The sequence below is a fragment of the Dendrobates tinctorius genome, unplaced genomic scaffold, assembly GCF_039654945.1.
Source record: "Dendrobates tinctorius isolate UK_male_01 unplaced genomic scaffold, ASM3965494v1 ptg000022l, whole genome shotgun sequence".
In the NCBI taxonomy this organism is placed as follows: domain Eukaryota; kingdom Metazoa; phylum Chordata; class Amphibia; order Anura; family Dendrobatidae; genus Dendrobates; species Dendrobates tinctorius.
Window position 1 is genome coordinate 116,547,967 of NW_027361690.1, and position 60,948 is coordinate 116,608,914.

At 44.7% G+C, this 60,948-nt stretch overlaps 1 protein-coding gene across 1 annotated transcript; it reads left to right on the forward strand.

Moving 5' to 3' along the window:
- Nucleotides 1–20,402: 20,402 nt before the first annotated feature.
- On the forward strand, nt 20,403–42,910 carry LOC141084377 (low molecular weight neuronal intermediate filament-like). Its single transcript, XM_073569081.1, has 4 exons — nt 20,403–21,221; nt 40,238–40,558; nt 41,678–41,802; nt 42,286–42,910. Exons 1-4 carry the CDS (start codon nt 20,508–20,510, stop codon nt 42,545–42,547), a joined length of 1,422 nt encoding a protein of 473 aa, XP_073425182.1. The 5' UTR covers nt 20,403–20,507; the 3' UTR covers nt 42,548–42,910.
- Nucleotides 42,911–60,948: the final 18,038 nt, after the last annotated feature.

Genomic DNA, 60,948 nt, shown 5'->3' on the forward strand with positions numbered 1-60,948 from the left:
AAATTTTTATTAGTGGTACATTTTTTTACCATTTGGGCTAATATTACTGCAGACTCACCCTGGGTCACTTTCAATAGCGCATAATATTATGGTGACAGATGTACTTTAATTCCGTTTGTATTGAGATGAACTAAAAATAATGTAGCACCCCCACACACAGTATAATGCAGCCCCTACAGAGTATAATGCAGAACCTTCAGAGTTTAATGTAGCCCCCTCAAAGTATAATGCAGCCCCCTCAGAGTATAATGCAGCCCCCCACAAACACACACAGTATAGTGCAGCCCCCCACACACAGTGTAGTGCAGCCACCCCACACACAGTATAATGCAGAAACCCTCACCCACAGTTTAATGCAGCCCCACACATGCAGTACAGTGCAGTCACCCCACACAGTATAATGCACCCCCACACACAGTATAATGCAGCCCCCCACTCACAGCATAGTGCAGCCCCCACACACAGTATTGTGCAGCCCCCTCAAACAGTAAAAAACAGCCGCCACATACACAGTATAGTGCAGTCCCCCCAGACATAGTATAGTGCAGCCCCCCATAGTATATTGCAGATCTCCACATACACAGTATAGTGCAGCACACCCACAGCATAGTGCAGTCCCCCCACACACAGTATAATGCAGCCCCCCCCACACACACAGTATAATGCAGCCCCCTACACATAGTATAGTGCAGCAGCCACATACACACACACACACTATAATGCATACATAACAAGGGCCGTTTTTAGGCAAAGTGGGGCCCTAGGCAATGTTTAAAATGGGGCCTCAAATGCTGACATATTGCACATCACACAGAAGTATTTTGGTTGTATTTACATGCACTGAGTTCAGGACCCTAAATGAGTGTGATTGACAATATTGAAATCGTTCGACACTTGTTTCCCGGCCTCTTTCCACCGTCTGAGAATGAATGATGAGGACAGAATGATCACTAATAGATCAATCTGTCCCCATACAGTATCATGTTATCAGCAGCACATCAACAGTTTACACCGGTGATGTGCTGCTGAGAACAATGATTTTTGTTCCGGCAGAAGCAATCCAATCACTTGATGAATAGGCAGCATTTTGCTTGTTTAGTATAATACACCCCATAGTCCTCCATATATTATAATGTGCACCACAGTCCCCCATATTGTAAAATGCACACCCCATAGTCCTCCATATAATATAATATGTCCCATAGTCTACCATATAGTATAATACACTCCTCAGTCCTCCATATAGTATTTTAACACTTCCCTTAGTCCTCCATATAGTATAATACACTCCTCATAGTCCTCCATATATTAAAATACACTACTCAGTCCTCCACATGGTATAATACACTCCTCATAGTGCTCCATAATGCACCGCCATAGTCATCCATGTAGTACAATTCTCTTCCCATAGTATAATGCACCCCATAGTTCTTCATATAGTATAATGTATTCCCCATAGTCCTCGATACAGTATAATGCAGCCCACATATATTATAATGCGCCACCTCATAGAGCATATATAGCACAGCCCGCACAGTATATAGCACAACCTGCACAGTATATAACACAGCCCGCACAGTATATAGTACAGCTCGCACAGTATATAGCACAGCCGGCATAGTATATAGCACAGCCCACACAGTATATAACACAGCTGGCACAGTATATAGCACAGCCCGCACAGTATATAACACAGCCCGCACAGTATATAGCACAACCTGCACAGTATATAGCACAGCCCGCATAGTATATAGCACAGCCTGCACAGTATATAGCACAGCCTGCACAGTATATAGCACAGCCTGCACAGTATATAGCACAGTCCGCACAGTATATAGCACAGCACGTACAGTATATAGCACAGCCCACACAGTATATAGCACAGCCTCATAGTATATAACAAAGCCTGCACAGTATATAGCACAGCCTCATAGTATATAACACAGCCCGCACAGTATATAGCACAGCCCACATAGTATATAACACAGTCCGCAGTACTCACTGTTATAGTAAAATTAAAAAAAAAAAAACACAATCCTCACCTCTCCTCGTGCCCTCACTGTTCCTGGATCAGCGGCTGCACTGCCTGGCACACAGTGAGTGCCCGATGACGTCATCGCGCACCCGCAGTGTCAGAGGCAGAGCAGGGAATGATGGGAGAGGGAGCATGAGCTGACCCTCTCTCCTCCATCATAGATTTGAACTGTACCGGTAGACAGTGGTATAGTTCAATGCAGCGGTGGCGGGGGGAGTCGGCGCTGGCATGATGTGCCGCTAGCTGGGGGCCACTGGGGGAACGGGGACCCTAGGCAGCTGCCTGGTCTGCCTGCCCCTAACACCAGCCCTCTACATAACACACAATACTTACCTCTCCTCCTTGTTCCCCCGCTGTTCTGGCTTCTGCAGAGCATCTCATCAGCTCCACTGCTGGCACACGCTGAGTCAGAGGCAGAGAGGGAGTGATGGGAGAAGGAGCGTCAGCTGATGCTCTCTCCTCCATCACTACTTTCAACTGTATTGGCATCTATGATGTCGATAAGTTGAATGCGTGATGCGAAGAGGGGGGGGGGCGGCGCCGGGACCCTCTTACTCACCCGGACCTGCCTATTTTATAGGTAGTGCATCCGTCTACCAAGCGGCTTGTATGTAACTGGAAAAACTTTATTGGAGAGTATAGTTTAAAAAAAAAAGTCAGCAAAAACTAAGCAGAAGGATATTCTGTAACTATAGAAACATTGCTTTCAACAATATCTTGAACAAATAAAATATAAAAAATTCAACTTTTTATTTTCAATATAACAATTTACAATATACTAATTTACAAAAAAAATGTGGTAACACACACACACAAACACACACACACATACACACACGTTCCAGTTATTGTTTTTTTTTACAAGTGTCCAGTAGATGGCAGCATTTGAGCATCATGTCAAGAAGTGAGTCTTTATTGTACTGTCTAGAACAGGGGTGAAAAACAGTTTTCACTCCAAGGGCCACATTGTCATACTGACCAAATCCCGAAAAACGCAAAAAAATTTAAAAGGCTACATACATTAATACATTTCCAGAACCACTGTCATTAAGGCTGGAGTCAAACAAGTGTATAAAAAAAATCGGTCCGATGTTGATCCATGCGACTACAATTCTATTTTTCTCAACTATCATTCATACACTGGCTATGGAAAGTATTCAGACCCCTTTAAATGTTTCACTCTTTGTTTCATTGCAAGTAGTTGGTAAATTCAAAAAAGTTCATTTCTTTTCTCATTAATGTACACTCTGCAACCCATCTTGACTGAGAAAAAACAGAATTGTAGAAATTTTTGCAAATTTATTAAAAAAGAAAAACTGAAATATCACATGGTCATAAGTATTCAGACTCTTTGCTCAGTATTGAGTAGAAGCACGCTTTTGAGCTAGTGCAGCCATGGCCCATGAGTCTTCTTGGGAATGATGCAACAAGTTTTTCACACCTGGATTTGGTGATCCTCCTCCATTCTTCCTTGTAGATCCTCTCCAGTTCCATCAAGTTGGATGGCAAATGTTGGTGGACAGCCATTTTCAGGTCTCTCCAGAGATGCTCAATTGGGCTTAGGTCAGGGCTCTGGCTGGGCCAGTCAAGAATGGTCACAGAGTTGTTCTGAAGACACTCCTTAGTTATTTTAGCTGTGTGCTTAGGGTCATTGTCTTGTTGGAAGGTGAACCTTTGGCCAAGTCTAAAGGCCCCGTCACACTAAGCGACTTACCAGCGATCCCGACACCGATATCAAGGTGTCAGGATCGCTAGTAAGTCGCTATGTGATCGCTGGTGAGCTGTCACACAGACAGCTTCACCAGCGATCAGCACAGCGATAGAATCAAAATAAAAAATATAGTTATTCTCACCTTCCGATGTCCCGCGCAGTCTTCCGGCCTCTCTCCACGCTCCGGTCCCAGTGATCCTTTGCGAGAATGACCGCGAGATGTCACGGTCTCGAGGGATAACAAAGTCTCGCGGTCATTCGGGCAAAGGATCACTGGGACCGGAGCGTGGAGAGAGGCCGGAAGACTGCGCGGGACATCGGAAAGTGAGAATAACTATATTTTTTATTTTTTTTATTATTTTTTACACCTGATCGCTGGTCTCCCGCCTGTCACACACAGCGATGCATGCTGGTCAGCGGGAGACCAGCGACCAAAGAAATGTCCAGAGGTTTCTTCCAGTGATCAGTGATACCGGCAGGGGGGCCGCTCGCAGATCGCTGTCACACACAGCGATCTCGCTGGTGAGATCGCTGTTAGGTCACAAAAGTTGTGACTCAGCAGCGATCTCGCTACCGTGATCGCTTAGTGTGATGGGGCCTTGAGGTCCAGAGCACTCTGGAAGAGATTTTCATCCAGGATATCTCTGTACTTGGCCGCATTCAAGTTTCCTTCAATTGCAACCAGTCGTCCTGTCCCTGCAGCTGAAAAACACCCCCAAACATGACGCTGCCACCACCATGTTTAACTGTTGGGATTATATTGGACAGGTGATGAGCAGTGTCTGGCTTTCTCCACACAAACCGCTTAGAATTATCACCAAAAATTTCTATCTTCATCTCATCAGACCAGAGAAACTTATTTCTCATAGTCTGGGAGTCCTTCATGTGTTTTTTAGCAAACTCTATGCAGGCTTTCATATGTCTTGCACTGAAAAGGCCCGACTGAAGAAGGTCTGCAGTGATAGTTGTCTTTGTGGAACTATCTCCCATCTCCCTACTGCATCTGTGGAGCTTAGCCACAGTGATCTTGGGGTTCTTCTTTACCTCCTCGACCAAGGTTCTTCTCCCACGATTGCTCAGTTTGGCTGGACAGCCAGGTCTAGGAAAACTTCTGGTGGTCCCAAACGTCTTCCATTTAAGGATTATGGAGGCCACTGTGCTCTTAGTAACCTTGAGTACTGCAGAAATTTTTTGTAACCTTGGCCAGATGTGTGCCTTGCCACAATTCTGTCTCTGAGCTCCTTGGCCAGTTTCTTTGACCTCATAATTCTCAATCAACAAAATGTAAGTATATTAATCAACAAATACTTATTTGGAAAGGGATCGTATAGTGAAACAATTAGTATTGAAATGTTGTATCATGTTATATGAATAAATTGTTGTATTCAAATGACGAGACACGATAGGGAAGGATCGGGGAACACTTGACCTTCTTTTGGAGCCAGTGCGACCTGCTCTAACCTTCAAGGACACAAAGATGCACAAATGTATTTCGGCAGAGGAGCGTCTTTTACTTATACTGCGGTATGTATTCATCCTTTATTTGTGGTATATTAAATGGAATTATCTTCTTAAAAAACCCATTCCAGCCACACGATTAGTAAAAATATTGTGTGAATGTATAGGACATCTTTACTTCATTTACTTAAAGGGAATCTGTTACTCATTTTTTGTGATATGATGTAAAGATATCATTCAATTTAGTGTCACATAAGCATTATAGCAGTCCTTATGATACCCCCTGACTCCCCACCTTTGATGCATAAATACCGTTTTTAGCTCTCCTGCGGTGTATGTAAATCTCCACGGTCTGGTCCGATGGGAGGGGCTTATTCTCCTCTCCTCCCTCCTCAGCTTGCCATACGTATTGTGATCTGTGAATATCACAGATCCTGTAGAGTTGCCGCGCATGCGCATTGAAATGTCCTCCTGCACATGCGCAGTATGCTTTGCCCAACTGTAGGCAAAACATAAAATCATTATTGCGCATGCACCGGCATATGTCATTACGTTCTATGGCCCGGAAGTATTGCGATAAATTCGGGGTCATTGAGGAGTCTAAGAGCGGTTGGTAGAGCCCGACTGTCCTGGTCCCGAAGCCCAATGATGAATGGAGGTTCTGCAATGACTATCGAAAGTTAAATGAGGTCTCCAAATTCGACGCATATCCCATGCCACGCATCAGTGAGCTTATTGAGAGACTTGGGCCTTAAGGTACATAACCACCTTGGATTTGACAAAGGGTTATTGGCAGATCCCCATGGCACCGGGAGCCAAGGAGAAGACTGCATTTTCTACCCCGGACGGATGCTTCCAGTATGTACGAATGCTGTTTGGACTGCAGGGGGCCCTGGCAGCCTTCTAGAGAGCTATGGATAGAATCCTTGCACCCCAAAAGCAATACGCCGCTGAATACCTGGACGATATTGTTATCTTTAGCTCAGACTGGGAGAGTCATCTGGAACAGGCGGTGTTTCATGCTCTAAGAAAGGTGGGGTTTTTAATAAACCCGAAGTGTTCCTTGGAGAAAGAAGAAGCAAAGTACCAGGGATATGTAGTGAGTCAAGGCAAGATCAAACCCCAAATCAGTAAAGTGGAAGCAATTCAAACATGGCCGAGACCGCTGTCCAAAAAACAAGTTAGAGCCTTCTTGAGGATAGTACAGGAGGTTCATCCCGAACTTCGCCATGATGGCCGCGCCCCGACTGACCTCCTTAAGGGGACAAAATCGGTAATGGTTAAATGGTCTGAAGAGGCAGAGATGGCCTTTCAAGAAATAAAGGGGCTCTGTGTAAACATCAGGTTCTGGTGACCCCTGACTCTAAAGGCCCGGTCTCACTAAGCGATCTCGGTAGCGAGATCGCTGCTGAGTCACAACTTTTGTGACGTAACAGCGATCTCACCAGCGAGATCGCTATGTGTGACAGCGATCAGCGAGCGGCCCCCCTGCCGTTATCGCTGATCGCTGCAAGAAATCTCTGGACATTTCTTTGGTCGCTGGTCTCCCGCTGACCAGCACGCATTCCTCGAGACCGTGACATCTCGCGGTCATTCGTGCAAAGGATCACTGGGACCGGAGCGTGGAGAGAGGCAGGATGGCTGAACGGGACGTCGGAAGGTGAGAATAACTATATTTTTTATTTTGATTCTATTTTTTTCAGCGATGGCCAGCGATGCCGGGCGCTCGGCATCGCTGTGCTGATCGCTGGTGAAGCTGTCTGTGTGACAGCTCACCAGCGATCACATAGCAACTTACTAGCGATCCTGACACCTTGATATCGGTGTCGGGATCGCTGGTATGTCGCTTAGTGTGACGGGGCCTTAAGAAAGAGCTCATACTCCAAACAGATGCCTCAGATGTTGGGATAGGAGCAGTCCTTTCCCAGGAGACACATGGGGAGGAGCAGCCTGTTCTCCACCTGAGTAGGAAGCTAACCTCATATGAGAGGAATTATTCAGTTGTAGAGAAGGAGTGCTTGGCCATAAAGTGGGCGGTTGACACATTACGTAGGATGTAAGTTTAGGATGTAAGTATCCGGTCATTGCCGGATACCACTCAGATGGATGAGGGAAACAAAGGGTAAAAATGCTAGGGTCACTCGCTAGTTCTTAGCCCTGCAAGGTTTCAAGTTCCATGTAGAACACAGAGCAGGGAGGCTACATGGTAATGCGATACCCTCTCGAGAGTCCCTTGTCTGGCAGGAGAAAGTGCCAAGCCGCACAACTTTAGGCACAGGGGGAGGTATATAGTGTGGCTAATGGTCGCATAGTAAATGGGAGGTATGTGTCACAGAGATGGCTTGTCTCTGTGAAGTAACCCGTAGTGTTTTTTCACTAGTGCAAGAAAGCACTAAGAGGTTCATCTATTGCTCCTGGGTCTGTGTTGCAGGTAGCTATGAGAGATGGGTGGGACTGGCTACCCACGTACCTCACTTCTGGGTGTGATTAAAGCCTATTTAACGGAGGCTGTTGTTTGTCACATGGTCTGTGTGTTAGGAGGGTGAAGGGCTCCTGTGTTTTGGCTCCAGACCAAGCCTGAGAACTGGACACTAACCCAGCTTGTGTGCCCACGGGCCTGAGGGAGCAGAGCCCTGCTAAGGACATTTTATGTTGTGTTTTGCCTGATCTTAAGGCCGATTACTTTCTGTTTTGCTTCTGGGGTTTATGAAACAATAAACCCCCATGAACTTTTAAAGGAACAAGCCTCCTGATTTCCTCTCGCCCCACCCAAGTGAGTAAAACACCTACAGTATACAACCTTTTTTTATAGCTTACTATATTTTTCAGTACCCATAGGGGATATGAACCAGAGATTGATTGCATGGAACATATACAGCAATACTATAGTATTGCTGTGTATAGTAAAAATCATGTCCTCCTATGATGATCAGTCTATAGATGGATAGATGGAAAATTAACATGACTAGCATAGGGGGCCTACAGGAGGACCCCGGTTGTCATAGCAACCCATTGACATCTTAGAATCACGTTGCAGGAGGGATACTGGTCGCCGGAACAAACGTCCAGGCTAGATCATGGCTTTTAAATGCTACTATCAGTGATTGACAGCAGTATTTAAGACGTTAAAAGCAGCCATCAGCGTTATGGCTGATGTAAAAGACATGCCATCTATCTAACACATTCATGATGCACTGTATTTATCCGTCAAGAAGTATTAAGAGGTTAAGCGTGCCCTAAAAACACATGTTTTCATATAGGACATAAAAATTCAATCAATTGAATCTTGTGCTTTTGTTACAATTATTCTTCAGAACATAATATCTTTAATAAATTACGTTTTTCTAAAGTGGAAAAACTACTTTGTTTTACAAATTCTCATCATTTTCAAGATATTTGCTGTCAGTGAATGAAAACAGTCATTTTAGAGGAATGCAAACATGGGTCCATGCTCCTGGAGCTAAACAGCTGCAACTGCAGACTGATACAGCGTAGCACAGAGATGTGCGCATTCCTGATCGATCCAGAGCATTGCCTGTGCCGAATACAATGGGAAGAGTCCAAAGAAGAGAAGCAGAAGCACATTGCTAAGGCCTGTTTCACACATCCGTTTGTCACCATCAGTCAAAATCCGCCGTTTTGCAAAAAAAACGGATCCGCCATTTTTCTTTGCGGATAAGTTTTTTTCCCCATTGACTTGCATTATCGGCGGATTTTGATTGATGGTGATCTGTTGCATCCGCATGTCAGCGGATCCGCCAAGATTTTGGCGTCCGCTGACAAGTCCGGACGGACCCTGCAACGTTTTTTCAGTGCCCGGATCCGATATTTTGTGATTGTAAACATTTTTAACCCCCACTCCTCTCTGGCTGCTGGCTGAAAATCTCTCTGTCTCTCTCCTTACCCGACTTCCGTGCGATCTGCCTCCCCGATCTCGGCCATCGCGCGATCTTGTCTGCCTCCCCGATCTCGACCATCGCGCGATCTTGACCGCCTCCCCAATCTCGGCCATCGCGCGATCTTGACCGCCTCCCCGATCTCGGCCATCGCGCGATCTTGACCGCCTCCCCGATCTCGGCCATCGCGCGATCTTGACCGCCTCCCCGATCTCGGGGAGTCGGGTAAGGGGAGAGAGACCATCGCGCGATCTTGTCCGCCTCCTCTATTCCACGCGAGATCTCGGCCTATCGCGCGATAGCACTTTCAACAACCCGCGGTTAATTGACGCCGCTCACAGATCCGTAGTCCGCGGTCATCCGTACTTCGCTCAAAGGGGCGGATCAGTTTTTTCCCCCTTTGGCGGATTTCAGCTGACCGCCGACTACGGATGTGTGAAACAGGCCTTAGGAGAGTATCACTAATCCCAAACTGCTCTTCAACTATATCAATAGTAAAAGAATCAAAAGTGAAAGTGTAGGCCGCTTCAAAAATTGTGAGGAAAGAATGGTTGAAGATGATGAGGAAAAAGCTAATATATTAAACACCTTTTTCTCCACGGTATTCATGGTGGAAAATGAAATGCCGAGAGACAAAGAAAACCCTATATTAAGGGTCATCAATCTAACCCAAGAAGAGGTGCAAAATCGGCTAAATAAGATTAAAATAGATAAATCTCCGGGTCCGGATGGCATACACCCACGAGTACTAAGAGAACTAAATATTTCTGTACCAGTCTGTCATTGTTAATTTATATTTTGTATGTAACCCCTTCTCATGTACAGCACCATGGAATCAATGGTGCTCTAAATATAAATAATAATAAAAAAAATATCATCAGCCAGAGAGTGCCCCAATAACTCTATTAACAGGTAGCCAGAGTGTGCCCTATAAACAATGTCAGACATAGAGCTCTCCATAAATAGTGTCAGCCACAGAGTGTCCCATAAACAGAATTAGGCCGGGGTCACACGGCCGTCGATTCTCTCATGCGAGAAAATCAGACTAATTAGGCTAATGTCACTTCGATCAAACTGTGTCAGAGTTTGGTCCGATTGTCCCTTAGTGTGATCAGATTCTCTTGCGTGAGAGTATCATACCACAGGTGTGGAGAAGACTGAGAACTTAATTTCTCCATCTTCTCCATTCTCTGTATCCTTGGTAATCAGACTGCACACAGATGACATCTGAGTGCAGTCCGATGTTTCACATGCACCCACAGACTTATATGGATGCACGTGATATGATTATGGGATGCACTCGCAGCAAATCTATGCAGATATTTCCTGTTAACAACAGAAACAGACTGCTACTACTTCGGAACTCTCCTTCACCACCAAACCAGGAAGTTGTAAACTATCACCAGAAATTCAGTAGTGCAAGAGGTGAGCATATACACCTGAGAGAAGTGGCCAACACAGAACAGCTGAGACAATTCAGAATGGACAGCTTCAGAAGATAGACAGAACTGATTAACCCTTGTAATAACAGAGCAAGGAAGACCTGCACTGCTAAAAAGAAGGTGAAGCAGATCTAATACGTGCAGGGATTTGTGTAACCAGACAGCGTGGTCTTTTGGCCCTCTCTGTCGTGGTATCCCTGTGACACTGTTTTCTCTAAAATGCAGTAGCATTTCACAGAATAACATAGTTAAAAGCATGGCTGGGGAGGAGCTAATTAGTCCAAGAGGCCAGTCCCCGTCAGCTTCTCCAAGCTAGCTCAGCAAGGCTGACAGGTCAAGCCATTCCCTAAACACGCATAAGGAGAGAATAGTCAGGCTACCTGAGAGGAAGGGAGAAGCTAGCCTCTTGGTCTAGTCAACTCCTCCCCGGCAATGTTTTCAACTAGGTTATTTTGTGAAAAGTAGCTGTATTTCAGAGTAAAACATAAATTCTTAAAAGGGTAGTCCACTGCTGGAACAACCCCTTCTCAATCCCACGTTTCCCCCTTGTAAAATAATAACACCTATACTCACCTCCGGTGCCTGTGCTGTTCCAGATGTGTTGGGGCTGGTTTTCCCGGGGATTGCATGACATAACAATGTCACACGATCCCTGAGAGCCAGTGATGACACCGCTGGAACGGCGGCGGAGGTGAATACTGTATAGGTGTTATTATTTTACAAGGGGGAAACAAGAGATTGAAAAGGTGTTGTCCGAGTAGTGGACAACCCCTCCAAGACGCTTATGGCTGATCTCCGATTCTTGGTGTGTATAGTTCAGGCGGCAAAATAATACACTAATCGCCTTTCTAGTGGATCTGTCATGTCGGACACTGTTCGCACCAGGGTGTCCGGCAGACAGCGGTAATACCCCATCCTACCACATGGTTCTCAGCGGCGCTGGTTGCTCTTCTGATCCGGCTTGGATTGGGTTAACCAGGAGGTCATTCTGGCTGAGGGCTTAGCCACGCCCTCTGTCTTTAAATTGCCCTGTGTGACTATGGGCGTCGCCGACTATAGCTCTTGCCTTGTGCTAGCGATACCGGTCTGGAGTGGTGGTCTAAGGAGCATACGGTTGCTGGTGTAGTATATTCCATTGTTGCCATTTTGCCTCCCTGTGTTGTATTATTTGGTTGCCCTTGGACATTACTGTATTCCCCTGTGTGTATGCGGTGTGGTGCATTTCCGTTATCCCTGTCCATACTTATTTGTGGAGTCTGGTGTTTGGTCTCCTCACTGGGTGGAGGGTGGTGGGTTCAGCTTAGGGCTGGACAGGAGACAAGGACAGGGTGGAGGCCCAGGCAGGCACACCTTCAGTGTAAACCCTGGGTTGAGGGACAGACAGGGTTTCCCCTAGTCTGAGGGACACCGCAGGGGCCCCGGGGTTTCAGCCTAAAGTTACATAGGCTTCCAATGACATTATAGTCGGCCCAAAAAGAGAGAAAAAAAAAAATAGGAATTATTTACCATGGATCCTATAGTCTCCATAACCAAGCAGCTGGAGGCTCTGTCCATACAGGTCACTGAACTGAGGGGGGCGGTCCAGCAGCAAGGCCTGTCAGTTCCTGCTGTGCAAACTGAGGCAGCAGTCAGGGCAGCTGAACCTAAGTTACCTGAACGATTTTCTGGTGATCGCTGTAAGTTCGTTGTATTTCGTGAATCCTGCAAATTGTATTTTCGCATGCGTCCACTCTCCTCATGAAATGAGGCTCAGCGTGTGGGCTTGGTAATTTCCTTGCTTGAGTGGTGATCCACAAGCATGGGCGTTTTCACTACCGTCTGATTCACCTGCATTTGAGTCCGTAGACCTTTTTTTTTTCTGCTCTGGGTTTAATCTATGACGATCCTGACAGACTGGCGTTAGCAGAGTATAAAATACGCTCTCTACTCCAGGGTGAGAGACTGGCGGAGGATTATTGTACGGAATTTCGTCGCTGGGCTGTGGACACGCAATGGAATGACCCTGCACCAAGGAGTCAATTTTTGCATGGGGTTTCTGAAAGAGTAAAACAAGCTCTGCTAATGTATGAGACTCTCGCTTCTCTGGAGGCTGCTATGGTGCTTGTAGTATGCATTGATCGCCGTTTTCGTCAGAGGTCGCAGGAGACATTGCCTGTGGGGGGGCAGTCTCTGGTGAGGTCGCTTCAGGTGAATCCGTGGAACCTATGCAGATCGCTGGTATATCACTTACACATAATAACAAGCATAAATGTCCCTTGCCCAGAAAGCAAGGGGTCTGTTTTTTTTTTGTGGCAAAAAAGGACATTTTATTAATCCTTGCCCCCTGGTACCTAAGAAAGACGTGCCGGCGGAAAACTGCTAGGCTCAGAGGGTTTGGAGGAGTCTTGTCTGAGCCTTTGCATATCCTCCGTGGTGGTCTCCCAGTGTTTGCTCCCTGCCAAGGTAGTTATCGGGGGCCAAGAGCTGTCGATTACTGTATTTGTAGATAGTGGTTCAGCCGCTAATCTCATTGATGAAAAGTTTGCACGTACAGCGGGATTTAAGGTGGAGACGCTGCCTAATCCTATCCGGGTGGTTACCATCAATGCCTCCCCTCTCTCACAAGGGGAGATTAAAGAGTTTGTGGCTGATGTAAAACTCCACATTGGGGTCCTACACTCTGAGTGGGTAACATGTAAGGTGCTCAGTAATTTACCTGCTCAGGTAGTTCTGGGGTTTCCATGGTTGTCTATGCACAATCCGGTGATCGATTGGAAAACCCAGGACTTAATCCAGTGGAGCAGATATTGCCAGGAGAGTTGTCTGGCCGCGTGTATCTCCGCTGTGACTTCCAGCATCCCGGAGCCACTGCCGGACTTTGCTGATGTATTTTCTGAAAGAGGTTGTTCAGAGCTGCCACCGCACCGACCCTATGACTGTGCTATTAGGTTAAAACCGGGGGCCAAGTTACCGAAAGCCAGGATGTTTAATATCTCAGGTCCTGAGAGGCAAGCTCTCAAAGAATACATTGCAGAGAGTCTAAGCAAAGGGCACATCAGGCCTTCATCATCTCCATTGGCGGCGGGGTTCTTCTTTGTCAAGAAGAAAGATGGCGGATTACGCCCGTGTCTGGATTTTAGGGAACTCAACCAGATTACGGTTCGTGACCCATACCCGATGCCACTGATACCCGATTTGTTCAACCAGGTGTCTGGTGCCAAATGGTTTTCCAAGCTTGACATCAGGGGGCGTACAATCTCATAAGAGTCCGTCAAGGGGATGAATGGAAGACAGCATTTAATACCCCTGAGGGTCATTTTGAGAATTTGGTGATGCCATTTGGGTTGACGAGCGCGCCAGCAGTATTTCAACATTTCATAAATGATGTCTTTTCTCATCTCTTGGGGAAATTTGTTATTATATACCTTGATGACATTCTTATTTACTCACGCGACCGTGATGCACACATAGAGCATGTTAGGCAGGTATTGCAGTTGCTCAGGGAAAACAAGCTCTATGCCAAGCTTGAGAAATGTGTATTTGTCGTCCAAGAATTACCTTTTTTGGGTTATGTAATTTCCGCCTCAGGGTTTAAAATGGACACCGCTAAGGTGCAAGCGGTGCTGCAGTGGGATCGGCCTGATAATCTCAAGGCGCTTCAGCGATTCCTGGGCTTTTCAAACTATTATAGGAAATTTATTAAGAATTTTTCTATGATTGCTAAGCCGCTCACCGACATGACTAAAAAAGGTACCAATTTTTCTGACTGGTCTGAGGCTGCTGTGCTCGCGTTTGAAATCCTCAAAAACAGTTTTGCTTCAGCTCCCATCCTGGTTCATCCTGAGGTCTCCCTACCTTTTACCGTGGAGGTGAATGCATCTGAGGTTGGAGTGGGGGTGGTACTGTCTCAGGGTCCATCCTTGGGCGAATTGCATCCGTGTGCCTACGTCTCCAAGAAACTGTCGCCGGCTGAGCGTAATTACGATATTGGTAACACGGAATTGTTGGCCATCAAGTTGGCATTTGAGGAATGGCAACACTTCTTGGAGGGGGCTGTCCATCAGATTACTGTCATAACAGACCATAAGAATCTGCTTTATTTAGAGTCTGCTAAACGCCTGTCCCCCAGACAGGCTCGCTGGGCGTTATTCTTCACCCGGTTCAATTTTTTTGTGACATACCGACCAGGTTCTAAGAATACTAAGGCGGACGCCTTGTCCAGATGTTTTCCGGGTGGAGAGCCACGTGAGGATCCGGTGCCTATCCTCCAAAAGGGAGTTGTGGTCTCGGCTCTCACGACAGAGGTTGAGGCAGAGATTGCTGATGCTCAGGAAGAGGTACCGCCGGATCTGCCTCCTAATAAATCGTTTGTGCCACTACACCTATGCTTAAAAGTGTTAGGGGAACATCACGATACTGTCCTGGCAGGTCACCCAGGAGTTAAGGGCACTCTGAAACTTGTATCACGTCGTTTTTGGTGGTGGCCCAAAATCCGGCAGGACGTGGCCTCATATGTGTCAGCCTGTACCACGTGCGCACGGGCCAAGACACCACGCTCCCGTCCTGCTGGCACATTGCATCCTCTCTGTGTGCCCAGTAAGCCATGGACTGAGATTTCCATGGATTTCATTACGGATTTGCCCTCCTCGGCTGGGAACACGGTCATTCTGGTAATAGTTGATCGGTTCTCTAAAATGTCGCATTTTGTTGCTTTGCCATCTTTGCCCAATGCGAAGACCCTTGCTCAGGTATTTATTCGCGAGGTGGTCAGACTTCATGGTGTCCCGTCTGACATTGTATCTGATAGTAGAGGTACACAATTTGTGGCAAAATTTTGGAGAGCTTTTTGTTCACGCCAAGGGATTAAATTGTCTCATTCATCGGATTTCCATCCTCAGTCGAATGGGCAGACTGAGCGTATGAACCAAAACCTGGAACAATACTTACGCTGTTTTGTGTCTGACAATCAGGAAGAGTGGTCGGCGTTTCTTCCTCTGGCTGAATTCGCAATAAACAATCATTGTCAGGAATCGTCTGGGGAATCTCCTTTCTTTTGTGTTTATGGTCAACATCCCCAATTCTGTACCTTGCGCCAAGGGAGCTCTGCGGACGTCCCTGAGGAGGACCAGTTGGGAGCACAATTGTCATCCGTTTGGAGGAGAGTAAAGCAGCGCTTGCTGAAGGTAGGTTCTAGGTATAAACGTGTGGCTGACGGTAGACGTGTGCCTAGTCCGGACCTGTGTGTGGGTGATTGGGTGTGGTTGTCTACAAGGAACATCAAGCTCAAAATACCATCACTTAAGTTAGGGCCCAGGTTCATTGGTCCATTTAGCATCTCCGCAATTATCAACCCTGTGGCATTTCGTTTAGAGTTACCTGCCGTGTACAAGATACATAATGTGTTTCACAAGGCGTTACTTAAGAAAGTCGTGGGTGCTGTTGATGTTTCTCCCGTGCCACCACCTCCCGTCTTGGTGGATGGCACGTTGGAGTTTGAGGTGTCCAAGGTGGTGGACTCTCGGGTAGTGCGTCGCACTCTACAGTACCTGGTCCACTGGCGTGTCTATGGTCCTGAGGAGAGGACTTGGGTGCCGGCCTCGGACATACATGCGGACCGACTGATTACAGTGTTTCATCGCCGCCATCCGGACAAGCCGGGTCCTCGACATTGTGAGGTTCCTGGGGTCCCTCGTAGAAGGCGGGGTACTGTCATGTCGAACACTGGTCGCACCAGGGTGTCCAGCAGACAGCGGTAATACCCCATCCTACCACATGGTTCTCAGCGGCGCTGGTTGCTCTTCTGATCTGGCTTGGATTGGGTTAACCAGGAGGTCATTCTGGCTGAGGGCTTAGCCACGCCCTCTGTCTTTAAATTGCCCTGTGTGACTATGGGCGTCGCCGACTATAGCTCTTGCCTTGTGATAAGAGATACCGGTCTGGAGTGGTGGTCTAAGGAGCATACGGTTGCTGGTGTAGTATATTCCATTGTTGCCATTTTGCCTCCCTGTGTTGTATTATTTGGTTGCCCTTGCACATTACTGTATTCCCCTGTGTGTACGTGGTGTGGTGCATTTCCGTTATCCCTGTCCATACTTATTTGTGGGGTCTGGTGTTTGGTCTCCTCACTGGGTGGAGGGTGGTGGGTTCAGCTTAGGGCTGGACAGGAGACAAGGACAGGGTGGAGGCCCAGGCAGGCACACCTTCAGTGTAAACTCTGGGTTGAGGGACAGACAGGGTTTCCCCTAGTCTGAGGGACACCGCAGGTGCCCCGGGGTTTCAGCCTAAAGTTACCTAGGCTTCCCATGACAGGATCAGTGAGAAATGTTAGATTGGTTGGGGGCCAACAGCATAAATCCTGATTGTTAGAACATTGGACCCTCATAAATGGAGTGTTCTGTTATCACCATAGAACTGCAAAAATCAACATCTCACATTGTTGACCGCTGTGTGATACACTTTACCATCGTCATGGCGGGGAGTGCGGACCGGTATCCCCCATTCTAATAATCGGTAGAGGCCCCATCTAGCATTTATTAACTATTTCTTTACATGAAAAACACAGTAAATGAATGAACCTTGGGTTAGCAGATGTGAGAGTGCTACATACTGTAACTGGCTGACTTCTTCATACACATGTTTCATCAGCGCCAGCGACAAAGCCGAGCCCGGGGGGCATCACTGAATGATTCATCAGTATTGGTGATGCTGTCTCCCACCTCCAGATTGCAGCAGCTCTGCAGTGAAGCCGCATGTAGATGGGGGCTTCTCTCTCACAATGCGGCAGTACAGCATCAATATCTGATCTGCAGGACAGGGCTCTGCAGAGACAGCCGCCCGTGCTGATGAGGATGTCAGGAGCTCTGCAGCATATACCATGGCACGGAGGACGGTGCGCTGGCACGGAGGACGGTGCGCTGACACAGCAGCTTCCAAGGTTGTCCAGTCTGCATTATGCAAGCATCTGACGCAGACGTGCTTCCCTGAAGATTTCATTCCTGATCTAGCACTTCAACGTCTCATTCAGGATTAATGACGTATTGGCCACGCAGCCCCGAATACGTCACTATATCCATGCAAAATACGCCATCATACATACAGCGCTGTACTTCTCAAGAGCCACAGATCTTCATATTAACTATTTGGGGCCTAAGTACAGAACCTTTATTAATGTGGGGCCTTCTCGGTTTTATATCATACTTAAGAAACGTCTGCGTTTTATTCCTGATCGTTTTTTCCTGTGCTTCCCACCACTCTTCCGTTACAATTTTCCAAAGCTTGAATATTTGCCGTTTCCTTTTCCCGATATCAGATTTCAGCTTTTTCCAAAATTTTTCTATTGGATTGGGCTCAGGGCTCATTCCTAAAGTCCACTTTTCCCTCTCGACCCTTTTGGTGTGTCTTGTTTGGTTGTGATCTTACTTGACCACGAGGCCAGTTTTGATGGACACAATTTTTACTTACATTTGAGCGAATATTCTGTTTATAATGTCTTAATCATCCTCATTATTGATAGAATAAGGCCTCCAGCCCCACAACATTATGAATCCTCCACGGTGGGAGAGAGGGAGCTTCATTTTGTTTTCTAGAAACATGACAGTGGTCTGAATCTTCCAGAAGGTTTCTCAAAGAACACTTTGGAGAATTCAGTTTGAGCTTTTTGTACCTTTTGAGCCTTTCTTAAGTCATTGGTACAAATTGAAACCATCACTTCAGTTGTCCCAAGTTCAGCTTGAAATTTTATGGATATTGCTTGTATTTCGATTTCCACATCATGAACCAAATTTTACAAGAATTTATCTTTTTTCACCAGTTCACTGAAGTCTCTTGATTTTGTTACATATAAAACACTTCATGAAGACAATCCTCATCTACAGAATCTGCAGTATTAGGGCATAAAGGCCTCATAGAGGGGCAATGGCGGACACAGACAGAAGAGTGCCCCAGTGCAAGAACAATACATGGGCCTCTTGCAGCCTGAAAGCTCATCATAATCCACAATCCCACCTGCTTTGTACAAATGGGCCCCCTTACCTCTCGGGCCACACAGGTTGCACCAATGATATGTCTGCCTCTGTAGATGGGTCCCAAACTGAGGACCAGCTATGATCCAGAACAAAGAGAATTTCCCATTTTTGTGGAGTCACGTCATCCATTTGCTGTGTAATATTTCCATTCCTATACAGGGACTTCTGCAGAAGATCTATCTGGCCAAAGAAAGCTTCTATCTTCTGGGAAAATCAGCTCTTTATAGGAGGTGTTGGGATGGAAGCAGGTGATGACTATGATGGTTCTCGTGAGACAACCGCAGGTACGGACTGGAGCTAAAATTCAGCCCTGGCATTTGAAATCACACAGGTCCATGATGTCCCCTGTCCCCAAGCACCAGGTGGGATATATTACTAATATTACCCTGGATGGAGGAAAGCAAGATTTACTACAAGGCCAATATTTCTAATGATACCTCTGTTATAACTCTTAAGTATGAGTGTCTAGAGAACACCGATTCTGTTAACAACACAGCAGACAAGGTGGCCCACGACCAGACAGGCCCTTCCGGCATTTGCCAGAATTGCCAGTTGACCAGTCCGGCCCTGCCTTAAAGTATCAAAACAGCTATTCAGAGGCTAATAAAAAGCATGTGAAGACTGGTATTAACAGGTGAGTGTAATTTGTAATTACGCACAGGATTGCCGAAATAATGCCAAAAATCTTGTCCTGCTATAATGTAGTTAAAGAGGATCTTTCACCTCCTCTGCCGTGTCTGGTTTTCCCATGAAATAATTCTGGAGCATCTTTACTGGAAATCTCTTCATGGTGCCACTCTTCCTCCGTTATTCCTCCTGAAAATTCATGAATACATTGCCAACTGGGTGTTGCCATTCAGAGAGGTGTGTCTCTTCAGTCTGCACTGATTGGACAGTGACAGACTCTGTAGGAACACACCCATCTGAAAAGAGGAATAGTAACACCTACTTGTCAATGTAGTCATCCATTTCTAGGAGGAATAAAGGAACAGCGGCACGATGCGGAGTTGTAATAGGAAACTTGCTGAAAAATTATTATTTTATGAATTATTAAATAAAACGGACACGTCAGGAAAGGTGATAGATCCTCTGTGACATTCTGACATTCCTATAATGTTGATTTATCTTAGGCTTAGACAGTTACTTCTTTTATGGTATCTATGTCCCTAAAGATATCACCAAATGGTATCTATGTCCCTCCGAGCCTTTCCTGCTTCTATTCCTAAGACTACAGGAATTGGGCATTGCTGCATTTCTCTGTAGGTCGGACTGCGGAGCTGCGGGTCCACCCTCTGCCTTTCACCCCCTCCAAATCCTCCTGCAGTAGGGAGGTCCATCTCTCCGGATGGGCAGGGCGGTCTATGGGACAGAAAGGAGTGGCAGTACTGCCAACTGAATGTATGATCAGAGGCTGCTGATTATTATCCTGTATGAATAAATATACATCACCTTTCAGAGCAATACCGATGAATTTCTGTACCAAAGGGTTAATAAAGTCTACATCGCCTTCTTTATGTATCTTTAGGAGTATTTTTTTTTTTTTGCAAAATATTGACCCCCCCCAAAACTATATATGTCCTTAAACTATAAAATGAACCTCTGTCCAATCTGAGATGTGTGCTCATGGTCGCAGGGAGTAGCCCCAGCGTGGATAATATAGGGATCAGATGGCCATCACTAGCCAAAGTGCTGATGTATTCCTCAACTGCAGCAGGGATCTGAATTGATTAACCCTTCCCTTTGCTGGATGGGATAACTGCAGAGGATGTTGCACATGGATGGGGATGGGCACATGCTGTAGTGCTGGGAGTGGCTAGCTCCTGGGATGGGTGGCTGGAGCAATGAGTATATAAAGTGATGCTGGAAGTCTGCAGTGTGCATTGTGTGTAGAGGGGAAGAAGGAAGGTCCTACATCCTCAGCCATCACCAGCAGCATCCCACACCCACCTTCAAGGCTTAACCATGACTTCCAGGGATATTTACACCTCATCCTACAAGAAGATATTTGGGGATTCTGGCAGGTCATCAAGCCACTTGTATAGTCCTAGCCCCAGGTCTTCTCAAGCCTATAGACCTAGAGATACCTACACCAGCATCTCCTCCTACAGGAAGGTCAGCAGGTCCCCAGCCAGCCACCTTGCCTCAGTGCACCAGGTTGATTTTGATCTGCCCCAGACGACAGCTCTCAGCAATGAGTTAAAGATAGTGAGAACCAATGAGAAGGAGCAACTGCAGGGTCTCAATGACCGGTTTGTCACTTACATTGAGAAGGTGCACCAACTGGAGCAGCAGAACAAGTTACTGGAGGCAGAGGTGACCTTGCTGAGGCAGAAACAGTCAGAGCCCTCAAGGCTCAGCCAGGTCTATGAGCAGGAGGTCAGGGAGCTTAGGTCAAGGCTTGAAGACCAACTTCATGAGAAGGACCAAGCCCAGCTTGACTGTCAGCATCTGGAAAATGCTGTGCACCAACTGCAGGAGAAGCTGGATCAAGAGGCTGGCAAGAGAGAGGAGGCTGAAGAGGCCATGAAGAACTTTAGAAAGGATGTAGATCAAGCCACCCTGGACCGTCTACAGCTGGAGAAGAAGGTGGAGTCCCTGCTGGATGAGCTGGCTTTCCTGAGGAAGGTCCATGAAGAGGAGGTTGCAGAGCTCCAGGCTGCAGTGACAGAGGCTCAGGTGGGTCCCATGGGTAGGAAGGGGTGTCTGTCAGGGCTGTGGCTCCAGCTGGAAAGGGAGGAGGGGAGTGTGTGAGGGTAATGATTGAGGCACACCATAGATGAGAGACTCCATGTTGAGGTCCGCCAAGCTGTGCAATGTCCCCATAAGCAAATTGCAATACTAATGTTCATGCAGTAGACTCTGCAGATGGTTTAGGAAATGCACTGGTAATATCCTAATATGTAACTACTGAGGGGTGGGAGACATGTCCTACACAGATAGAGAGCATGCAATGGGGCAATAAGATGCCCAATGTCAGGTCCCCCAGTGCAGCAGTGTCTGCTGATCTATGACCATCAGGTCTCCCATTATACTCCATCACTCTTTCCTCCAGAATGCTGTGTGATTGTATATCTCCTCCATGGAAAAGACAACAGAGAGGTAAGGAATTTCCCATTAAGGGTAGCGTCTAAAGATTTCTGTGCAAGGACCCCAGTAATAGAAAGTTCTTCCAAAGCATGTGGGAGGGCACCAGCAGCACAGCATGTAAGACCAGAGCTGGGTGTAAGGGTTGGGCTGTATAGGCAGGTGCCCAGGGGCTGCCCATTGTAGAAAATGGCATAATTATACTTTATGCTCCGGTATCATTCACATTTTGTAATATGATCTGTAAAAACTAAAATCTCCAAATAGTCAATGAAACCACCACACCCCTGGCACTGGAAAAGGAGGGGCTGATGGTCCTTTGTTCCTGGGTGACATGGCATTTTTGGTGGTCCTGCCCTCTTGATGCCTAATGTAATTGCCATTTTGATGAAGAGGAGTGCATCTCACGGTCCCATCGCCCATTGGCCCAGTATCTAATCCCCCCCCCCTCCAATGGCCGCATAGTAACAGCAGGAGCCGCCTTTATGGCTTCTGCATATCTGCATGGTCATTAGCGCCTAGCGGCAAAAATAAACGGAGGCCTTTGGTCTGTATGGAAGTGGTTGCCTACCAAAAAGTGGCCATGCCCCATGATGAGCCCATGCAACACCCATCAGGAGAGATGACATTGAAAAAACAAGATGTTGAGGAATGTAGGAAGGATGACGGGACAATCATTTGCAGCCAGTTTGTCAGAACACATTTCTTTTCCACAGGAATTGTGGAATATATTTTAGAACATCCAGCACATATTTTTAACGCTAGTAATACCGGGCTGTAATTTATACTTCTGGGGTATTGGGATAGTTCAGTTTAAATCAGCAGTTGTTGATATTTAAAAAAAAAATAAATAAATAAAATTATATATTTGTATTTTTTAGTTATTTATTATTTTTATTTATATTTATTTTTTATTAATATTATTATTTTTATTTTTTTTTTATTCCTAAAATGCAGTGTTTTTTTTTTTTCTTCCACTATTTTTTTTTTTGCTGTGAAAGATCTTGTGGCCAGATATTGGCTGGGAGTCATGCGTAAGAAATGAGGCGGCAAACTTTTACTATGGGATTTTCACACTTTCCGTGTCTCTCTTGGGTACCTGGAACACATCATTGCTCTAGGTGTCACTTTTTTTTGCATTTTTTCGTAGATTTCTCTATTTGGGGGGAAAAAAAAAAATGAGTGATAATACCCAAATCTGAATAATAATAATAATAATAATAATAATAATAATAATAATAATAATAATAATAATAATAAAAAACACACAAAAATGTCTAAAAGTCTTAGTGTTTTGGGTTTTTTTTTTTACACTAAGAACAAAAAAAGTGTGAGAGAATCCCAAGGAGAGAAAGATAAAAGAAAAGCTTTATATTGTCTTTTCATTATAGAAAAACCACAGCAAAACTGTGACGGAACTGTGGTATACCCGGCACAGAAGTGTAGGTGGGGAATGAGGAAGAACAATATTTTCCTATTAATTATACAGAGGTGTGACCGTGATCTTCCTCGCTCCATTATTGTTCTGTATGATGTGCAGGATTCTTGTAGTGATCATTTCCAGGTCTTAGGATATTGACTGTAGACATTGATTTCCCACCGCGGCACAATACTGACTCGGCAGCACCGCACCCACCTGAACAAAGACATTTATGGCACAGAGGGGGTATGTAACCGGCCCCAACCCTCAGACACACAGCCCCTATATAATGAACCTGTAAATTATCATCACAAGTTACCATTTTTGTGAGCCCTTCAAAAATTATACCACTCACATTTTCCCACCCAAATCATCACTTTAAGGGCTCGTTCACCCCGGTGTATAACATGGCCAAGTGCTGTTCCAGGTTTTATCCGATAACACTTGGGCCGGGGTGTTATACTATGGGGCGGTGCAGATCTATGATTTTTTTTTCATGCCGATTCAACATAAGAAAACAATCCGATCAGATCACACTCACTTATTCCAGTCTGGGACAGTGAAACATTGGACTGCACTCAGATGTAATTCGAGTGCAGTCCGATATACGAGCACAGAGACAATGGAGAAGATGGAGAAATTTAATCCTCCTTCATCTCCGCGCCTGTGATACGATTTTCTCATGTCACACTAAGGTGACACTGCTCAAACTCGGATAGAATTTGAGCCAAGCGTCATGAGCATGATCGGCCCTATTCTCTCACATGAGGGAATATACGCCAGTGTGACCCCGGCCCAAGGGTAGAGTTACACAACCGTTCCACATTCAAATCAAAACAGTCCAATTATTCTGATCAGAGTTTGAGCTCAGTGTCATCAGTTTTTCTCCGAAGTGGAGAAAAAGAAAAAAAAAAGGTCTCCATTGTGTCCATCTGTAAAAAGTTTACCACACTCGGATGCCATCCGAGTGCAGTCTGATTTTTTTTTTCCAAGGACCTATAGACTTGCCGATTTTGATCCTACTAGATCAAAATTAGGCATGTCTCAGGTTTTTTCTGTGGATCACTAGGTCAGAGAAAAATCGTTCATGTGCACGGCCCTATAGAATATCATAGGCACTATAAAAACCACGGATAGCACTCATCTGAGAAAATCGGTCTTATACAAACTAAATTCACGTGTGTAACTCCAATGCCGTCCCAGGCTGTATGTAATCAACTCAGTACATTAATATTTATACAGAAGAAGTGAGAAATGGACATTATCAGAAGGCGTCATTAACCTGTCTCATCTGTACAGTGACGATGATAAAGGGCTGATATATTATTTGTATATTATTTGGGGTTTTTTTGTATACTCCTCTATGAAATTGAAAGCATTTCTGTATTACAGCTACTAACACTATGGCTCGTCTTCTAAAATTTGTGATCTAGTAAAGTAATTTCTCTGTTTTCTGCATTGTGCTTTTTACTGGAATCTTTAAAATGGCGCATGTGGTTCATGAAGTAGACACAAAATTAAGCTCTTTATTTTTTTGTATGTGATAAGATTTTTTTAATGACATTTTAGCACAAAAAGTATAAAGAAAGAATAAATACCCCACCAGAAATCTTACTGCGGGCAGGAGTGAGACGGACCCCCCAACAATGCAACATTTGGGAAAAAGTCACATTTCATGAATCTGCCTAAAACATCTCACTAAGCAAAGTTGTTGATGAAAAAAAAAAAAAACTTTTAAAAAAAGAGAACCAGAAATCTGACATAGGCTATGTGCCCAGGTAGCGATTTTCAAGCGATTTTTTCCTTTTAGCAGAAACGCATGCCCCTTGCCAGGGAAAACGCATGCGCTTTTTGACGCGATTGTCAAGCGCTTTGACATGCGTTTTTGCTCATATAATTGATGGTATGCGGAATCGCGGGCGATTCCGTAAAATTAATGAACATGCTGCGTTTTTTACCGCTAAGCGATTCCGCAGCGGTAAAAAACGAACCATTGGCACAACATGTGCGTTCTCTATTACAAATGCATGGAACGCTTATTTTAAGTGTTTCCGCGGCAGAATCGCGCGATAAAAAACGCCACGGAAACCCTTAAAAATCGCTACGTGGGCACACAGCCATATTCTGCCCGGTTTGATTTCAGCCATGTATGTCTGGTTATGAGGCTACGTTCCCTTGATAAACTTTTGCGGCATTTTTTTCCCCTCACAGTTCCAGCAAAGTGATGGGATTTATAAAAATCTCCTGGCCACTGGGCTTTTATTTTCCTCAGCGTAACCTGACCTGCGGTGCCTGTTTCCATTTCACAACATGTTAGTCTCTCTTGCGGGTGCGCTGAGTTTTCTGTGCAGATTTTCCCATAGACTTGCATTAGATGCGGATAAACCACAGGTGAAAAACCCTCATGTGGTTTTAGTGTGCCTCTGTTGCATAAATGCTTCAAAAACATGCGTGATCCGCACCTGAGTTTCTCAATCAAGTTTTGTGAAAGCAAAAAACAGGAAGTAAAAGCAACTTTATTTTACCCCTTAATGACCTATGACGTGCAGTGTCAGTCATAGGCTCCGGCAATGAGCACCTTTTCCTTCACATGACAGCTGATTTAATCATCTGACACATGCCCCTAATAGCCGCTGGTGAAATCGTGATCCACCCGTGGCTGTTAACTAGTTAAATGCTGCTGTCAAGCCTGGAAGTATTGCGATGCAAATTGTGTGTTCCCTCACATATCTCAATACTTCTGGGCCATAGAACGTAATGGCGTATGCGCAATAATGATTTTATGCTTTGCCCACAGTTGGGCAAAGCATACTGCGCACGCGCGGGAGGACATTTGAATGCGCACTATATCTACGTGACCGCAGGAATTACACCAAATAAACGCGTAGAGCAAACCAGGGAGGGGGGGAGAGAGAGGGGAACAATAAGCCCAGCCCATCGGACCGAGGAGATATACATAAACCGCGGGAGGAATATAAAAGGTATTTATTGATCAAAGGTGGGGAGTCAAGGGCTATGAAAAGCATCGGTATAATGCATAGTTGACATTGAATCCAATCATATTTTTATTTGATATGCGAAAAAAGTGGTGACAGACTCCAAAAACAAAAGCCCTGGTGGTTATTTGCGAGTTTAAGTCGTTTTTCTTTTTTTGTCGTGAGGAATCCGCTGACGTTTATTGCTAAATTCGTTAAACTGTGCCAAATTAATGAACCATGTGCGCCAAAGTCAACAAGGGCTTATTTTCAGTCAGCAACCATTTCAGCGATTTTTTTTTTTTTTTTTACGGCGCTGTGGTTTAAGTACCCTTAACTACCGGCGTTAAAAGGCGTATCGGCGGTCGTTAAGGTGTTAAGTACAATATTCAGCATAAAAGACTCACCAAAAACTCGAGTCAAACATCTGAAATCACTAAACCCTGCCCACAGGGCAGGAAACAAAAAGGTGAGCACCGATAATATAGACTTTAAGGCACAAATAGGATAATGAATTGGGTGCAGACAAAAAAAAGCACAAAACACAGGCGTAAAGGGAATGAGGAAGCGGGGCCATAGTTAAAAGCCGCCGGAGACCAAGTCACATGGGAGACTGGTCACACATGTGGGTCCCTGGCGGCTGCTTTCTGCCTGGGGTGACCGGTCTCTCGCTGTGTGCATGTATAAGGTGGGAAGTGTCAGTTGTTTCCTGCGGGCGGGGAGAAGCCGCGGCTTTTAAACTATGATTTTCACTAAAGGCCCTTTTACATTTAGCGATGCACCAGCGATCCGACCAGCGATCCGACCCGGTCAGGATCGCTGGTGCTTCGCTAAATGATCGCTAGTGAGCTTTCATACAGAAAGATCTCACAGCGATGCAGCAGCGACGCAGCGCACGATACTCACCTTTCACACACAGCGATCCTGACATCCTCCCGCCCGCGTCCACGCGTCGCTGGACGTCACAGCAGGAAGCAGACAACGAGAAATGGAGCCGGACATTCTCGCGCGATCAGCGATGGACAGCGGGGGAGCCGGTCGCTGGTAAGTATCACACATAGCGATATCGCTAGCAATATCGCTATTACGTCACTAAACCAGTGACGTTTTAGCGATATTGCTAGCGATATCGCTTAGTGTAAAACCCCCTTAAGATGCTGCAGCGCATAGTCAAACAAGCATGGCTGACATCATACAGTCAGCGCCTGATACCTGCTAACCATGGATCGAGCACCACATATCAGCAGAAAAAAACCCTTAAAAGATGGTGCAAACCTTATAGAGAATAAGGCAGTAATACTAAAGTGCTAAAAAAACACAAATTACTTCAGAAAACTGGAAAACCGCAATAATGAGTCAGGGCCCGTGTGTGGGCATAAGGCTGACGGAACAAAGTCTCCCAGAGGGGTGGATGCCGATAGATCTATTCAGGAGGAGGTTTCTCAAGGTCGAGGCACAAATCTCCGAGTATAATGGAGCACTTCAGCTGTGCTGAGAGACGGAGCGTAGCGTTGGGTTAAATTCCCACCATAAGTCTTTGATGCTGCAGATTTTCCCTGCGTCAACAACGCAGCATCTTCCAGTTCCAGCAAAGTGGACGGGATATATAGAAATCTCAGGCCCACGGTCAGGAAAAAAACCCAATAATTTTGTATGAGATACCTGCAATAAAATAGCTTTTTCTGGTGCTTAAGGAGACCTGTCCGAAACGTTAAAGGCCACATGCACACTTGAAGTATTTGGTCAGTATTTTACCTCAGTATTTGTAAGCCAAAGCCAGGAGTGGGTGATAAATCCAGAAGTGGGGACGGGTTTCTATTATACTTTTCCTCTGATTGTTCCTCTCCTAGTTTTGGCTTACAAATACTGAGGTAAAAAAAACCTCACCAAATACTCAACGTGTGAACATGAACTAACCCTCCCCACCCACTAAATAATTTCTATGACTGTGTAGCCCTTTAAATGATAAATCGGATGATTCCTTTATGACCACAAAGCCCTGTCCCAGCAGCGAGAAATTGCACTTTGAAGTTGTGTCTGGAAGTGCATTGGGTGGTGACGATGCACTTACAGCTTCTCGGCATCACGTTGTAATTTCTACCTAGCAGACCCCTCTCCTGACTGATTGGCAGGTCAGGGCCAGTGTATCAGAGCAAACAACCTGTCAATCAGCCAGGGGAGGGTGCTGCTTGGTAGGACATGCAAGTTGTGGCAGAGCATCACAGGGTTAAGGGTACATAAATAGCTATAAATAAGAGTGGTGACATGAAGCAAAGTAAGGTGCCAGTGCATATATAGAATTATATACTACGCAATATGATAAATAAACCCCATGTAGCCAATTGATGACATTTATTACTAGATAAAGTGTGAATAAGGGAATAGGAAGGTCCCAGTAATACCACTAGAAAATGGAATCTAGTAAATCCACATGTAAATAGGGTGGGGAAAAACATGACCATATAATAAAGTCACATGATAGTAACCATAGACAGTACATACTGAGCACAGACTTCACACATCTGCCCGACGCGCGTCGGAGCATCGCCACGCCCCAGTGCACTTCCAGACAACTTCAAAATGTGATTTCTCACTACTGGAGCCATATTTTGTTGTCATAAAGAGATAGACTTGGCTTGTATTTTAAAGGGTTACAAATTTCTAATAATGGTTTGGGTAGGGGAGGTGTAAACGTTTCTGACACATTCCCTTTAAAGTTATCCATAAACTTTAGATTTTTTTAGGCAGATTTAGACTATTTTAAAGTAATCTGAAGAAAAACCTCCAAAAACACATTTTTAACACATGACTATAGGTATACAAATAATGCCTCCTCAAATATCCATAGAGACGGCTCTCAATTGAATGAGAAGACAGGAGAAAGCTAGAGTCCAATACTATTTACATAAATGTGAATTTGTATTAGTACATTAAAAGACACATATACGAGAGACAGGACCTAAATACAAATGGATCAAGTGGTCAATGGGTTATTTAGCCTGAAACCATGAAAAAGAGCAAAACAGCGACCATCATTCATAAAAAACCAAGTGGAATGACAATAAGAAGGGTAAGTGTGATAAATATACCTATCACATATAACATGGGGCTACAAAAAATGGTCATTCCAATGGGTCTCATTTAATTGTAAAATTGTACATAAAAATACAAAATAAAGGTACATTGTACACTGCCCTGAATAATATGCTGCTGACGCTGTGGTGGGAAATGCAGTCACAGCTGGTCCAATCTGTGATCTCTACAATGTTAGCAAGGTTTGCCTGGAATCACGTTTGCTGCAGATGCCGCCACAAAGTCAGAATGTGCAGCACTGGAAGTGAGACCGCGCTGTACCAAAGATAGAGACACCAGTGAAGTCACATACAAGTGTATATTGCACCAAGCCCACATAAAAGATTATCCTAGGAACATACCCATCATGTCATTAGGATGAATGGTTCGCTGGTCTGGAGAACCCCAACGCACCTTCCCGAGGAAGCGGTATTTACACCGCGAAACGTGCGTTGGGGTTCTCCTGTTTTCTTATTTTAATGTAATCTACCAACAGTATAAAAGTGTCTAATACTTTAATTTACATGGTGGCGTGCATGTTAGCAAATTATTGGATAAACATGCATGTTTATGGTGGAGGCAGGAAGAATAGCTGTCCTACTGACAGCTATATTACTTAAGGTAAGTTCACTCAGGACTTTTTTTGCTGTGTTTTTTTTCTGCAGCAAAACTTGATTTTTTTGGTGTTTTTTCATGTGTTTTTGTGTCGCTTTGTGTATGGAAATAAAGTTGAGTTTAGTGTATATATATATATATATATATATATATATACACATACTGTATATCACAAATAAAAAAAATATTACCTCCATGATTACAGTAGTTTGGAAACATTAATGTTCATCCTCCTATACCAAGACATGGCTAACACCTCACTACTACCAGACACTACCTCACAAGAGGTCACTCTCGGGTCACTACCTCACAATAGCTCTTTACGCCTCACTACTACCTGACACTACCTCACAATAACTCACTGTCACACTATGGACACCTCACTAACAACACCCCAAAGATCTTGGCTGTGAGATCACTTCCTGCTGGCCATGACTTTTCTGCACAAAAAAAAGCAGCAAGTAATGATACCTGCGTTTTGGCAGTGTTTTTTCCAACACCCATTCAAGCCAATGGGTGAAAAACGCTGCAAAAATGCTGAAAGAAGTGACATGCTCTATGTCCGAAAAATGCAGCAAAGCACAAAATCCTGATCACACAAAAAACCAATGTGTGTGCATGAGATTTCTGAAATCTCATAGGCTTTGCTGGTAATGGAAAAAGCAGCTGAAAATTAGCATAAAAAACATGAAAAAAAAGCAGCAAAAAAAAGTCCTGTGTGAACTTACCCTTAAACGTATGGCCATCTTAAATTCCAGTGCCCGAACTACACGTGGAATGGTCAGTAATAATGAAATATTAACAGCTCATAGCTCTTAGGGGTGGGAGGATGGACAAGAAATAGAGCATATTGGACACCAACATACAATATCTGATCATTATTTCCTTGGATGGTGGAAAGGCAATGTTCCTGCTCAAATCTATGGAATCAGACAGACTTACCAATATGTATGACAGTTTAGTGTGTGCAGCTCCTTTTTTCTGATGCTGACATCTAAATCACCTGCAGACACAGGGTGATATGAGAAATCCTGTCTCCCTGCAGTCACACACAGAGGGAATTCAGAGCACTTTATACACACACGGCTTTATTATGGAGTTGAATGTAAAAGCAGGCAGTAGCTCCCCCTAGTGGTGGCTAATGGCAGACAGGATTTTACCATATACCACTTTATTTATGTAGGATATTTAGTATAACATGGAAAAAAAAAAAGCTTGGATATTTATAAAGATACATTTTAAAATTAATCAGCACAGAAGTTTGAATTTATTTAGATTATGACAAATTTCTTTTAAAGGTTGACATAAAATTTTCACCTTAGTCATTTATAGCATATCAAATGTCCGAAAGATACAGGTCCCAGGTCTGTGACTCACTCCCAACTCCAGAACCGGAGTCCCCCAGTGCCGCCCGCCTCTATCGCCCCATGCCACACTACAAACATAGGCAGGTACAGGCCGGTAGATAACTAGCAGTCTTCCTTTAAATTTAGAAGGTGGAAATTTCTTAAAAGTGGCAGAATAGAAAAGTGTAGCTCATCATAGAAACCAATCAGATTTCTGCTTACATTTTACAAAGTGCTTCTGAGGAATACGAGCTGAATTCTGATTGGATGCTATGGGCAGCTGTACTAATAAACCTTTGCTTTAGATCTGATAAATCCCTTATATATATCTCTGACATATCAGCACCGATTTATATCTTTATCTATTGTAGTCAGGATTAGCCATCTGTCCAGATCTATATTGTTGCTTGTAACATTCTCCGCTCCTCTTGTCTTAATCCCCTGGCTAAGATGATCACTAATGTCGCCCGTAGTAAATACAGAAGTGGCACATGGACACACGGTTCCTTTGTATTGTGTCCTGACATGGCTTGTCAACCTTATTTTCTATATTGATTTTTGCTTTCGATTTGCTATTTTTAGTTATGATCGATCACTTTGATTTATCCCATGTGCTATAGCAGGTAATCATATCACGTAATATAGCCGTAAATAAAAGATGGCGGTATGTTAGATCCACATGTACATCTCCTCATCTGTCAAGCATAGCTGATTCTCTAACTGAGATTTTTCTTCTTCATATAAATCCTTGAATTACCCTCTTCCGCCACTCTGTTCAGCTACAGTGCCTTGCGAAAGTATTCACAGACCCCCCCCCCTTGGCTTTTTACCCATTTTGTTACATTACAACCTGTGTTTAAATATTTTTTAGACTAAGTAGCCTAAGTTGGCGAAGTGAAGTGAAAAAAATATAGGCATAAATTAAATTGTTGGGATCAAATAACTAAAAATTGGCATGTGAATATGTATTCACCCCTTTTGGGATGAAGCCCCTAAAAATTTCTGGTGCAAGCTATTACCTTCATAAGTCACATGCTAATTGAAAGGAAGTCCACCTGTGTGCAATCTAAGTGTCACACGGGCTGTCAGTATATACACACCTTTTCTGAAAAGCCACAGAGGCTGCAACACCATTAATAAGAGGCACCACTAACCCAACAATACCATGTGGACCAAGGAAATCTCCAAGCAAGGCAGGGACAAAGTTGTTGAGAAGAACAAGTCAGGGTTGGGTTATAAAAAAAAAAAAAAAATCCCAATCTCTGATGATCCCCCCCCCCCCCCCCGGAGCATCATCAAATCCATTATCATCAAATGGAAAGAGCAGGGTACCACAAAAAACCTGACAAGACAGGGCCGCCCACCAAAACTCTCAGCTCTGGAATGGAGGGCATTAATCAGAGAGGCAGCACAGAGGCCAAAGGTAACTCTGAAGGAGCTGCAGAGATCCCAAGTAGAGACGGGAGTATCTGTCCATACAGCCACAATCCACAATACACTCCATAGAGGTGGCCTATATGGAAGAGTGGGCAGAATAAAGCCTTTACTTACACATAAAAATTTTAAGGCCCCTTTTGATGTTGCCAAAAGACTTGTGGGAGACTCCCCAAATGTATGGCGAAAGGTGGTCAGATGAAACAAAAATGTATCTTTTTGGCCACCAAGGTAAGCATTATGTCTGTCACCAAACCAACACAGTTCATCACCCCAAGAACACCATCTCAACAGTGAAACATGGTGGTGGCAGCTTCATGCTATGGGGATGTTTTTCGGCAGCAGGGACAGGGAAAATGCTCTTGAGCAAAACCAGTTTCAGACTGTCAGTGATTTGAGACTCACCTTCCAACAAGATAATGACGCAAAGCATACTGCTAAAGCAACACTCAAGTGATTTACAGGGAACCATGTAAATGTTTTGGAGTGGCCTAGTCAAAGCCCAGACATTAATCCAATTGAGAATCTGTGGTCAGACTTGAAGATTGCTGTTTACCAGAGGAAACCATCTAAATTGAAGGAGCTGGAGCAGTTTTGCCTTGAGGAATGGGCAAAAATCCCAGTGGTCAGATGTGGAAAGCTCATAGAGACTTATCCAAAGCGACTTGCAGCTGTAATTGCCACAAAAGGAGGCTCTACAAAGGACTGACTTTAGAGGGGTGAATAGTTATGCACACTGAAGTTTTCAGTTATTTTTTTCTATTGTTTGCTTCACAATAAAAAGAAAACCAAATGCTCACAGTTGTAGGCATATTCTTTACATGAACTGATGCAAATCCTCAACAAAAAAAAACTGTGAAACTCCCGGTTGTGAGGTAGCAAAACGCGAAAAATGCCAAGGAGTTGAAGACTTTTGCATGCCACTGTACTTTCTAGTAATAACTTCTTTTGTGAAACCTAAGTGACAACCAATTCATCCACCATTGAACACTACATAGCAAAGATCCCCTTTAATAATCAAAATTGGACCAAAAAACCCATAATAAATTTCTAATACAACTATAAAGCATTAAAAGATTACCTATAATAATGAATTACCTACAAATGATTCTAAATCCATAATCATCCTTGCATCCTCTCTTGTTATATGCAGCACCATCCCTTACATATCAGATTTATTATTTATCATCCTGTCTTGTTAGATATATAATGCAGTGATGGCTGATGGAGCATGGGAAAGCTTCTTTCGCTGTGAATAACAAGAATACACTATGTAAGAGACAGCACTATACATAATAGCAGAGGAAGCTATATAATAAGGGACGGCACCATATATAACTAGAGAGGGTGGTATGCAATAAGGGACGGAGATATAGATAATAAAAGAGTAAACTATGTAACTAAGGATGGTGTTATACATAAATGAGTACACTATATACTAAGGGACTATGCTATACATAAGTGACCTGTGGAAGCGCTATTAGGCGTGAAACGGCCGTTGTCGGTGTGTGCTCACGCTCTCCTTCAGCCTCCCGGCCATGAAGTTTTAATTGTGTGCCAATAAAAGTGGACTTTCTATTTGGATCGGTGAGTGCTATGGTCCTTTTTCCTTGATGGTGGATCTATACATAAGTGAGTACACTATATACTTAGCGACTATGCTATACATAATAAGTGAGTACACTATATACTAAGGGTCTGCTATACATAATAAGGCTACATCTCTGTATCTGTGTGCAGTGTTGGTGTGCTGCCCACTTTTACAGACACATTGAGCATGTCCTATTTTGATCCTCAAAATCAGAACAGAACATTATCTGACCCTCACGGATCTCATTCTCAGATCTGTGATTTTCATATATGTGTGAATCGACCTATAAAACTCTTTGAGTCCATGTGCCATCCGATAAAAAAACCTGGAAGCACACGGACATTTCATACAAATGAGAGAATGTAGAATAAGGGATTTTACACAAAACATTATCACTCTGCATCACACAGTGCAGATACAGAATAATATCTGCATCCAGGCACATACTGCTAACGTCTCGTCTGATTAGAGACGCTTTCTTGTTTCTTCTCCATCTGGTCAGACCTTCATGTCTACATCTCCCAGCCATGACTCGTCGTGTCACGATGATTGTCACAGCCCTGAAAATAACAAGGTCACATACATTGTATACATACATGTGTCTCCCCCCCAAATACAGATATGTACCCCACCATTAATATACTATTAGCCATGCACCATTAGTTATTTATTTTATCTATTTTTTAAAAATATAAACTGATAGGCAGCACTGTGCCCCCTGTTAACTATAAGCTCTGCTGCCCAGTAATATAAATTATTCAGTCTGTGACTCTTCCCAATTAGCTGTAAGGCTATGTGCACATGGAAAATATGAAAGTTTTACAGTACAAGCAAAGTGAATAAGATCCCTGAAGTCTCATGCACACGTTGCTTATTTTTTCCTTGCAGATTTGCTGCAGATTAAAATCTGCATAATATCCATTCTTGCAGTGTATTTTACCGGTACTAATGGGGAAAAATACGTAACAAAAGCATGGCAAAACCATGGAAAAAAAATAAATGTGTTTTCCGCAACTTTATTCCTGCCAACATATTAGGATATGCCGCAGAATTTTCTCCTGCAAATCCTGAACGTGTGCACAAAGCCTTAGTCCCTGTCCTGTGTCCCCATCATTCATTAGAAGTCCTTGATAGCATCAAAATGAATTTTGGGGTTAGAGAAGATACTATCAGGTACTGAGCATCCTTCGACCCCTCACAATTCATTACAAGTCCCTGATAGAGTCTTCTTCTACCATTCAGTTCATTATAAAGGGTCCTATGCACCTTACCTCCTCCTCTCCCAATCCCCAGTAGCATCACATTGAATTGTGAGATATGGGAGGACGCTATCAGGGGCTTAGCACCCTTCAATTCATTTTACGTCCATATCTAACATCATCCTTCCCCTGTTGGTAAGTCCATTATAAGTCTCCTTCCTCCCATCCCAATTCCCCACATCCCTCATTGTCCTCCTCCCCCCACATCCCGTCATTGTCCTCTCCCATCACCACTCCAATCATTGTTCTCGCCCACCACCCCCATCATTGCCCTCTCCCCCACCTCCATTATTACTCTCTCCACCACCCCATCATTGCCCTTTCCACCACCTCCATCAGTGTTCTCCTGCACCACCATCATTGCCCTCTCCACCACCTCCATCATAGTCATCTCCACCACCTCCATCATTGTTCTCCTCCACCACCCCCATCATTGCCCTCTCCACCACCTACATCTTTGTTCTCCCCACCACCTCCAGCTGCGAGGCTGTGTCAGACAGGAAGCACGGGCAGGAAGGGAAGGACTGATTCCTGAAAGTCTGCTCCGCTGCCATATTCTCCTATAGGCAGTGCAGCTGCAGGGATCACTCCCTGCCCACCGTCACATGAGGGCAAACTGGCCAGAGCGCCTCAGAGCTGGAGGAAAAGGCCATATTTCCCTCAGTGTTAGCTGCCCTGCAGGGCCCCCCCTCAATCTCTGGGCCCCGGTGCAGCTGCACTGGCTGCACATACAGTATGTCCGCCCCTGGTTCCCGCTGCTATGCTACTCACTACCTTTGCCACTCTGCTTATCCTCATGTCTGGCTACCGTGCTGGGTCCATGCAGCACTTCCAACTTTGCTGCATATCCCTGATGTCTCCACATGGCTATGGAGGCCATGGTCATATCCTGCTGGAATTTAACCCTGCTGTGTCCTGCATGGTTTGGATTGGCCAGCCAGTCACCAACCAGCAGTTGCTATATCAGGCAGCTCCGCCCTCCACATCTTGCCTGAGGTTAAGTTACAGTTTGCTGTTGGCAGATAATTTCTAGTCAAGGTGTTTTGTTGTTTATCCATCCCACTATTGACCTGGCTAGTCTTCTTGTTCTGTCTGTTCTCTCCTCTCCTGATCTCAGCTACGTATCCTGAACCTGTGCATCATGCCCCAATCACGGACCGCCTGACCACGCTTCTGTCTCAGTCTCCTGTACCTAGTACCCGTGTCTCTGACCTTCCGGTTAGCTGTTAAAGACCTGTGTACTGCCCTGGAGTGATATAGGGTGACTACCGGCAGCCCAGCCTATCCTCACCATCAGAGGCCAAAGTGAATACTCGGTATTAACTTAGTTACGCCCCTCCAGGGTACGCTCAGCTCGTGGCACAGTGGGTCCACACCAACTAGCGTTACAGTAGGTTTAGGCCATGGACCCTGCTGATAAGATAGGATCTAGAAACTCCAAGTCTCTTGTACAAGTCTAGTTTAAGGAGGATCGTGCGCAATGCAAGCTTCAAGACCATCTGATTATTTGTGTGTTGGAAACTCAGCTGCAGGATTTGTCCACCTCTGTGTCCACCCTGCCCAGCGCATCAACCACAACAGTCCCTCCTTCCTCGGCATTGCCATGTCTCCAGGGGAGTTGCCTGGAGTTAGTGTCTGGTGGAGCAGTGAAGCTTCAACTTCCACTTTGTGATCCCCTGCCATTTCTCTTCCAACACTGCTTGAATCCCCCATCAGGCTCTGTACTTCCTTCCTTAGCAACACAAACAAATGATTACTGCAGCCAATCACTGGCCGCAGCAGTGATCAACAAATCACTGCCATGACCTGTGATTGGCTGCAGTTGTGACTTGACTACCTAGCCAGAAGAGGAAATACTGAGACTGGCGGGGGAACCAGGCAGTGTTGTAAAAGAAGCTAATGGATTGGTAACTTGCGTATACTTCATTATATTATTTTACTGCATAATGGACAGTTTCTGTAAAAATAAATCAGAGGTGGACAACCCCTTTAATTGTGAATATAGCCCTGAATAGAATGATAGAATGAAAACTGGGCCTAATTAAGGGAAATGGTGCCAAACATAAAGATCCTTCTTTTTATTTCTGGCTATAAGAAGGTATATAAATCCCAGACCAGCAGCCATGCGATATAATGACACAGCCACAGCCTGCGGTGCAGATATTGGAGCGGATGCCGGTTTCAGGCTTCTGTACAGAGACGTCTTCCAGGCTCCACTGCTCAGCGCACAAGTGTTTCCTCTGGGAGAGGGATGATAATAAGATTTCTAAAGATCGCACCGGAGAGCCGGCACTTATTCCCCCAATCCCCAATGTCCAGCTGTTCATTTAATGCATTTGTCTTACCCACAATTCATTGGGTCCTCTGCTGGGATTTACAGTGCGCAGACATTGGCTTAACACTTTCACTGCCTCTTGTGAATGGATGAAGCGTCAGGATTTCCATTAACCAGATGTTTACACAAAGTAGTTTTATGTTTGAGACTATATAGCCTATAACAGTAATATACTCACAGTACTGTGGGCTTCAATATCGCGACTCGGTGCTAACATCCTGGATTTGAAGACAACTTCCATGATTGAAGTTACAAGTTGTAGACGTCCTACTGGAACCCCAGTTATTTAGCTTATACTGTACATTGTGACTTATCTCCTTATTGGTCACTTCTGACCATTATTATGTCTGGATATCAATTAAATTAAGATTTTGGCCAATTAAACACCCAGTCAGCCATATTTATCTTGATTTGTCTCTGGCACATTTTTTTTTAGATATTTTTGTTAGCTAATAAATGCATTTGTAATTTTAGTTTTTTCTCAGACCCTATATATAATAAGTGGCTTAGGAAAATCTTGGCACAGGATTGCTGGGAAGGAATGGTCTGACGCTAGCAGAGGTGAAGAAGCAACTGTTTGGAACATAGCAGAAATGGAGAAGTTGTGGTTTGGTCATTGGCAAAAGGGAGAATATGATTGACCTGCTCTATGCAGAAAGCAGAGATATGGTCCGGGATATTGGTGGGTTGGAGTAGAAGTTGTCTGGCACATAGCACATATGCAGAAGAAATGGTCTGGCAGTTTGCATAGATGCAGAAGCGGTAGTCTGGCACATGGCAGTGGTAAAGAATGGATTGGTCTGGTACACAGCAAAAACTGGGAGTGAAGAGTCTGGTATATAAGTGTGTTGGATTAGAAGTGTTCTGGCACGTAGCACAGGTATAGAAAAAATGGTCTGGCACATAGAGCTACTTAAAAATACCTAAATGGTGGTGTGGGGAAGGTGACCGGACGGACGGACGGACTTGTCAGTAGGGATAGGGGACGGTTTGTGCACTTTAGTCAGATGTTTGTAATGACAGAAGGGGAAAAGTGTAGAATGAGTGCAGTACCTTAGTTTGACCACAAAATGGAAAGGGGGGAGCGTGAGTACAGGACCTGACAGCAGCTTATGGCTTTAGAAACCGTTAGTCATGGGGGGCGGAGAGACAGGAGCCCAGGAAGGTTATAAATAGGACAGGAGAGGGTTCCAGAAAGTTCCAGTCCCGGGAGGAGCTCGACAGGAGAGGAGACAGTGAAGGAGTACGAACAGTAGTGGAGAGCTCAACTAGGGGACTGAGGAGAAAAGAAGTCAGGGGGGTGGCCCGACATGAAGAACCGCAGAACAGACGAGGCCTCGGGGGTACCAAATTGACGACGATCTCGGACCGGTGAAACGCTGGTGGTAGATAGGCCTAGGGCAGCCCCAGTGAAAGATCCGTGAGGAACGTCACTATGACAAAAGGAAGGTGCAGGTACCCGGGCCTGAATACGGAGAGCTGTGGAAGTGCTGCGGTGTTGTCAGGAACACCGCACTGCACTTGCTCACTGAGCCAGTGCGCATGTCCTGAGTACAAAAACAGTGCTCAAAGATACCTGTGGAGCAGGACAGCAGTGGTGATGATGCGTGCTTCAGACTATCAGGACCAGAAGCACGTGACTGCTGGGGGCGTGACCTAAGCTCCACAGAGCTAGGAACTGCAGGGAAACTCCTAGAAAGGTAACTACGGGACAAGTTACCAAGGGGCATAGACAGGGGCGGAAGCCAGATCAAGCCGGGGTCAGTGCGCGAGATAGCAGGACAATACCAAAGGGTTAGACAGAGCGAATAGTCAGGACGTAGCAATAGATCAGAAAACCAGAACGGATAATGGATGGTACAATAGGGGCAAACGGTAGCGGAGTAACAATAGCCAAGCCAGGAAGTCAGAACCAGAGAAGACAATAATACCAAAACGTGAGATGGAGTTCAGAGTGAGGGGACAGGTCGGGTCATACACGGGAATCAAACAAGCAATGCAGTACACGCACACCAGGGGGGTCGGTCAGACACACAGCCAGAATAACAGTATAGCTGACCGAGAATGCTAGTCTGGAGTGAGTATAAATACCCCTCCCAGATCCAAAGAGAGGCCGGCAAAAGTTAACCCTGTGAGAACAGGACATTAACCATGTCCTAACCATGACAGGTGTATTGCTGCGGTCGTCAGGAGGACAGCCAATAAACTCGGACCTGTTGTACCCGAAATCTGCCTCAGTCTCGTGTCTGTGTCGTCTGTTCGCGGTAAACGGGACCACCCCCCAAGCTATGTCACCTTCCTACAGTGGTCTGGCACATGGCAGAGGTGGTCGAGGAAAAGTCAGGTAAAAAAGCAAGAAGGGGGTGGTATAACTTGGTCATTATCCATGGAAAAGGAATTATCTTGCACTTAGCACAGGTTGAAAAGGAATGGTCCAGCACCTTGCAGATGTGAAGAAGGATTGGACGGGCACATGGCAGAAGCGTAGAGGAGGAAATCAGATACACAGAGGTGAAGAGTGTTCTACTGGGGATTGACATGTATAATGTTTTGTCTTGCAGATCACTGTAGAGATGGATGTGGTCAGTAAGCCCGACCTCACAGCTGCTCTAAAGGAAATACGCATGCAATATGAAGTACTTTCCACCCGTAATCAGCAATCAGCTGAAGAGTGGTACCATGCCAAGATTGCCAACGTGTCCCAAGAGGCTGCTCGCAACAATGATAACATACGCCAAGCCAAGGAAGAGCTCTCAGAATATCGAAGACAACTACAAGCCCGAACTCTGGAGATTGACGCCCTACGCAGTGCTAATGAGTCACTTGAGAGGCAGCTCCAGGAGGCAGAGGACAGGAACAATGAAGAGATACTGCAAATGCAGGTAACATTTTTGCAAAGTCTCTTTTTGATCCAGTGTTAGAGAACTGCCTCTCTACATGCATGACATAACACTCGCCTCCAGGGCACCATGCATGACATAATACTCGCCTCCGGGGCACCGTGCATGAAATAATACTCGCCTCCGGGGCACCATGCATGACATAATTCTCTCCTCCGGGGCACCATGCGTGAAATAATACTCCCCTCCGGGGCACCATGCGTGACATAATACTCGCCTCCAGAGCACCATGCGTGGCATAAAACTGGCCTGTGGAGCACCATGCGTGACATAATACTCACCTCCGGAGCACCATGCGTGACATAATACTCGTCTCCGGGGCACCATGCGTGACATAGTACTCGCCTCCGGAGCACCATGCGTGACATAATACCTCCGGAGCACCATGCGTGACATAACACTCGCCTCCGGGGCACCGTGCATGACATAATACTCGCCTCCGGGGCACCATGCATGAAATAATACTCGCCTCCGGGGCACCATGCATGACATAATACTCTCCTCCGGGGCACCATGCGTGAAATAATACTCGCCTTCGGGGCACCATGCGTGACATAATACTCGCCTCCAGAGCACCATGCGAGGCATAAAACTGACCTCTGGAGCACCATGCGTGACATAATACTCGCCTCCGGGGCACCATGTGTGAAATAATACTCACCTCCGGAGCACCATGCGTGACATAATACTCGTCTCCGGGGAACCATGCGTGAAATAATACTCACCTCCGGAGCACCATGCGTGACATAATACTCGTCTCCGGGGAACCATGCGTGACATAGTACTTGCCTCCGGAGCACCATGCGTGACATAATACCTCCGGAGCACCATGCGTGACATAATACTCGCCTCCAGGGCACCATGCGTGACATAATACCTCCGGGGCACCATGCGTAACATAATACCTCCAGAGAACCATTCTTTCATAAAGACAGGAAGGTATAATATTTAGTTTTATATTGATTTTGCAGGTAATCTGGAATACTATGTAAAGTAGTAATAAGAAACACTGTTACTATACAGAACACAGCAATTATTGAGGTTATCTGTCTACGTTCTGATTCTTCATAATTATCTTCAAATATCTCATAATTTCTATAGGAAACCATCAACCAACTTGATAATGCTCTAAGAACTACTAAAGGAGAAATGGCTCGTCACCTGAGAGAATACCAAGATCTGCTCAATGTCAAGATGGCTTTGGATATTGAAATAGCCGCATACAGGTAATTGGTCATACAAGAGTAGCCGGATATGGGCATTAGCCGTAATATGAGTACATTATGTTTAACCTGTTATCCTGCAATGTTCGGGCAAAGGAGAATAATACTGGACCTATGAGGCTAATCATCTCAAATCTTAGAGGAAAAAAAATATTCCTTCCTGACTTAGTTGATATAATTTGTGTTGTGTAAAGAAGTAGAAATCTATTTTCTTCATGCCACTGTGACACGTTCAATGCACCTCTTGATCCTGTATGCCTTGGCAGCAGCTACCTGACACTAATATCCCTAAGTCCTTCTCCATGCCACTGAATTTTTTCCCATTTAGTATTTTCAGTGAAAATATTTTCCCTTCCAGGTTCAGAACTTTTGAACCTGTATTTCCTACAGAAAACTAACAATCTATAGCTCTAATTGTTTTAACCCTTTTAATATAAATTCTACTTTGAGGTGTGACTCTTGAACCATATTCATTCTTTTTTCTAGGAAACTCCTCGAGGGAGAGGAGACCCGTCTGACCACAGTGGGAGGAGGCAGCATGTTTGGTATTGGTTACCCATATTCCCCTGGCTCTTACTCCGGTGGGAAGAGTTATACCTCTAGCACAGTCACTATCCGGAAAGAGGAGAAAAAAGAAGACAAGAAAGACGAGAAAAAAGAAGTTTCTGATGGAGGCAAGGGAGGGGGTCAAGCCAAAGCGCCAAAATCAGGAGAAGCATCCTCAGAGAAGACCTCCTCCAAGAACTGAGCTGGCTACAGTATGCCAAAACACACACCTGCCATAACAAAACCTTGTCTTTTGTTTTTCCTTCATCTTTTGCAGCTAGGCTAGCACAGGTTAAAAAGAAGCCAAAAGATATTGAGAGCCAATGATAAGCTCTATCCAGTTGTCACTTGGTGTATTGAGGTTACTAAGTCCATCTCATTTATTCATCCCCATGACAATACGTAATATATACCGGTGATATACTGCTCTGATTACCGTAATTGTGTCCTTTTATCAAATTTCGCCAAAATAAATTCACTACTAACATATATCTCAGACATACAGGAGAAAAGACTAAAGACAGATATTTATATGGCCCATGAAATGAAAGAATTTCTCAACAGTGTCAAGTATTTATTACTCTGCTCTCTTAAAATATTTATGTGTCGAACAAAACCACTTTATAGCGCAATCGGTACTTGTGTTAGGCTGGTTTCACATTCGCGCTTTTTAAGCGCACGCACGGCCGGGGGTAGCTCCGCCCCCGAGCCGGCTCTCTGCCCGGCGTGCCCGCCCCTTCCTTGTAGCGCCGCCTCCTAGCGCACAGCGGCGCCTGCGATCGGCGCACCCTATCTTTAGCATAGGGTGCACAGATCGTGCGCAGGCCGTGCGCTAGTTGCGCTTTGACCTGCGCTGCGCACTTTTGACGGTGCGCCGTGCGCGCCAAAATCCGAAAAGTTTGATTTTGGCGCGCACGGCGCACCGTCAAAAGTGCGCAGCGCAGGTCAAAGCGCAACTAGCGCACGGCCTGCGCACGATCTGCGCACCCTATGCTAAAGATAGGGTGCGCCGATCGCAGGCGCCGCTGTGCGCTAGGAGGCGGCGCTACAAGGAAGGGGCGGGCACGCCGGGCAGAGAGCCGGCTCGGGGGCGGAGCTACCCCCGGCCGTGCGTGCGCTTAAAAAGCGCGAATGTGAAACCAGCCTTACAAGAACAAAATCTGCCCTTAACACAACACTGTCAGATCTTGTTGGGGTTGTCCAGACACTTTCCTTTTTTATTTCATTTATATCCAGGTCCAGCATGTTTTAAACATTTTTTTATAGATATACCATATATGTTTATTTATTATACTTTGCTTATACAGCACCGTCATATTCTGCAGTGCTTTACAGACATTTTCATCACTGTCCCAATTGGGGCTCACAATCTAATTTCCCAATCAATATGTTTTTGAAGAACAACAGAGTGCCCAGATATAAATATTATATATATATATATATATATATATATATATATACTGTGTATCATAGGAAGGCTCAGCCAAACTTTCATGTGTTCTCTATCAGAGAGCCTGGCAGCGGCTTACCTCCCCTTCAAACAAAAGTATCGGCTATTGAAATTCAACAGGCCGGATCATTATCCCCTCTGACGTCATCTGTCGGTGGGCTCAGCCAGTTTTTATCTAAAGTGTAAGACCAATTTTAAAGTTCCGCTGATCCATAGTTGGAGTTATTCAGTGGCTTCTTCTATTGCCACAATACACTGCTTAATTTCTCTACCTTTCCCAAGGAATACAATAAGCACGTAGATCTACCAGGACAAAGGCCACTTTAAAAAAGTTTTCAACAGTATAATTGTAAGTTGGGTGAGAGGGGTACAGATACAACTAAATAGGAGAGGCATGAAGGTGTTGTTCTCCATGAGTCTGATTATGGAACTTGTAGGTCTGATCATCAGGAGCGTTCATTCTTCATATTAACCCTTCAGTGGCGCCTAATCACTGGGGTGTTCATATAAATTCCCCAACGCATGTGGAGTAATCCGTCTATATCAGATAGTCCCTTGTCAACCTTCTTACTTTGAAAATCTATTTACTGTAAAGACAATTATAAGACAGAGTAACCACAAGATGCAATGACTCAAATAATGTACAAATCTCCTGGAGCAGGCGATTTTCTGTAAAGAGCAAGATAATTTGCTTATTTTCATCTGTTAAAATGAGAACAATAACCAAAGAACTCAAATGCACAAAAGTAAATGTCTGGCATTTAAAAAAAAAAAAAAAAAAATTATCAGTGACCAATATAATCTCCCCTCTTTTCAGTAACAGTCATAAACTCCATCCATGAAGTCTGTCAGTTTCTTAATCTGCTAACGATCAACTTTTTGGGCAGCACCAACCACAGCCTTCCAGACACTGTTCAGAGAGGTGACTATTTTCTTTTACCATAAATCTCCCATTTAAGAAGGGCTCACAAGTTGAGTTGAGGTGGAGGTCTGGCCCAGTTGCGGATTGAGCATGGGCCCATCCATTTGGTCCGTCAACAGTCACTCTCATGTCATCACTCCATGAAAATTTTAAAAATCTGTTTTCAGATATTTCTTGGCACAGGCTTGACGTTTCTCTTCCGAGCCTTGTTCAGTGGTGGTCGGGTTTCAACCTTACCTTGGCCATGTCTCTGAGCACTGAACGCCTTGTACTTCTGCGCCTTGTTCAGTGGAGGTTGGGTTTCAGCCTTACTTACCTCGGCCATGTCTCTGAGCACTGAACTCCTTGTACTTCTGGGCCTTGTGCAGTGGAGGTTGGGTTTCAGCCTTACTTACCTCAGCCATGTCTCTGAGCACTGATCACCTTGTACTTCTGGGCCTTGTTCAGTGGAGGTTGGGTTTCAGCCTTACTTACCTCAGCCATGTCTCTGAGCACTGATCACCTTGTACTTCTGGGCCTTGTTCAGTGGAGGTTGGGTTTCAGCATTACTTACCTCGGCCATGTCTCTGAGCACTGAACGCCTTGTACTTCTGGGCCTTGTTCAGTGGAGGTTGGGTTTCAGCCTTACTTACCTCGGCCATGTCTCTGAGCACTGAACTTCTTATACTTCTGGGCCTTGCTCAGTGGAGGTTGGGTTTCAGCCTTACTTACCTCGGCCATGTCTCTGAGCACTGAACTCCTTGTACTTCTGGGCCTTGTGCAGTGGAGGTTGGGTTTCAGCCTTAGTTACCCCGGCTATGTCTCTGAGCACTGATCACCTTGTACTTCTGGGCCTTGTTCAGTGGAGGTTAGGTTTCAGCCTTACTTACCTCGGCCATGTCTCTGAGCACTGAACTCCTTGTACTTCTGGGCCTTGTGCAGTGGAGGTTGGGTTTCAGCCTTACTTACCTCGGCCATGTCTCTGAGTACTGAACTCCTTGTACTTCTGGGCCTTGTGCAGTGGAGGTTGGGTTTCAGCCTTAGTTACCTCGGCCATGTCTCTGAGCACTGAACTCCTTGTACTTCTGGGCCTTGTGCAGTGGAGGTTGGGTTTCAGCCTTAGTTACCCCGGCCATGTCTCTGAGCACTGATCACCTTGTACTTCTGGGCTCCACGGAGGGTGCAGGTCTGGAATATGACAGCAATGGAAAGCAAGCTGCCTAATTCTGCACCCCTTGATAAAGAGCGTTGATATCCATAGGCCACATACCCCTCATTACAGAAATATACATCACCTGATCTGCTTCATCAAATAAGCATTCAGGTTTATACAGCTTGAAGTTGGAAAATATGCATAAAAATTATTCTATGGTCAAAATAGTCACTTGCCTAATAATTGTGCACATAGATATCCACAATCTGTCTCTTAATGGGATGCAATACAGTGGAAACTATGTAGTTTTGTGACAGAACAGTGTGAAGTATTATAAGTCACGTACTGTTTTGTGGAAATGTGGAGGCACAATTCTTCACTATTGAGTTGCCAGAATAAAGTCCCTCTGAGGTCCTCTAATATCAGGGTGGCAAGTTGTTTCCTTATTTTCCCAGTAAGGCTTATAGGCTTATAAACCCATATGGGCATATCATGTCTGACTCTTCTAGTCCACAAGAGGAGGTAGCCTGGAATTCCCTCAGATAGCGGATATATCTTACATTGTTAACCCCTTGGGTGCTGGTGAACCAGTCATATATTTGTATTACAAGGGGATAAACATTTCTTTGAATTGATGCTAAAGCAGTAAAAGTACAGTTATAGGTGTCTTGACTGGAATAACCCATTATCCTACGATCATTCATTCTGTTTCTTAGCAACTTCAGTTTTTTCCTGACCAATTAGGACCCATTTCATCATAGCCGATTACGAGGGTCTGCAGCATTATTTTTTGTTAGTTTACACCTGTTCCTGAAGGGCGATTAATGCAAGAGCATCTGATTCACATCACTGATGTCATGAGCTTCTTGCAGCAATATTTAACTTGCCCTGGAAATAACCTATAATTTAAGCTTGATCCCTTTGGCTATTAACTATCATTAACCCTTGAATTGCACTTAGAATTAGGGCCACATTTTCTGATTCAGCACCTAAAACAGTAAAAGTGTTGGTTAGTCTTTTTTCACATAATATCTTTTTACTGAGGAAAAAAAAAAGTATACAAAAATAAGCAGAGGAAAAGAAGAGAAAAACCTTGGAACAGTAAAGCAGCAGCCAAGAATACAAATGTGTGATAGTAAATACTACAGCGTAAAAATAATCAAACACATTCAATGGACAAACTTCATCTAGACAAAAAAAAAGAAGGAATGTTAAGATGAAAAAAAAGAAAGGAGAAAAAGAAAGAGGTTAGAGACAAAGCAAAAAATGGAACTAATTAAATCACTAGTGGGTAATGTTAACCATATTCAGATGCCAAGTAAATTGACCATATTGGGTATCCGGTGATATTGGGACCGGCCCTGCAGTGGCAGCTGGCCATACTCCTCTACAATCTCCTAATCTCATCTGAAGCCACTGAAGGAGTGATTCGAATAAGCTCACACCATCATCATACTTCTCCTTGGCCAGCAGAGTTCTTACATTTGATAGCAAGGCTTCTGCTATATTCCTAACATTTTGTAAACACCCCTGACTTGAAGGTACCCTAAGCTCACTATCTGCTCCATCATGGCATATTTAACGCCCTGGGCCATGAAACACTTTGGTTTATCAAACACTAATTCTCCCTTAGAAGTTATAAGATCTTTCTCTACCTCTTTCTGAAAAGTTCCCAAGTTCTTTCCAATATGATGTTGCGGATTAACACCTGCTTCCATCCAGCCCCTTATATGTGTTTTCCATCCATATATGGGTGATTGAGTGACATCTCTGCCTGCGTTCTCATCCACTCCATTTTAAAGCACTAAAATTACAATATTTTTCCTGCCCTAGTATCAACAATACAATATGCATGGTCTCAATCTCTTACAATTTACCAATTAATCTTTTACAACCTACTGAATTTGTCGGCTCTACGTGTCCATTTCAGCCAATCAGTGGCCACAATAGCTGAACCTGGTTATAAAACAAATTATAAGGTCTGGACAACCCCATTAACTATGAACACCAATTGTTCGCCCTGGGGATTGCCTTTGTTGGATTTTATTAGACAACTCTTTTTTTTCTCCCATGGTGAGTAACACTGACCATGTTCGGTTGGTCGCCTTTCCATGAAACTCTCAAAGATGGGGAGTAACGACTGCTGATTAATCAACTTTGGCCAGTAGTTGTCTAATGTTCTTGCATCTGCTGGTCATAAACTATGTAACCATGAATCCATACTAAAGTCTAAAGATGACTACCAGGGATGATTGGAATTGCTTATTGAATTGGTAAACTGCAGATTATCCTGGTCAAAGGTTAGTACACTCCAATGTTCCTGGTTTATGTGCATCAGATGTGATGTGGATCTTCTTTATCATGGGCTCAAAACATACAGTATATCTTCTGGTTTTATTTATGACAGTCAGTATCTGTCTACCTGTCTACCTGGTTGCAAAGAGAAGCCATTATTTTCATCACTGCCATCACCATTAGTTACACAAGTCACAGCAGGAAACATGCAGAAACTATTACAGCTATTGGCCTTTACATTACACTTCACGACTGTAGAAAGTGTGGAAGGTGGATGGACAGTAGAGAACGATGATGGATTAGAAGGAAGATCAATCACAGTCTGGTATTCACATGTACTTATCCGATTATGTCCTATGAGCATGTTTGGAAGAGGTCTCCTATAGGACCTTGTCTCCAGCCATCCAGGAGAAGAGGCCATCTGTAGAAATCTTTTCGAATACACGGATATTATGAGCATGGTGAAGAATACATTTTTGGGGGTTCACGTTGAGCTAGACATTTTTATTTTTCCATCAATATGGCCTTTGTTAACATATACATTGGGAAAAGGCATTCATCGGGCCCATACAGCATTCCCTACAGCTAAAGAGTTTATATGAGATTACTTTTTCCCAGAAACAACTAGAATACTAGTCAAAGCCAATTGTCTTTCAATTTCAGACGATTCCTATGGAGAAGAGTTACGCTGCTTCTGGGACAGTTAACTATTTTTTTTAATCTCATACAATCCCTTTAGATCATCATGGACCAGCAAAGTAGCTTATCAAACCTGGTTCCTGGTTAATTATATTCTGTCCCCATTACTACGTAGCTGCCTCCACGAAAGTTAACATTGAACATTCACATGCATCAGGAATTGTTTGGTTATTCTATAATCTGAGTCTCAAGGTGCTGTGTGATATTCCCGCTTACGTACAGCCCAGTTATTAAGGAAACAATACTAAAACACAGAATAAAGACATCTCCAATAGATGAGGCCTATGGGATAAAAGAGGGATCTGCATATTAAGGAATTAGCCATGCGTATGATTCAGGTCAATATGGTAGCCGAGGAATTCTTGCATGATCTTGTCTGTAGATCTGAGTTTTGACTTGGAGGACAATAATAAAAGATTACAGTAACACCATGAAGCGTTTTGGGGTTTTTTTGCTTGTAAACTTGACAATTTCTGAATGCTTTGGGATAAAAACTATCCTAGCAAAATCGGTTCCACCCATGTCTACAAAATGTTTCCCCTACAAATTAACAGGTTAGACAGGTGAGATTACCGTCAGGTGGGCAGAGACACTCTGGCCATAGTCCCTAAAGGGGCTAAGAACCTCTACTGCAAATAACACATTAGTAATGAGGGAGTATACTTGTTGCTCGGGTGATCTCCGAGTATTTTGGCGTGCTCGGAGATTTAGTTTGTGTCGACACAGCTGCATAATTTGCGGCTGCTAGACAGCCTGAATACATGTGTGTAATTCCTAACAAACAGGCAATCCCCACATGTATTCAGCCTGTCTTGCAGCCGCAAATCATGCAGCTGCGTTGACAAACACTAAATCTCCCAGCATGCCAAAATACTCGACGATCAACCGAGCAACGAGTATACTTGCTCATCACTATAACATAGTAGGTGTAGTACTGTGATTCAGATTTGCATTGGGCCCTCAAGGTTAAACTTTGACTCCTGATTAGCATTTATTATCAAATTGGGCAATGTAATATAGGAGGAACGTCAAACATTACAAAAGGGCCTGAAAGTCCTCATAGACCCTAACAAAACATGAGGATCCATTACGAAATTATGTTCATACCTAAAGTACAATTTAATATGATATGGTGGAACGAAGGAACAGTGAGCAACATTATTACTTTCCAGTCAATGAGAAGAAACATTTTATCACAGTTCACCCATTTGTACAAAACCATCCATAGGCAACTGACTCACTCAAGATGTTATTGAATAGTGCAAAGATTATCAATGGAAGTTGAGTTGAATAATGTTAGTTTTGTTACAAGAAATTTTTTACATTTACATTTGTAGCTTCTCTGCAGATACAGTCATAGCCAAAAGTGGTGACACCTTTGAAATTGTTCCAGAAAATGAAGTATTTCTCCTAGAAATTTTTTTCCAATTGCACATTTTGTTATACACATGTTTATTTCCTTTGTGCATATTGAAACAACACAATACAAGAGAGGAAAAGACAAACTGGACATAATTTCACACAATACACCAAAAATGGATCGGACAAAATTGTTGGTACCTTTCCAAAATTGTGAGTAAACAACTTTGTTTCAAACATGTGAAGCTCATTCAAACTCACTTGTGGCAAGCAAGAGATGTGGGTATTATGAAAATCACCCCTGAAACCAGATAAAAAGGGGAGAAGTTGACTCAATCTTTGCATTGTCTCTGTGTGTGCCGCACCAAGCATGGAGAACACAAAGAGGAGAAGAGAACTGTCTGAGGAATTGAGAACCAAAATTGCTGAAAAATTTCAACAATCTCAAGGTTACAAGTCCATCACCAGAGCTCTTGATGTTCTTTTGTCTTCGGTGCTCAACATAATCAATAAGTTTACAACCCATGGCACTGTAGCTAATCTCCCTGGACATGGACAACAGAGAAACATTGATGAAAGGTGGCAACATAGGATAGTCTGGATGGTGGATAAGCAGCCCCAATCAAGTTACAAAGAAATTCAAGCTGTCCTGCAGGCTCAGGGTGCTTCAGTGTCAGCACAAACCATTCGTCAACATTTGAATGAAATGAAACGCTATGGCAGGAAACTTAGAAGGACCCTACTGCTGACAGAGCCATAAAAAGCTAGACTGCAGTTTGCCAAAATGTACATGAGTATGGCTGGTTTCACATTTGCGTTTTTTAGCGCTGGAAAAAAACGCATACCTGCGCATGCGTTTTTTCCCCTATATTTAACATGGGTGCGCATACCTGCGCGCTGGTAAGCGCATGTATGCGATTTTCATGCGCTGCGTTTTTTTGGGGTGTGCGTTGGTATTTTCCAGACGCAGCATGTTGCATTTTTTGGCCCTGCAAAAAAGCGCATGCGCACATATGCGCACGTTTTGCGCTAAAAATGGCCATTATAGCCTATGGATGCGCATATGTGCGCACTGGCATGCTCATGTATGCGTTTTTTTGCATATGCGTTTTTTTTTTTAACCATGGAATTTAGGGGTTTGGGTTAGAGTTAGGGTTAGTTAAGGGGGTTTAGGGTTAGGGTTAGGGTCAGGGTCAGGGTTAGGGTTGGGGTTTGGGTCAGGGTTAGGGTTAAGTATGGTTTGGTTAAGGGTTAGGGTCAGGGTTAGGGTCAGGATTAGGGTTAAGTATGGTTTTGTTAAGGGTTAGGGTCAGGGTTAGGGTTAGGGTTAGGGTCAGGGTTAGGGTTAGGGTTAGGGTCAGGGTTAGGGTTAGGGTTAAGTATGGTTTTGTTAAGGATTAGGGTCAGGGTTAGGGTCAGGATTAGGGTTAAGTATGGTTTTGTTAAGGGTTAGGGTCAGGGTTAGGGTTAGGGTTAGGGTCAGGGTTAGGGTTAGGGTTAGGGTCAGGGTTAGGGTTAGGGTCAGGGTTAGGGTTAAGTATGGTTTTGTTAAGGATTAGGGTCAGGGTTAGGGTCAGGATTAGGGTTAAGTATGGTTTTGTTAAGGGTTAGGGTCAGGGTTAGGGTTAGGGTTAGGGTCAGGGTTAGGGTTAAGTATGGTTTTGTTAAGGATTAGGGTCAGGGTTAGGGTCAGGATTAGGGTTAAGTATGGTTTTGTTAAGGGTTAGGGTCAGGGTTAGGGTTAGGGTTAGGGTCAGGGTTAGGGTTAGGGTTAGGGTCAGGGTTAGGGTTAGGGTTAGGGTCAGGGTTAGGGTTAGGGTTAGGGTTAGTTAGGGTTTAGGGTTTGGGTTAGGGTTAAGTATGATTTGGTTAAGGGTTAGGGTCAGGGTTAGGGTTAGGGTTAGGGTCAGGGTTAGGGTTAGGGTCAGGGTTAGGGTTAGTAAAGTCATGGTTTGGGTAGTGTGAGGGGCCACCTAAAAATGTTGGAAAAAAACGCAAACGCGGTAAAAACGCACTAAAAACGCGTACAAACGCTTAAAAACGCTGCGTTTTTTTCATGCATGCTCATAAAAATGCTTGAAAAAAACGCAGCAGTTGTATGCTTATGTATGCGTTTTTTCAATGCGTTTTTGCGCGGGAAAAACGCGCTGCAAAAAAAAGCAAGTGTGAAACTAGCCTAAGCCAAACTCCTTCTGGGAAAGCTTCTATTGGACAGATAGCAGCAAAATAGTTTTTTTTGGTAAAGCACAACATTCTATTATTTACTGAAAATGGAATGAAGCCTACAAAGACAAGAAGACAGTGCCTACAGTCAAATATGGTGGAGGTTCAAAGTTGTTTTGGGGTTGTTTTGCTGCCTCTGTCACTGGGTGCCTTGACTGTGTAGAAGTCGCAGGAACACTGGATGCAGTGATGGACGAGAGGCAGAGCAAGGGTTGACAGGTTTATTTACAGGGGAATACTCCACGCAGGGAAGTAAAGAGTTAAACAGCATGAACAACAAAGTGAAGTACAACGGTACAAATAACGATACTTCAGTAGCAAGCGTATCAGGAAGTCTAACACTGCAGCTCCTGCTGCGAACTAAATAGTGCCGGCAATGGCGGAATGGCAGGCGCAGTGCCTTTTTGAGGATGGTACTGTAGTCGTTGGTCCATCTTCTGGCGGCAGTGGTCGGTTTCCGGTACCTTCCACTGCCCTTTGTCCATGTACTGATGTGGCTAACAAAAGCACGGGCCACAGTCCTGTGCAAGCCCAACATGGCTCCTTAACTATCTTAACAGAGGTAGTCAGGTAACAAGGGTCAGGACAACTATTCTCTGCCCACATCAGGGCGCAAGTGTCAGTCCCATGTGTGGTCTCTCTTGGGGCAGCGTATGTGTAGTACTCACGGTCACGTAGTGTGCGGCACCTGGTTCTCTCTGGTAGTCACTGGACACACACCGCAAGACCCGCTCTCACTGGTCCCCGCTGTTGGCGACGCTGATCTGCTTGGCGCTGGTGCTCCTGGCCGGAGCACTACTCTCTGTGGCTGTTGCAACACCCGGGCTCGGCTCTGCTCTGTGTACACAGCAATGAGTCCAGATCTAAATCCCATCGAACACCTGTAGAGAGATCTTAAAATTGCTGTTTGGAGAAGGCGCCTTCAAATATGAGAGACCTGGAACAGTTTACAAAAGAAGAGTGGTCAAAAATTCCAGCTGAGAGGTGTAAGAAGTTTGTTGATGGGAATTGATTGCAGTTATTTATTACAAAGGGTGTGTAACCAAATATTAAGTTGAGGGTGTCAACAGTTTTGTCAGACCCATTTTTGGAGTTTTGTGTGAAATTATGTACAAATTGCTTTTTTTCCCCCTTTTGTTTGTGTTGTTCCAATACACACAAAGGAAATACACATGTGTATAACTAAACTTGTGTAATTGCAATAATTTTCTGGGAGAATTACTTCATTTTCTAGAACAATTTCAAAGATGCCAGCACTTTGGGCCATGACTGTATAAGTGTCGCCATGGTCACAGACTACAAATACACCCTGTGTAGTCTGATCCTGCTGCGTGTGAGGTTTCATTCTGATATCAGTTTTTCATGTACAAGTGCTTTTCATGTTTTTTAAAGCTAGAACTGTTACCTGGGGCTGTTCACATGTCCATGTATTTTTGCTGCCCAAGTCTGCACAAAATCACGGAGACATGTTCAATTTTCTTTTGAGTCACGGATCAAACTTGACAATGCAAGTCTATGGGTTCATGAGCAAAGAAAATTGGACAGTATTCACATGCTATCTGTGTGCTGTCCATTTTTCAGTGACTGATAGGAGAAGGTGTAGAAAATTTTAGACGTTTTGCATACATGAAATATTGTCTAAAAAACTGACACTGACCAAACTCTGATAAAAATCTGACCAGAACACTGATGAAACTAGGACTGTTTTGCGAGTACGAGAAAAATCACTTGTCTGAATGAGGTCTTACTAACTTTCATTTACATCTTTTTCTAACATCTGTGGATGACAATACAATCTGCTAGGTTTTAGTCTTTCTAAGGCTACTTTCACACATCAGGTTTTCGGCATCAGGCGCGATCCGGCGTCGTGCCGGAATGCCGGATCCGGCAAATGTTTTGTAAAACCTGATGTGCCGGATCCGGTTTTCTGCCAGATCCGTCTTGTTCTTGACAGACAAAACCGGATCCGTCTCATCCGGTTCATCCGTTTTTCTATCCGTTTTTCGACGGATTACGCCGGATCTGGTTTTTAAAATTGACCCTTGTGGCCTTCCGAACGGGATTGGCTACTGGAAAACTATATATAGCGTGTTCCTACAGCCCTTCTTTGACAGGTTGTAGAGGAGAAAGTGCAGGTTGGAGAGAAGAGCAAGTTACTGGCGAAGATGGATGTTGTCATTGGAAATATTACCACTAGAAGTTCTGTGACGGTTTCAGTAATGAGGGACAATTTTGCACTATACTTTATGTCACCTCAAGGCAGAGTACACTGGCAGGATGACAGAGTGTGAAAGATTTGTGCCCTAACCAAACTTGTGTACCTTCTGGACCAACAGTATATACCTTTGCCAACCAAAGTTGGCTATCTTGTCATGGTCTTACTATTTTTAGCTTTAGGCCACAGGTGTGTACCTGGTTGTGTTTTATGCAAAGTATTTCACCTTTTAACAAAAGTTGTGTACATTGTTAGGAAATCACCAACAATAAACACAACTTTTTAGGTGAAATACTTTGCTTCAAACACAACCAGGAACACAACTGTGGCAAAAAGCTAAAATTTACCCACAGTTATATACCTGGTTTTGAATACCTTTTAACCTTTTAAATACCCTGTATTTAACCTTTTTTTTAAACATATTTCGCCGCAGAAAGAAATGACAGACAACCAGTGTAAACAATAATTTAACTTTTATTTAAAATATTTTTTTTTGTGTAAACTGTTTTTAAAGTTAAAAAAACTTTTTTAATAAAGGTTTGAAACCAACCAAATGGGCATTTTTATTACAAAAAAAACATTATAACTCGGTGTAGTGTGGGGTGGAAATACTGCTGGAGGGGCTGCGGGACACTTCGACAATGGGAGTGTGGAGAGAGGACTGGGATCGTGGTGGGGAAGGAACAGTTAGAGGTGATGGTGTGGAAAAAGCTACAGAATGGGTGGACATGTGGGAGGCAGAAGAGGTGGTGGGCGGTGGAGTGGAGGGTTGGGCAGGGACTGTAGGAGCAGATGATGTTGATGGAAAGTTGTATGGGGAAGGAGTTTGGTACGGGGAAGGAGTTTGGTACGGGGAAGGAGTTTGGTACGGGGCAGGTTGCTGGAAGTGGGGAGATGTCTGGTACTGGGGAGGTTGCTGGTACTGGGAAGGTTGCTGGTACTGGTGAGGTTGCTGGTATGTAATAGGAGGGGGAGGATGGAAAGTGGCTGGAGGGGGTGCAGATGTAATAGGAGGGGGAGGATGGAAAGTGGCTGGAGGGGGTGCAGATGTAATAGGAGGGGGAGGATGGAAAGTGGCTGGAGGGGGTGCAGGTGGAGGAACTACAGTGGTGGGAGGTGGAGGTTGGGAGGTAACCTGCTGTAGAGCACCGTGGCACGAATGCATTACATGCATCTGCTGGGTAGGAGATAGTGTTGCCATGCGCTCCACAACAGACCTGAAAAAGGTGTGGTTTGGCGAAGATCTTGCTTCTGAATGCATGGTTTGCAGAAGTGTCTTCACCTCCAGAATGCTGGAGTTGATCTGCTGAAAGCCTGTGGAGATTTGCTCTGACAAGACTTTTAGACAGTTCTGGAAAGATGCATTCAGATGCAAGAACTCTGGCGCATAACTCTTTTCCTGACCCCTCTGCCGCTGCCGCCCAGTACCCGCAGGTGTACTAGAGGTGGCAGGGGCAGAAGGGTGGGGTAAAGGGAAAGCGATCTCCTCACCAGCAGCTTCATGTAATGTAGGCGGCCACGATGCTCCTGTGCTGGTGGATGGGACAGATGGGTCGAATGTGTGGGAAGGCTGGGAAGGTGCAGATGTACCGGGGCGGTCGAAGTGTCCCTCGGTGCCGGTCTCCTCAGGGATCGCCTCAGAAGGGTCCAATCGTGCAGGCTCCCGAGTGCTGCTCACCGTGCTGTGGAATAAAGAGAAAAAAAAAACAATTAAAATACTGACATGGTATGGCCCTGGCTGAAAAAAAAAAGTTACATCTAACATTTTTTTTCACATGTGGTGTGTAATATTTACCTTCTAGTGACCATTGTTTCCCGGAGGAACGACAGGGCTTGTGCGTACTTGTACTTGCTCCTGCGTCCTCCAGATCCACTCGGGGCCCGCATCTCTTTATTGAACTCCTTCTTGAAACCATCCCTCACAGACCGCCACCGATTCACAATTCTGTTCCCTGAAACGAGAAAGGAGTGGTTAGTATACAACATCAGTGTTTCACAAACTCCAGTCCTCATGGTCCCCAGGGGTCATGTTTTCATGATTTCCATAGTAAATAGAAATCCTGAACACATGATCCGTGGGGACCACGAGGACTGGAGTTCGGGAAACACTGGTTTACATCAAGCAACCGGTACTGTATATACTTACGCTCTTTAATCTGGGCCCGAACATCGAGGTCCTCCCAGCGGCCCACAAGGAGCGAACAGATTTCCTCCCAGAGTCGTCGGGTAACGATAAGGTCAGCGTGGCGGCGGTCAGCCATATTCCAGAGCGGCTCCCTTTCTCTGACGAGATCGATGAGGTGGTCCACATCGAGTCCTCCATCCTCACCGTCAGAGTCGGGAGCACGCTGTGAAGGCTGTTAAAGAAAAAGACAAAAATAACATAATTAGCCTCCACAAAAGAAATGAAATAAAAAGTGCAAAAAAACAAAGCAAAAATATTTATACTTACACGCTGGTGACCGCCGCGTTGCTGTCGCCGACGACCCTGGGAGGCACTGCGAGGACCTCTTGGCCGAGCACCAGATTGGGAAGACTAGAGAAGAAAACAAAAAATGTTATGTCTTTGGATGTAGGCATTTGTTTGCTGTGTGTGGTCTGCAGAACATTGTTTTCTATGTGTTGTGTGTAGTGTGATGTTGTGTTTCTGCGTTTGATGCAAAAAACTTACCAATTGTGAGCCCACTCCAGGTGTCTGTCCACCCCTTCCTTCTTCTTCTGGGAGCTCCTCTTCATCTTGTGAATCCTGTTTTGAAATAAAAGTCAATGAATAGACATATATTACAGAGATGATGGATTTTGGAAATAAAAACTTACCGTCAAACGCTGACGATGCGAGGGAGGGCTCCCAGAAGATGATGTGCTGTCTTCCTGGTGGCCACACTCCAAGCCTGTGGGTGGCGTTCCAGCTGCTGCCATTGCTGCTGCTGCATCTATTGGGCGGCTGTTGAATAAAGAGAAACAAAGGGCCAATGAATATCTTGATATTCAATAGCCCTAGTTTGGAGGAATGGGGGATTTGATAATTACCGTCTCTCATCTGCTGCTGGCCTCCCCTCCTCAGCATGTTCCATTTGCTGCTCCATTTGGGGTGGTGGTGGTGCTGATGGTGCTGCAGTGGTCTCCTGCCTTCTCCTGCTGCGCTTGGTTGCTTTCTTGGGTGGCATGTTGGGTGTGGCTGTGGGTCCCACTGTCTTGCTTTTATATATGTCTTGTGGGCAGAGCTACTGAGCATGCTCAGACCAAAAAAACCGGATCCGGCCACCGGATCCGGCTTTCGCCGGATCAGGCGCATTGCGGCGCTCATAGGCTTTCATTGTGTGAAAAAGATGGACGCTCCGGATCCGGCGTGTCCGGCTTTTTCACCGGAGACAAAAAACGTTACAGTAGCCGTTTTTTCCAGACGCCGGATCGCGACACATTGCCGGATCCGGCGAAAACCGGATGAAACGCATGGCCATCCGGCGCGATCCGGCGCAAATGCAAGTCAATGGGGGGGAACCGGATCAGGCATTGCATTTCGCCGGATCCGGTTTCTGTCAAAAGCGCCGGATCGCGCCTGACGGCGAAAACCTGATGTGTGAAAGAGGCCTTATCAAGACTATTTGCAAAGTTGATTCATTTTTGTTTAGATACCGTATATAGGAACAATAATATACCAAATAAATATAATTACCATATTTGGAGGGATTCAGAAGACAGGCTTCCAGCTGGCAGTAATTGGTAACTCGATAACCTATCCTCCCTGGCTGAATATTACAGCTGCCGTGTTGTGTATATCAGTCTGTATTACAAGTATCTTCCACAGTGTATTCTGCAAGAACATGGGAATGTTGGGGTAAGATCAGATATGGCGGATATTTCCAGTAATGCACTTTGCCAAACATGCACCAAAATCTGCATGTGTAAATCGCTTGGGATTTTGATGAGAATTTTACATTTACATATTGCAAAGCAGAAATTGGTGTTAAAACGAGTGCACTACTGATGCGAAGATCCACATCATGTCCTAATCCATGCAGATTTTTTCTGTTACATGTGAAAGGAGTTTTGAAGACCCCAAATGTGGCGCCCTCAGGAGTATGGTCGCCACAGTGGCACTACCATCCTGCTAGGGAGTGTGATGTCATGCTTGGAAACAATAAAGGGTCGCTCTGTCAGGTAAATTCAACACACAGCACAGTTCCCACTCCAGGCCAGGGGAGGAGCTGCTCTCTGGGGGGCCAGGAAGGGGAAGTTGAGTTAGTTCGTGTGAGGAGGGCGAAGTGTGTGGACGAGAGAAGAAGAGCTGGAGGATTGAGCAGAGTTGAGGCTCACTTCTAGCTGTAGCGCATGTTCCAGAGTCCGGTCTCCGAGGTTGTATGGATACTGATGTTCCTGCAGCAGAAACAGGAGGAATAAGAAGCTGTAAATGCTCTGTTCCCACATAAGACTCGGAGGCACAACAGCAACGTGTGAGCCAGAAGAAGGAGGCTACAGCTGTCTGCCATACAAGGGGGTTCTACAAGAGAGCAAGCAAGAGGAACTTCAGTGTAACTCAGTACTGCATGTACCTCAGATAAGCGCTAGAAAGGAGACTACACAACCCATCTGCATAGAGAGATTCCTAAGTTGCTTCCAGGCTGGCCAACTCCTGTTCCATCTGTGATCTGGATCCTGGACTGCACTTGCAAAGCAAAGTAAAGGTAAAGGAAACTGCACCCTGTTGTGTCATTGCCTTCTTCCTGCAACCCCTTCAGCACTGCTACATCTATGTGCCTAACACTGCACCCTCTTCCTCAACACCTATTACTACTGCCCTGGGACTACAGCTCTACCTGTGGAGAGCTATTACATCTTGCTGCCTTATACCATCTGTCCCAGAGGATCTGCCTGCAGTGTCGGCTTAACCCCTTCATTGCCGAGCACCACAGGTGGCGTCACGTATCATCCACCTATAAACTTTAATCAGCCACGCTTTAACCCCTTTTGCATGGACGCCCAGGGCCACGGACCGGGTCACCGCTACTGTGACACTTCCCTCTAAGATACCAGCCCGGTACCGAGTACCCCACTGCCCTGACGGGCAATCCACATGCATTATACGTCATTTACAAAGCTCATGAGTCCAGGTGTCATTTAAAGGGAGTCTGACAGCAGGTGTGGGATGATGGGATCAGTAGTCCCATCCGCTGACACCAGTGACCGAAGGTAAACTTTATACCGCCGATCACAGCTCAGCACTTAAGCTGTCTTTTGACATTGTGGGAATCGCGGCTCTCTGACCGTCGGGGATGAGTTCACTGCCGATCAGAAGCGATGTTTGTGGCAAACGCTGGGTGTTCGGGGTCCCCATTCAAGTGTACTGCTCTGGTACCTGAACCCGAATATTTTGTAAATGTTCAGCCGAAACCCCCCCAGACCCTAAAAATCCAGGGGTCCACCCATGTTCTGCCCATTCTGTGCAGCTAGATATTTTTAAGCGCCTTTCCAGCTATTGTCAGTAGGTGTCATAAGTTGCCCTTCTCTTTTTTATTCATGTGTTTGGAATCTTCTGTTCCCCAGATTGGTTAATTGTTCAGAACCGCCCTTTCTTCCTGCCCAGGTTTGGCAGCATGTAACCATTTTTCCAGCCGTCTCCTGAGTGGCTCACACCCTGATCAGCTCTCTCCAAAACCAATGCTTATAACAAGCGGATTCCAGTAAGGATAATGCAATTATATGTTATGCATCTCTGTTAGCTGGCCATAATGCATTCCTCATGATGTTTGCAATGCATGTTCAGCTCCTGTAATGCTAGTACACTGCAAGATAGTTATGCATCATCCATTCATTGAGTGTAAAGCTGGCAGCCATTAGTTCTTAGACATTTTTCTCTTTTACTGCTATGTATGTTGTACTGCTCAGCTTCTATATAATGCATGCTACCAATATAACAGCATCCTGTATCAGGCTGTGTGCCCACGTAAGCTTTTTTTAGCGTTTTTTAAGCGTTTTTACTGGCAAAAATGCTTAAAAATTGCTTAAAAGAAGCATCTCATTCATTTTAATGCATTCTGCACTTTTTGTGTATATTGATGCGTTTTTTTCCGCAAAAAAAACGCATCGCGGTAAAAAACGCAGCATGCTTATTAATTTTGCGGAAAATTCCGCATTTTTAGCTATTTTCTGAGACTGGGGACGTGCAGAAAAAAACGCATCAAAAACGCGCGTTTTTTGCGAAGGAGTCCGGTTTTCAAGCAGAAATTTTCTGCATACGTGCGCACATAGCCTTAATGCTACTGTTGTGATAATACCTTGTACTGCTGCGATTACCTGCCAGTATTTGT

Excerpts from the sequence above, each read along its gene's own strand:
- LOC141084377 (XM_073569081.1), top strand. The coding sequence starts at position 20,508 with ATGACTTCCAGGGATATTTACACCTCATCCTACAAGAAGATATTTGGG. Across the intron at positions 40,559-41,677 it reads AAGAGATACTGCAAATGCAG|GAAACCATCAACCAACTTGA; the intron begins GTAACATTTTTG and ends TAATTTCTATAG. Across the intron at positions 41,803-42,285 it reads ATTGAAATAGCCGCATACAG|GAAACTCCTCGAGGGAGAGG; the intron begins GTAATTGGTCAT and ends TCTTTTTTCTAG.